The sequence below is a fragment of the Gossypium arboreum genome, chromosome 7 (assembly GCF_025698485.1).
Source record: "Gossypium arboreum isolate Shixiya-1 chromosome 7, ASM2569848v2, whole genome shotgun sequence".
Taxonomy (NCBI): domain Eukaryota; kingdom Viridiplantae; phylum Streptophyta; class Magnoliopsida; order Malvales; family Malvaceae; genus Gossypium; species Gossypium arboreum.
In genome coordinates, this window is record NC_069076.1 from 12,695,444 (window position 1) to 12,767,532 (window position 72,089).

The 72,089-nt window shown below is 35.5% G+C and overlaps 1 protein-coding gene and 1 non-coding gene across 2 annotated transcripts; one reads left to right on the forward strand and one right to left on the reverse strand.

Moving 5' to 3' along the window:
• The first annotated feature begins 35,630 nt into the window (after positions 1-35,630).
• Positions 35,631-35,737, forward strand: LOC128296177 (small nucleolar RNA R71). Its single transcript, XR_008286725.1, has one exon. It is a non-coding gene; the product is annotated as a small nucleolar RNA R71 (small nucleolar RNA).
• A 9,827-nt stretch (positions 35,738-45,564) lies between these two features.
• LOC108469517 (uncharacterized) lies at positions 45,565-59,465 on the reverse strand. The gene is made up of 31 exons (XM_017770392.2): positions 58,864-59,465; positions 58,112-58,562; positions 56,659-56,913; positions 56,329-56,541; positions 56,105-56,236; positions 55,900-56,029; positions 55,775-55,821; positions 55,583-55,684; positions 55,316-55,423; positions 54,027-54,169; positions 53,823-53,917; positions 53,655-53,730; positions 53,523-53,571; positions 53,369-53,449; positions 52,812-52,907; positions 52,622-52,725; positions 51,483-51,948; positions 51,076-51,111; positions 50,779-50,986; positions 50,571-50,704; positions 50,229-50,409; positions 49,911-50,137; positions 49,719-49,814; positions 48,544-48,630; positions 48,420-48,452; positions 48,186-48,320; positions 47,492-47,552; positions 47,364-47,419; positions 47,217-47,273; positions 47,004-47,124; positions 45,565-45,889 (listed from the first exon to the last, which is right to left on the reverse strand). The coding sequence occupies exons 1-31, from the start codon at positions 59,172-59,174 to the stop codon at positions 45,732-45,734; spliced, it is 4,449 nt and encodes a 1,482-aa protein (XP_017625881.1). The 5' UTR covers positions 59,175-59,465; the 3' UTR covers positions 45,565-45,731.
• Between the last annotated feature and the right edge of the window lie 12,624 nt (positions 59,466-72,089).

Here is a 72,089-nt window from a genome sequence, read left to right on the forward strand (position 1 = left end):
AGGGCTTATGCCCCGATTATTAAAGGGCTTATGCCCGCTTATCAAAAGGGCTTATGCCCCGATTATCAAAAGGGCTTATGCCCCGATTATCAAAAGGGCTTACGCCCGATTATCAAAGGGCTTATGCCCGATTATAAAAAGGGCTTTTGCCCTGATTATTAAAAGAGGCTAGGCCTCCAAGATATGATAAAGCGACTAAGCCGCCAAAGGAGAGAGTTATGGCGGGGTGGGTCGAGTTAATCCCCACATGGTGTGTTGGTTGGTACGGTGGAGAGTAGCGGATGGTGGGTTGAGTAGTCTCCCAAATGGGTTGCATTCTTTCATTGACATTATATGTGATATTGAAATGGGCCTATGGGCCATACTGTTTCTGATAAAGGCTTGCCCAAGAATATGAAATTTGAAAAGGCTTCACCCGGTGTTATGAAATATGAAATATGAAAAGGGCTATGGCCCAAGACATGTTTGAGATTGGATTTGGGCTTAGACCCAACAGTCATTATTGTTTTGGGCTCGAAAGGGCTTGTTGCACACCGAGTTTCCAAACTCACCCCTTTCCTTAACCTTGCGGTGAGCCTTGATGTGGGGACTTGGGCGGAGGGATTCAGAGTGGCCACGGTGATTGTCTTTGGACTTTTAAATAAGCGTAGGTTTTCTTTAAATTTCCTTTAAATATAATTTATTTTGGGTTGTAATAAGGCCATTTTAACTTTCCTTTTATTTCTTTCGGGGTTATTTTATTTTAATAACTTCAAACCTGGTTGATAATTGTTCAAATGGGCTAGACTTAGGACGTGTTTTCAAAGCGACACTTGTTTTCAAAATATCTCAACACCACGATTAATCGATTTATCAAAGACGTCCACTTAAACAAATTTAAACTCGATATAACAAAGTGTGGCTATGGTTGTGGGCATGTCTAGGATTGGATCCAATCAAAGAGCTTGGTACTTAAGCGACCTTCATGGCTCACCTCCTCTCTCGGATACCTACACGGTGCCCACTTTCATACACTTTGTTAACTCAACAAAATATATGGTTTTAAAACACTAAAACGGAACGTCGGTTTTCAACTCCAATGTGGCACGTCAGATTCGGCCATAACGTCTGGGTCGGGTTTGGGGTGTTACAATTTTCATAGTCGTACATTGGCAAGACGAAAGCAAAATAAAGACAAGGGTCTTCTGGTGGATAATGAATAGTATTTTGAGAAGGATGTGTTGAAACAACATGTGGTGCAATTCTTTAAGGAACTTTATACCATAAACTATGTGACTAGTGGTGTTTTCCCTTGTTGAGGTAAATTTCTTGTGTTTTCTTGTGATGAGACGAGGGCTCTTGTTTCAATGGTTTTAGATGAGGAGGTACGTAGAGTAGTGTTTAGTATGGCTCCTTTAAAGGCCCCCAGTGTGGATGGGTTTCAAGCTAGTTTATTTCAGACTCAATGAGAAATTGTGGGATTGTCTGTGTGTTCTTTTGTTAGACACTGTTTGGATGGGTTGCGGTTGGATTCGAAATTGAACAGAAAGTTACTAGCTCTTATCCCGAAGGCACCGAGTCCGAAGAGAATTAATCAACTTTGGCCTATAAACTTGTGTTCAGTATTGTATAAGATTCTTACAAAGAGAATTGTTAACAAACTGCGAGCTTTGATGGTGAAATTGATAAGTCAAAACCAATCATGCTTTATCCAAGCAGAGATATTGTCGATAATATTATAATGGTGCACTCTTTAAGGAACTTTTGAGGAAACAAATGTCATATGATCATGAAGATAGACTCAAAAAGGCTTATGATAGAATCAGCTTGGAATTCCTACGAGATACTTTGTTAATGGCAGGAATTCCTAAGTAGGTAATTAGTGCCATATTGCATTGCGTTTCTTCTACTTCACTCCAGGTTTTATGGAATGGAACTCTTACTAACACTTTCCAACCACACGTGGTATAATGCAGGGTGACATTTTATCACTATATCTTTTTGTCCTTTGTATAGAGAGGCTTGGGCACCTTATTGAGGAGACGACCATGAATGGGAGTTGGAAGCCTTTGTTCCTCTCAAGAAGAGGGCCCACTTTGTTTCATATTTTCTTTGCTGATGACCTTATGTTGTTCTGTGAAGCTAGTAGGGATCAAGCTGTTGTGGTGAGTAGTATACTGGAAACTTTCTGTTACTTTTATGGGCAGAAGGTTAACAAGTCCAAGTCGCAAGTGTTTTTCTCCCCTAATACTCCTAGTTCGGTTATTGAGTTGATTTGCGAGACTGTGGGATTCAACCGAGTGGAGATCTTTGATGTTACCTTGGCATGTTATTGTTTCATAACAGAGTCACTGTGCATACTTTGACTTTGTTGAAATCAAGGTTAGGCAAAAACTGTCTGGATGGGATGCGAGGAAACTTTCGCTAGCAAGATGAATAACTTTGGTTTGATCAGTTCTTCTTACCATTCGTAACTACTTTATGTTTACAGTTCGGATGCCTCTTTCTATAAGCAATAAAATTGAGAGGCTTGCTCGTAATCTCATCTGGGGAGCAACTAATAATACAAGGAAAATTGCGCTTCTTTCTTAGGAAGATTGTTGTCGGCCTTTGGATAGTGGTGGACTGGGTTTGCAAATTTTATGTGATCAGAACAAGATTTTCTTAATAAAGCTTGGTTACTGTCTGCTTGTGAATACCGAGTCTCTATGGGTTTGGGTGTTAAGAAAGAAATATAATGTACAATTGGTGCTTTTAAACTCTATCTCTCGAAGTAATTGTTCATTTAGATGGAAGTCATTAACACGGGTTTGGCCAAAAGTTTTGGGTAATGTTTTTTGGTCAATCGGCGATGGTCGTATGACGAATTTTTGGAATGATGTATGGGTTAGGCAGATGGGTCCCTTGTGAGTATTCTTGGAGGATCGGATCAACTTGATAACACATTATGCGTTTGTGACTCAGTGACTAAGAATGGTCTTTAGGATTGGGATCATCTTACTAATCTCATTCCACGCCCCACTATTCAACAGGCCGCAGCAATCATACCCCAGTCTGATGCTGTAAGACAAGATTGCTTGGCTTGGAAATGGATGGAAAAAGATGGTTTCTTATCATCTATGACTTATAAGAATCTCTTTAGTCGATTTTCTGATGATGTTGCTATTTGGAAGATGATTCGGAGAATTTCGGCACCTCAAAAGTACATCTTTTCTTATGGCTTTTATGACATGATAGATTATTGATAAATAATGAGAGAAGACGTGGGCATATGATAGAGGATGGTCTTTTTCCTTTGTTTACTGATAGTTTAGAGACAATGATTCATGCTTTTCGGGATTGCACTTTTGCTAAGACTATATGGCGAATAGTGGTTCCTCGACAAGCCCATAATATTTTCTTTTCTTTGTCAATGAAGGAATGGTTAGTTTGGAACTTGCAAGATAAAGGTAATCTTCACTGTGAAAAAATGGAGTGGTAAACATTGTTTTTAATATTGTGTTGGCTACTTCGGAAGAATAGAAATGAGTGTGTGTTCTCTAATAGTCACAGGAATACCAGGGTTATTATGGATACCGACTACATGTGGGCTAGTAGTTATCGGGGTTTGGATGTGCAAATGAAATCTTTGTGGACCATAAGATGTCTTTCGAGTTGGACTCCTCTTGTAACAAGTTGGATAAAACTCAATTCAGATGGAGCTTGTCGATTTTGGAACGAAGGGTTTCTATTGGGGGTGTTTTTAGATATTCAAATACAAATTGGTTATAGGGCTATGTGATGAGTTTCGATAACGAGTCAGTCTTTAAAGTTGAAACAAGAGCAATGTTGGAAGGATTTTTCTTAGCTTGGGATAAAGGGTTTTAGAAAGTTGAAGTTGAGTGTGATAATACTTTATTGGTTGAATTACTTTTGTTTGGTGGATGAGCTAGTAATAGTTTAGTGGAATTATGGCTGTTACATCAAGTTTTGCATCGAAAATGGGAGATTTGTATCTGACATTCCCGAAAACTTTTAATGGTGTTGCTAATCACATGACTAAAAATGCTGATACATGTAGCTCTTTGATACGTTTATTTAGATCCCCATTGGCTTCGATCATGAACTTGTTGGGAAGAGATCGCAACATGTCTATTTACTCTTGATTATGGTTTTATCTAATGTAATCATTTAATGCTGTCATTTTCTACCAAAAAAAACTTAAAAAAAAAAGATTGATGTTTTAGTGTTTTTAAATTGTTTCTTTTAATAAATTTTATGTAAAGTATAGAAAGATAAAGACATTCTATAATAATATCTATTATCAACTTTTTAAAATTTTTAATATTCTTGCACTCTGAATTGGTATTGAGTTGATAAGTGGCATCAATCAAATCATAAACTTAAATAATATTGATTATGGCACATTCACAATAGAGGTGTATATGGGTCAAGGCGGCTGACCTACCAAGGCCCTTCGAAAAATGGGAGGTTTGGGTAAAATATAGGCCAAAAAATGGGCTTGGACAAAAACGAGGCCGTTTAAAAAAGCGAGCAGGCCTCGGGTAAGATTTTTTGGCCGGCCTACCAACCCGAAATATAATATTATATTTTTTTTCCTTTTTTATTTTTAAGTTTAAGTAACTTTACTATTTTTTTTTTCATTTTCGTTTAATTCCTCCTGTAGTCCTGTTGCTGCCTTCCTCTTTTTATTCCCATTTCTAAACAAATCCCTAGCTCACCGGTCACCACCACCTCCCCCGATCTAGTTGTCCGTCGGCCACCTCCAACTAGCCTGAAGCTCAGCTCAGCTCAGCTTCTTCATTTGATTGCAGTCTCGGTAGCTGATTCGGTAGTCTTTCAGCTTTTTCATTTGCTGTCTTCTTCAAGGTAAGCTTCTTCTACTTCTTCTTCACTGCTTCCATATCTCTTACTATAATTATTTTGGTGAAAATACTGAAGGAAAATAGATCAAATGAAATAAATAATGAACAAAAAATAGGTCTTATCTAAATCTGGAAAAGTTGTTTTCCATGTAATAATGTTGGAGTAAGTAAGAACAGAATAATGGAAAGTAAAATAAAATATATATATACATATGCTATTCAACTTTTAAGTCACTGGACAGTACACACACAAATGTATTCTTATGTTTGCTAATTGCCTATTTGCCACGGGCCCCTTTCTCTTTTTCTCTTTATGTAAATTTTTTTTCCATATTTTATTTGATGTCTTTAAAACAAACACTCCTGGTTTAGCATTAATTTCCAAGAGGATGCATGACATATATTGGGTTTTATTAGACAATTTTGGGTTATCTTCAAGATAATTCAAAATATTATATCTAATTAAGAATATTTATATTTTTAAGAGAATATAAAATATTCTGATCTTTAGAATAAGCAATTTTTTTGGTATAATTTTCATTTTTAATTTTTTTTATTTTACCTCGATCTATCGCACTTGTTATTACATCTTCAAAGGGCTTAAGCTATATTTCAGAGACAATGGTAAAATCAGATCTGTTTTTACCAATTTTACCCCGAATATATGGAATTTTTTTTTAAAAGTTAGTGATGGTTTCAGTAAATATATTGATTGGGTTAGTGTCCTTAATTCGATTTTTTTTTAAACTTTGGATTGAGATTAGCTAGATGCGTTTCGTATTTTTTATTGGATGATCTATGTTTCTTACTGTAATTATTTTGATTTAGTTGATTTTAGGCTCTCTTTTTTTGTGTTTTATAATTTCTTGATCTGTTTTTTGGTTGGACTGAACTAATTGGTTAGGGTTTCAATGACTTTTTACTTATTTCCAAACTATAGTTGATTTTGTTAGGCTTGTGGTAGATATTTAAATAAGATGAAGCCATTTGGCCTCAATTATAAATTGTATCATAATTATTAGATATTTTTAGTATGAAAATTAATAATCTTTTGGTTTATTTGGATTTTAGGACTTGAATTTTTATGACTATGGCTAGTTTGAACAGTCCTATACATGTGGACGATGGGTTTAATGAGTATGAAAGTGCTGCCAAACGTCAAAAGTCTACCACTTCAAAGGTGTGGGATGAAATGACAAAGCTTGAATGCGAGAACAAAAATGAATTGAAGGCACAATGTAATCACTGTAAGACTATCTTCTCTTCTAAATCTTCTAGTGGAACCTCTCATTTAAGACGTCATCTAAATAGCTGTTTGAAAAAAGTTAATAAGGACATCAGTCAATACACCATAGCCACTCAACCATCATTAGGAGGTGTTCCATTTATAAAAAACTACAAGTTTGATGCTGATGAGTGTCGTAAAGCTGTTTCTACTTTTCTTGTGTGTGGCAAGCATTCATTTAGGACAGTTGAAGAACCGGGATTTAGATACATGATGAGTATTGCTAGTCCTAATTTTAAGAATATAAGTAGATATCTGATTGCTAGGGATGTCCTAATGTATTATGCAAAAGAGAGAGATCGTGTTAAAGAAGAGTTGGCTAGAACGCCTGGTTTAATTTGTCTAACCTCTGATAATTGGAACTCGGAGCATACTAATGATGAATATATTTGCATTACTGCTCATTGGGTTGACGAAAATTGGAAGCTACAAAAGAGAATCATAAGGTTTAGAGCTTTATTTCCTCCGTATGATGGTTTGAACATAGCGGATGAACTTGTTTTATGTTTATCTCAATGGGGTATAGACAAGAAAATTTTTAGCATCACTTTGGATAATGCTTCTTATAATGATGTTATGGTTTCTTGTCTTAAAAATCGTTTTCGTGCGAACCGAGCTATTTTGTGTGATGGTGCTTTTTTTCAAGTTAGATGTTGTGCACATATATTGAATCTTATAGTTAAAGCTGGTTTGGAACTTGCTGATGATGTTGTTGCTAAGATTCGAAATGGAATTAAGTACATAAAAAAGTCGGGAACTCGTAGGAAAAGATTTTATGATGTGGCCGACAAAAGTTTTCATTTGAATGTGACCAAAAAGTTGCGTCAAGATGTCTGTGTGAGATGGAATTCTACTTATTTGATGCTTGAATCTTCTCTTTACTATAAAGATGTGTTAGATTATTGGGGCCAACGGGATAAAGATTATCAATTATTTGCACTTTCTAACGAGGAGTGGAGAAATGTTGATATTCTTTGCAAATTTTTGAAAGTCTTTTATGATGTGACTTGTGTTTTTTCTGGTTCTAATTATCCAATGGCTAATCTTTATCTTAGAGGTGTTTGGAAGGTTCACAAGGTCTTGCTTGATACAGTTAAAGGTCCTTATTCATTTTTAACTCCAATGGTTAAGCAAATGCAAGAGAAATTTAATAAATATTGGGCTGAGTATTCATTGATATTGTCATGTGCGGCAATTTTAGATCCTCGTTACAAGTTGAATTATGTGCAGTATTGCTTTACTACAATATATGGTATTCATGCTTCAAATTTTGTTGAAACCATTCTTAGCAATCTTAGACTCTTGTTTGACGAGTATGTTAAGAAATCCAAATCCACATCTTCCTCTTTGGCTGGGAGTTCTAATGTTTCGGATAAAAATCCTGTTGATTCTAGTTTGGGTGAACACAATGTTAATAATGTTGATTTTGGAGGAGATTTTGATGAGAGTGATGATTATAAACGATATTTAAATGAATCTAGCACTAGGGTGAAAAGTCACAGTTGGACATTTATTTGGAAGACCGGAGCTTGAGTTGAATAGTCAAATAGATGTTTTGGATTATTGGAGTAAAAGTTCGATTCGGTATAATGAGCTTTCATTATTGGCTCGTGATCTTTTGGCAATTCCAATATCAACTGTAGCTTCGAATCGGCTTTTAGTATGGGTAAGAAAGTTATCACACCTTTGAGGAGTTCACTTAAGCCAAAAACGGTTCAAGCCGTTGTTTGCTTGGATGATTGGATGCGAGCTAAGGGATTTTCAACAGGTAATTATTATTCTCGATTTATTGTTGTAATTTTATATTGTTTTTTTATCAATTTGATTATCTAATTATTTATTCTTATTTCATGTTAAAAATTGGTTGCAAGAACGATGAGGACGATGAGGACAACGAGGACGATGAGGCCGATGTTTCTTCGATTGATTTTTAGGTTACCTTCATTTCTAATTGTTGACAATTTAATTTAGCTTACAATTATATTTTGTTATAAAATTAAATATGTTATTTGGTTAATGTATAAATATTTTGGTTGGTTGATTATATTTTGCAGGTTTTTGGTGTTGTTGGTGATGCTGTTTTTTTGTGCTGTTTTGTTGTTGTTTGGGTGCTGTTTTGGTGCTGTTTTGATGGTATTTTTGTGTTGTTTTGGTGGTATTTTGGTGTTGTTTTGATGCTGTTTTGGTGCTATTTTACTGCTACTTTTTGTCGTGTTTTATTGTTCTTTTATAACTATTTATTATGTTATATGTTGTCGTTTTAATATTATTTTGATATTGTAAAACTTTTGTTTTGTTATTAATTTGGTTATTATTTTAATTCTAATTTGTTTCAATTTCAATATAACTACTTTTTATTGTATTTTTAATTTATGTATTATTTTAAGAATTGTTTGTCTTGTTTTTTATTTGTTTTAATATTTATTTTATGTTTTAAATGTATTTGAATTATTATTTTTAAAGTTTTTATTTTATAAAAAAGTAAAAAAATATCCGAGCCTATCAATTTTTTCCCGGGCCGGGCTTGGACAAAATTCCAGGCCCATATTTCAGGTCGGGCCGGGCTCGGGCCTTGGAAGCGGGCCTAAATTTTTTTATGGGCCCGGCCCGACCCATGCACACCTTTAATTCACAATGTGAGCAACAAAAAAATTTGTGTAACAAATATATTTATAAAAATTAATATAAATAATAAATTGCTATAAATAGTAAATGAGGTTTTTGTTGAATGGTGACATTCACAAAATCCTTTGTACCATACCCTAGATTTCATTTTAGTCATTTTATTAAAAAATGGGCAAATTGATTATTGTATGTTCAATAAGTGAACAAAACAACCACCTCCATTAAAATTGCACCTTAAAGGTTTGTTTTAGTGTTTTATATATAAAGTATAATAACAAATTTAGTAGTCAACAATTATACATTTATTCAATTTGACTCTTAATCTTTTATTGAAAGCAAATTAAGAAATTTTGAAATTAATAGTAACAAATTAAAAATCAATTAAATCCTTTCAAAATTTTAAAATTATTTTAAAATAATAAAATTATAAACAAAATTTATTAAAAATTTATAAAATTATATTTTATTAAAAAATAATCTCGGCCGATTAACATTGATTTTTTTAAAAAATAATTAAGATTAAATTTCAAAAGCCTTATAACCATCGAACAAAAAAATTTATTCAAAAACAAAGTGTATTCTGCTTTAATAAATTTTTCAACATTTGCAGGTAACTAAAAAGAAATAAATAAAAAATATTTAGTAATTTTAGGTCAAGAGTGCTCTCTCTTAGTTCTCCAAAGAAACAGGGGCAGCTGTGGTTGGGGTGGAGTGGGGCAGTGACCTTTGGCCTTTATGGCAGGAGAAGAGGTCTCTCTTCTTGCAGAAGAATTAATTCAATTGTCGATTAAGAGCTCTTTGATCACACCGAAGAGCAGTTTTTCTCTTTTATGTTCGGTATGGACGAAAAAGTCTTATAATCCAGATGGTTTTCGTGTGCAAGTCAGAAGTATTTTAAAAAAAAAAAAGAAAAATTTGAAATTCATACAGCTGGGTAGAATTTGTTCCAGATCTCTTTTGAGAATGAAGACGATATGGAGGCAATCATGAATGGCAGATCGTGGTTATTCAGAAAAGAATTAATTATTTTCGAAAGATTGATAGAAGCAATAGAACGGAGTAAGATTAAACTGATCTGCTCCCCGTTTTGGCTAAGAATAAGTTCGTGCCCTTCGGAATGTGAGAAGAAAGACCTAATGCATGCCATAGGTTCAACGTTTGGAGGAATCTTGCGATCAGATATAAAGGAAGAACTTTGCAGAATTCAAATTCTACTAGATGCTAGAAAACCTCTTCGAAGGGGTATTTTCATTGCTATAAGGACCACAAGAAAAGTTTGGCTACCGTTTAAATATGAATCTTTGTCGAATTTCTGCTTTGGTTGTGGAATAATGGGTCATATAGCAAAAGATTGTGATACGGCGATGAGACAGGGGAAAGTTTTAGAGGCCGGTGAACTACCCTATTTTGTAGCACTAAAGGCTAAGTCTAATTTAGTGGGTAGAGGAAGTTTTAAGTTGGGCATGGCAGATAAGAAATTCGCAGAACAACACTTATATACCGGGGATGAGGATGAAAGGATCCCTCCTTTGGCTTCATTAATAAAAGACGAAGTTACAAGGGCGAATGAGGAGATGGAGAATATGATACAGGCAAAATTACACACTAAAAAACTTAATGAAGAGGAAAAGACGATAACTGCTCAGCAAAACGTAATTATAGAGAAAGTGATATAGGTCAAAAGCGCTCCACAAAAGGGGAGAAATCATGGCTGTTGGAACAAATGCTACTACAACCGAGATAGGTCAGGGGGAATCACAAACAATCATGCTGGATGTGAAAAGGCAGATTAGGTCCAATTGAAGACGTTCAAATGGAGCCTATTGCATGTAAAAGGAAAAGTTCTATAGCTGAGGAGGAATTGCGTGGTAATTTGAATAGTGACATTAATACCTATAAAAATGGTAGATTGGAGTATAATGGGACTAAATCTTCTATCTTGGAGGAAATAGGAGATTATTTGAAGGCACCTCCTTCTTTTGGATTGGCGGCTGCCAATAGGCAAGCCGACCGAAGCCAATGAAAATAATAAGGTGGAATGTTCGAGGATTGGGGAGTCCTCGAACAATTTAAAGACTTCGGTTTTTACTGAAACAACACAATCCCAAAATGGTCTTCATTATAGAGACAAAAGTGAATATTATGAGAATGGAGAAAATTCGAAGGACCTGCAGGTATACGAAGGGTTTTGATGTGTAAGCTGATGGCTCGAAAGGGGGGTTATCATTAGCATGGAAACAAGATATTCAGGTAACGATACTTAGTAGTTCGAAGAATCACATTGACGGGCTAATAAAAGAAAAGTAGGATAGTGAATAATGGCATTTTACGAGTTTCTATGGCAAATGAGCGATGCAATACTTGGAACTTATTGAGACAACTGGGAAGAATTAGATCTCACCCTTGGCTAGTCTGTGGGGATTTTAATGAAGTTCTTTATTCTTTTGAAAAGCAAGAAGGGGTCCCACGAGAGGAAAAGAGAATGGAGGCTTTTCGAGATGTTTTTACAAAATGTCAATTAATGGATCTAGGATTTTTAGGTTTATGGTTCACATAGGAAAGGGGTAACTTAGCTACAACAAATATACGAGAGAGGCTTGATAGAAGAATGGCGACTGAAGCATGGTTTTCAGCCTTTCCGCAAGCACAGGTTCAGCATCTATCCTACTCACACCCAGATCATTGTCCTCTTCTTTTGGCTACTGAAAATGAGAAAAAAAAATTTTGAACGACTCTATTTCGGTTTGAAGCATGGTGGTTACTCAAGAACTCTTTTGAAAAGATGATAAAGGACGCTTCGGACAGCATGCAAAGATTGCTACCGACTAAGCTGGAAGATCTAAAACAGAAAATTAATCAATGGGCACTACAAATTATAAAAGGCAGACAGGGGGTCAAACAACAACTGCATAAGAAACTAGATAGATTATTAAGGGAGGATAGGATCGATGACAACTTAGCTGAAATTATTAATATAAAAATACATCTTAATCAGGAAATTGATAAAGGTGAAGTTTATTGGGAACAACAAGCTCGTGCAAATTGGTTAAAACCAGGAGACAGAAATACCGCAATTTTTCACAGGTGGGCCTTCCAGCGAAATAGGGCGAATGTTATTTACAATTTGCAGAACAATTTTGGGGAACATGTAAGTGATGTAGGCGGGATGGCAACAATTGCAAAGAGCTATTTTCAGGACTTATTTATGTCAAAGGGGGTTCGCAATCCAGAATCAATTTTAGAGGGAGTGGAAAGATGTATCAATGAAGATATTAATGCAAAACTCATGTTAGATTACACTACGAAAGAAATATGGACAGCTTTGAAGTCAATGGGCCCCACAAAGGCTCCTGGTGATGATGAATTCCCAGGAACTTTCTTCCAAAAATGCTGGCACTTAGTAGGGAATGAGGTAACGTCCTTTTGTTTAGAAATCTTAAATCAGGGTAAGGAAGTTGACAATTCACCAATATAGTTTTGATTCCCAAAATTTCACAGCCCACAAATATTAAAAATTTTAGGCCTATCAGTCTGTGTAATGTCCTTTATAAAATTATAACAAAAGTAGTAGCCAACAGATTCTAAAATGTTCTAGGAGTCTATATTGATAAAGCACAGAGTGCCTTTGTCCTAGGGCGTTTCATTACTGATAACGTGTTAGTGGCATATGAGATTATGCATACACTTAAGCAGAAAAGAATAGGCAAAAAAGGACATATGGCTTTCAAGCTAGACATGTGTAAAGCCTATGATAGGTGTCGAAACCATTTTTAATTTGAAAAACGGGAGTCGAGTTAAAAACAAAAATGGAGTCGCCACCAATCTTTTTCGAGGTGTGATCGGATCACCTTGAGATTGATCATTTTAACAAAACATTTTGATTTATTAAAACAATAATTTTGGGCCTACGAAAATCGAGAAAAAAGGTTCGGGAGTCGATTATGCACGAGGAAGGGTTAACGCCCTCGTAACGCCCAAAATTGGTACCTAATTGATTAATTAATGTCTTAATATTGAAAATTTGAAAAGATTTTAGAATATGATCCTTTTATTTAAAAAGAACACTTGAATAAATTAAATTGGATGCTAAGACCCTCTTATTTCGAAGAAATAAAATGTCATACCCATTGAGTTAGGATACGACATTTCACATTTTCAAAACTGAGCTTATCTTTTGATTTTTAAAACTCATGCAGTGAACTTTAAAAAGGATATTCAATTATTTGGGTCAAATGAAAAATCGGAACCTAATAAGTTAGGGCACGATTTCTCAAAATTCCAAACATAGAATATTGCCTTTATTTTTTAGAAATCCTTATCTCGAGATACAAAATGTCATATCCAGTGAGTTGAGACACAACGCCTCGAATTCCTGAGAATAAGCTTTTATTTGAAACTTATGCGTTTTGATTGAAAAAGGGTACTCAGTTACTTAGATTCAACGAGGAAAATTGGAACCCAGTAAGTTAGGGCACAATCTTCTCGAAGATGCCAAATACCGAGTATTGCCTTATTTTGAAAACTTTTGAATAAAATGATTTTAAAACTTAAACGATATTAAAACATGACCTTTTAAGCGAATAAAATGCGATGGAATAATAATGTACAACGCATAAGTAATAATTCATAAACAAAATATTATAATAATGAATCAAAATAACAAATAAATACAAAGTAAGAAAATCTAAAATAAAATATAAAACAATTCTAAGCAAATAATACATAAAAATCATTTAAAATAGATGTTATAAAAGCAATCTAAAGTATATAAAATAATTTAAAAAAGATTAGTATCTATTCAAGATAAAATAATATATAAAACTCTTTAAAAATAATATATAAACAATTCAAAATATATAATGTGTAAAAAAGTTTAAAATACATCATATATGAAAATATTAAAGTAAATAATGTATAAAAATTTGAAATGAGCGTTATATAAAAAGTTAAAATAGATAATAACAAAAATGTAAAAAAATAAATAGAATTTTAATAACAAAAGTAAAAAAACATATATAAGAAAAATAATAATGAAAATAATATTAGTATATAAATAGAAATAGAAATATAATATAGAAATATAATAACAGAGAAATATAAATAGATAAATAAAAATTAGATAAATAATAATAGTATTAGAATAACAAAATAAATATAAATAGAAACATAATAATAATAGCAATAATATATTAAATTAGTTAATTTGATAATAAAATAGCAAAAAAAATTAAATCGAACCTTAAAGCAAAATTTTAGGGCAAATCAAAAATAAATAAAAGGAAACGGACCAATTTGAACGTGCGAATAACAAGGAGGGACCCAAAGGAAAATAATCCCCACCCTTTAAAACGCACAGCTTCAAGGAAGACCAAAATCCAATCAAAACAAATTTTAGGGCCAAAAATAATAATAATAATAACTTAATTGCAAAACAATAAAAAAAACGAAAGGGCTAAAAGCAATTGGACGAATTTAGAAAAAACAAAAAATTGAAATGAAATGGACAAAATTCCCACGTAATTGAAAGAGAAAAGAAAATAATTCAATAACAATGGAAATAGGAAAAGAGAGAATAATTCAATTCGAAATTGAAGTAAAAATAGCAAAGCAATTCCCCCTTCAAAAAACAAAATACCCCTATTTATATACATGGGGTTTACTAAAAATAGCCTAACTAATTTAATAATAAAATAAAATAAAAATAATATCTTCTTATTTTTAGCTTTTTACCAAGTCAACAAAATTTGATAACCCCTTGGCTTTCTCTATTTTTTTTATTTGGCCCCAATTTAATGATTTTCTTTCAATTTAGCCCTTTTTATCTTGTTTTCAACCGATAACATCCTTTGACTTTATTTATTCGGTTATTATTTTTCTTTTTCGGGCCCAGGCCAAAATTGGCCTATTACAGCTGCCCTTCTTTGCTCATTGTCGTGTAACGAGAATGGAGCAAAGACTATAAAATGGCCAATTTTGCCTAGGCCTGCTGAGTCTCAGCGCTTCTTTTCTTCCTTTTCAAGTAACCTCATTCCAATCCACTGTATCTTTAGAGGTATAGGAATTGGTGCTTCGATCCGCTCCAATGTAATTTCAAGGAAAAAAGATTTGTATCTTTGATCTACTTCACTGGAACTTCAAGGAGGTAAGAGTTGGTAATTTCAACCTAAATTTCAACCTACTCCATTGCAACTTCAGGGAGATAAAACCTGTTATTTTTAGTCTGCTCCACTGCAACTTCAGATAGATGAGGTTTGTTATCTTCAATCTATTCCACTGTAACTTCAGGGAGATAAGATTTGCTATCTTCATTCTGCTCTACTGCAACTTCATGGAGATAAGACCTGCTATCTTCAGCCTGCTCCACTGCAACTTCAAGGAGATAAGGCTTGCTACTTCAACCTGCTCTACTACAACTTTAGAGAGATGAGGTTTGTTATCTTCGAAATATTCCACTACAACTTCAGGGAGATAAGATCTGCTATCTTCAGTCTGCTCCACTGCAACTTCAGGGAGATAAGATCTGCTATCTTCAGTCTACTCCACTGTAACTTCAGGGAGATAAGACCTACTATCTTCAGCCTGCTCCTTTGCTACCTCAAGGAGATAAGGCTGGTGGCTTAAATCTGCTTCATTGTCGCTACATGAAAATAAGATTCACCGTCTTCGATCTGCCCCACTGCTACTTTAGGGAGATGAGGCTGGTGGCCTAAATCTGTTTCATTGCTGCTTCATGGAGATAAGATTCGCCGTCTTTGATCTACTTCACTACTTTTTTAGGAAGATAAGATCTACAATCTTCAACCTTCTCCACTGCTACTCAGGGAGATAAGGCTAGTGGCTTAAATCTGCTTCCCTACTACCTCGAAAAGATAAGATTCGCCGTCCTCGATCTGTTCCACTATTGCTTAGGGAGATAAAATCTACAATCTTCAGCCTGCTCCACTGCTGCTCAGGCAGATAAGGCTAGTAGCTTAAATCTGCTTCCCTACTACCTCAGGAAGATAAGATTCATCGTCTTCGATCTGCTCTACTACTTCTTAGAGAGATAAGATCTGTAATCTTCAGCTTGCTCCACTACTGCTCAGAGAGATAAGGCTAGTGGCTTAAATCAGCTTCCCTACTACCTTGGGAAGATAAGATTCACCGTCTTCGATCTGCTCTAGTACTGCTTAGGGAGATAAGATCTATAATCCTCTTTAATCCATCCCACTGCGTCTCAGGGGTATAAGATCTGCATTTTCTTCAATCCATCCCACTGCATCTCAAGGGTATAGGATTTTCATTTTCTTTAATGCATCCCACTACATCTCAGGAGTATAGGATCTGTAATTTCATGGATTTGTTACACCATTCTTTGGGTAACACGACCTGTAAGATGGACCTACGCTTATGCTGAGTGATTAAGATGCTAATTAGGATGCTATCATCAGAATGAATCAAATGCTCCTAACTAGATATGCTATAAATGATATATGAATGCAAAATGAGAATGATCCCTTTTTAATATTTGAGTTGCCCTTGCTCGTCACTCATCAAGGTTCTGTCACTGATGTGTTGTCCTGCCTTCTCTACTCAGCTAGTATCTTTGACAGAAAATTATCTTCTTCAATCCATCCCACTGAAACTCAGGGGTAGAGGATTTGTACCATCTTCTTCAATCAAATGATCTGTTACACCCCTCTCTGGGTAACATGACCATATGTGTATGCAGAATATCAATTTTCCTTTTTCGAGCATGATCCCATTTTAATGCCTGAGTGAACGTTGCTCGTTATTCATCGAGGTTGTATCACCGGCACAATATCTTGTCTCTTCGTTCAACTGATATCTTCGACAAAAAATCTGAAGAGATAAACACAATTTAGACTTCTCTTTCTCAAACATTTCCAACCCTTAGGTTTGGTGAGTTCTAAACAACAGTTTTGTCTCAAGTTCTTATACTATTTAGAAAATTTTCAGAGTAATATGCATAACTTTTTTTGTGAAAGCTTTATTAGTCCATTAATCATTATTTCAATGCAAAATGCTTGAAAAAGATCATAACAATGGATAAAAAAGAAAATAATTGAGAGCATAGCTCGAAACAAATAAGTTAATCAAAGAAAGCAAATGCAATAAGAAGGAAATTTATTGGGAGCGTATCTTGAAATGAATAAAGTAATCAAAAATAGTAAATTCAATATGGCCAAGATGAAGACTAGGTGCCTCAGATATCGCAGCATGAGCTTCACTGTACGAACTTTTTTAGGACCATTTTGAGCTTGACATGTGTTTAAAAGATCTAGAGTACTTTGTCGATGCCTTAAGATGTAGCATGCCTCCTCCTTGTTAATTCAGGTATAGCAAGACTACCGCATGCCCTACTTTTTATTTGAATTGCCCTTTACGGGTTTTCAATTCAAAAACCCTTTGGCCTTAAAGTGCCCTTTGCGGGTTTTCGCCTTGGCCTCTCCTTTTTCTTTTTTCTTTTCTTTTTTTTTGTGTTTTTTTAAACTAATAACTGTGACTTAATCTGAATTCCCTGAATTGGGCAGGTCCTTGCCATCCATCTCGGTTAATATCAATGCTCCTCCAGAACAGATCCTCTCTACTACATAAGGTTCTTTCCCAGTTTGGCATCCACTTTCCTCTGAAGTCCTTTTGTGTAGAAAGAATCTTCTTCAACACCAGGTCCTCCTTGTAGAATTCTTTAGGACGAACCTTTCTGTCGTAAGCTCGCATCATTCGTTTTTGGAATGTTTTGACCATGACGAGTAACTTTCAACCTCTTTTCTTTAATTAAGCTAACTGGATCCTTCTGCTTCATCCAATTCTTGACTCAATCAAAGCTTGGAGAGAAGAAATCTCGATTTCAATAGGCAAACCACTTCCATTCCATAAACTAAAGAAAAAGGTATAGCCTCGGCGAAGGTTCTGGCTGACGATCGATAAGCATAGAGGGTGAATGGTGACTTTCTACGCCAATATTTACAAGTCTCAGTCATTTTCCCCATGATCTTTTTTTTTGTTTTTTTTTTGCTGCCTCTGCTGCACCATTCATTTTGGGATGATATGGTGTTTGGTCTTGAACAGACAGTGAACTTTTGATACCATGCTGTTGTGCATTGTTAGATATGATCATTTCTGGCATTCATTGTCGGAACATGATATTGTTCTTTCTTTTATTCTTTTTTTTTACGGAATTTGATGACTGTCAATTTTGTAATATTGGCATATGAAGTGACTTTCACCCATTTAATGACGTAAAGATGGCGATGTTTTCTAGAAGCTTTTGATGAGATCGGCCCAATAACATCTATGTCTTACTTAAAAAAATTCTATGAAGGAATGAAGGAGGCATATGAATCTTGTCTCGATAAATTTGGTATTTACGATATAACTGATGCTATCCCCTTTCATAGTGGACCAACAAGACTCGAACCTCATGATTTTCCTGACCATTATAAAACCATTAACATGTGTTCTTCAAACACGCTTATGGACCTCTTCTAAGATTTTCTTAACCTTAACAGCATCCACACGTCTCAGTAGCCAAGGCGTATCTTGATACGATTATGCGAAAACATATTTGAATTCTTGGAATAACTCAATGATGTTTTGCTTTGTTTCTGTGGTGATATAGGCTCCCATCTTCACCTCTTTCTCTTCTCCTAGGCTCGCGATGTCCATTGACCCTTTGTAAGGTAGGATCTATTTTTTCATCTTGTTCTACCATCCTTAACAAGTCAAGAGATATGCTACAATCTCTATCATCTTCAGAGTTCTGAGATCCCTCTAAACACATATCTTGCTCAAAAGGAGATTCTCGGTCAGTAGCAGTGTCGCTCATGTCGTTGATATCTGGAGACCTGTTGTAGGTACAAAAGAATATTCCAAAGAATAAATGAATCTAAGAATAATTATTTGTATGGTATGATCATGAATTAAGAATAAAATAATACTTGAAAGAAAGTCCAAAGAACAAAAGAATCTAAGAATAATTGTTTGTATAGAATAAAAGAATATTTGAAATGATAGCAAAGATGCATTTTATTGAAATAAATATTTTGGACACAAGCCTATTTCACAAAAGGATTCTTATTACTTCTAGGCTTAAAGCGACAAGCGTGTTTTGAATATTACTCTAAATTGGCTCTAAGAAATACGGGGATCTCTTCCACAGTCCCATTGCTCAAAACACCCCCAAGTACGTAAGGGCAGAAGCTTGGAAAATTCTATTCCCCGGTTCCCTCTCTAGATATGTCGTTAATGTTTAGATTCCCCAATATTTCCACCGGGCCTTCAATATCTTTATAAAATTCAATTTGTTTATTGTTCATCATGTCTTGTACTAGAGCCCCGAACTTGATGCATTCTTGGATTTCATGCCCCTCTTCATTGTAGAACTCCTGCTACATTGGGCGCGGATAAATCGTCAAACTTCACAATCCCCATCTTAATAAATCTTTCAATTAGCTTTTTGAACACGGTGCAATTTATGATTGAATGCCCAATGATTCCAGCATGGTATTTGCACTGAGCATTTGCATCGTACCATTTGGGAAAAGGAGGTTGCATCGGTTCTAAGTAGAAAGGGGACACCATGTGTGCATCAAATAGGTTCGGATACTGCTCTCCATATGTCATGGGTATAGATGTGAACTGTAACTTTTCTACTTGTCTCGGGGGGCCTGATGGTTGGTGGTTATTGTTTTCGGCTGGCTCACAGTAATCGACTTTGAATGACCCTTTTTGTTTGTGCTCATGTTATTCATCTTATTCTCCCTCTTTCTTGGGGCTAATCTCTCGGTGTTTTCCCCCGCTTCCATTTTTCCGCACCTTATCTTATTTTCTATCATTTCACCGGACATTACTATATCCGAGAAACTCTTGGTTGTGCTTCCCAACATGTGATTAATAAATGGAGCCTTAAAAGTATTAATAAAGAGCATGATTGTTTCTTTTTCTAATAGAGGTGGTTGAACTTGTATGGCAACTTCCCTCCACCTTTGGGCATACTGCCTAAAGCTCTCGTTTGGTTTTTTCTCCATATTTTGCAAGGTGATTCTATCAAGGGTTATATCTACCATGTGACTATACTGTTTCATGAAAGCTTGAGCTAGGTCCTTCCATGAGTTGATCTTGGTACGGCTCAATTGGTTGTACCATTTGGATGCTGTCCCAACCAGACTATCTTGGAAGCAGTGAATCAATAGCTAATCATTGTTGACGTACCCATTCATTTGTCTATGAAACATGGTAAGATGAGCCTCGGGGCAGCTAGTCTCGTTATACTTCTCGAATCAGGAGTTTTGAACTTGGGAGGAAGCATCAGGTCTGGAACCAAGCTCAAATCTTTAGCATCGATCCCACAATGATAGTCAGCACTTTCCATTACTTTGAACTTCACCTCTAACTACCTACATTAGTCTTCTAATTGTTTTGAGAGCTCCACTCTCGCTCTTTCAGCTTCCACAATGTCATCCAGATCAGGGACAATGGGATTAGTTGGGTTATCCCCTGGATTAGAGCTTGAGCCTGCTTGATGGTTAATTGGCATTAAATCGCCAGCCTGAAATTGTTGGGGCCTGATTGTAACAGATGGCCTTCGTGTGTACACCTCGGGTTGTCTCTGAGTGTTTGTCAGGGTAAAACTAGTGATGGTCATGAAACTAACTAATAATTCAACTTAAGGTAAGCGCACCTATCGAACAGTAGTATAGCTTATAGCAAGACCGAAATATCGAACCCACAACAACTAAAAGTACTAGTATTAACCTTCTTTTCATTATCTAGTCTAAAAATAAAGGGATTTGCTTTATCTAAACTAATTAACTAAACTAAGAATGCACAGGAAGTAAATTGGGGAAATACTTTTGGAAAAACTGATTGATTTAGACAATACCCAAAGAAGAATCCACCTAGACTTCACTTGTTATTTGACTCTGAACTAGACGATTTATTCACTTGACTCGATCTGTAGAAGTCCCTAATTTATATTATTATCTCTCTCGAGACTAAAAACGTCTAACCCTAGGTTGATTAATTGAAATCTCTTTCTAATTAAAACGCCTAGTGTTGCATTAACTCGATTTATGGATTCCCTTATTAGGTTTGACCCTAACCTAACAGATTTATGTGCCTTACGTCTAGGGGTGCAATCAAATCCGCTTAATTATGCTAGATCTACTCTTAGACAGGGACTTTTTCTCCTCTGAATAAGCACATCAATACTTGAATCAATATCCTGGAATATTAAAGCAAGAATTAAGAACACATAATTAAGAACAAATCAAGTATTTATCATATAATTCAGAAAATAGTAACAAGATCCGTCTTAGGTTTCATCCCCCTTAGGTATTTAAGGAATTTAGTTCATATGTGTAAAAGAAAACATCTCAGAAGGATAATAATAACAAAACATAAAGAAACCCAAAAACCCCTAAAAGAAATTGAAGGGAGATCTTCAGTCTTGAAGGAGAATTCGGGTTCTGAGATGGATCAATTGACTTTTTTTGAGTAATTACTTGCCTCCCACTCCGTGTGTTCGCCTCTAAGTGCCTCCTCCATTTAGGTATTCTTCTAGGGTGTTTATATAGAGTTTAGAAAGATTCAAAACCCTAAAAATTAGCCTTTTTCAAATAGAACTAGACTTGGGTTCGACAGGGACACGCTCGTGTGGGGTGGCTTAGGCCGTGTTAAAGTTTACTAAATAGACACGGGCGTGTGGTCTACCCGTGTGAGGAAGTCCAGGCCGTGTTGATTTCCCAAGTTGACCCATTTTATCCGTTTTTGGCCCGTTTTTTGCTCTTTTTACTCTCATATGCTCACCTAAGTATAAAACATGAAATTAAAGGATTAGGAGCATCAAATTCCACAAATCTAATGATAATTCATCCACAAATGTGCTAAGCATGGGATAAAAGTATGTATAAATTATGACTTATCAAATACCTCCACACTTAAGCGTTTGCTTGTCCTCAAGAAAAATCCCCAATTCACAATTAAGAATTCATTTTTCTCAACTTATAATTCCTATCAATAATATCTCAAAATAATCTATAAGTAATCATACATTGAGAATTCAACTAGAAGAATATCAAAGTTTCAAACATTTCAAGTTAAGCATTTTATCACAAAAACATAGGTGTCCCCCTCATCTAAGTAATCACCTTTGATTCAAAATATTACAGAGTTTAACATCCTCACTAAATATCCAATCAAATCATTCGAGGTGTTTAAGGATAACAAATTTAGCACTCAATAGTCAATATGAAGAGTTATTACCATAGGCTTGCAATAAAATCAAATCTCCACCACTATATATTGAGATGATACATCAATCAAAAGGTCTTTAGAGGGTTGTAATGTGGTTTTGGTTAGAGGGTGTGGTCACAAGCTAAAAGAAAAGGTTAGAATCGAGATTGAATTGAAAAAATTACCTAACTAGAAAAATACTAAAACTGACAAATTACATTCCTAATTAGATGATCCTAGAATTGAGCTTTTCTTCATGGATAACATCGTTTTAATCCAAGCATTACATAATTTCGTAATATGCTAGACGATAAACCTCAATTGCAGCAACTTTGTTTTTTTTTTTTTTTAAGAACAAATCAAGTAACATAAAACTTTGCTAACTATCAAAAATAAAACATAGCTAAGTAATTTATTCAAATCAAATCTCAAAAAAAATAGGGATCAAATTAATTAAAGGAATTTCAACAAAAATGTGTTATGGGTAAATATTGAGGGTGAATCAATGAATGGCTTGTTTGGCTCAAGGGGGTTCACTAAGGGTTAATTATGAAGGTAGACTTTTATGGAGTCAGTGAGTGAAAGCTAAGTGCCTTTATCATCTCGAAATATCAAATCAATGGTGTGGTCTTGACATGCATAATCGAAGCAAGTTCTAGAATAACAAATTAATATTGACGCACTCATAGCAACAATAAAAGTGAGCATGAAAGAAATAATATATGCTCTAAAGGCTCAATATCTCACAAAAATTATGGCCTTTTTATGTTAATCTTGTGAATTTCAAGATAATACCTAAACTTGGGGAAATAACCTAAAAATTTTTAATACTCAAAAATCAATTTATCATGCTTGGTTCTCTAATTACTTAAAGTTTCAATAATCAATGCATAAATCCCTATGTTTTAATTCAAGACATATCAATAAAAATCATAAATTAATTGAAATTCATTCTAATAGTGATATGAGTGAGTCACGTGAGAATAAGATAAAATTCAGAGATTTTTCTGATAATGATATAAATAACCCCCCCACACTTAAGATGTACATTGTCCTCAATGTACAAAGATAGATTTATTGAAAAATATAGATATAAGATCATAAGATAGGGAGAGAAGTGAAACTTCCTGAATGTTAAATAGAATCCTTGAACTGGAGTCATGGAAAGTAATCGGCTAAGGCAAGGGTGAGATTGGAGGAGGATACTCCAGTGGTGGTAAATGTTATTAGTCCACAAGTGCTGTGCCAAAAGAATATTATAACTAGTGGTAGGTATGGTCGTGGTTGTGCAGGGCATGGCAGTCGTAGAGGACCTTTTCCAGTGGAGTTGCAAATTCCTAAGTAATATTGAGCTTTGGAGCTCTTCATAACTGAGATAGAATCAATAACTCTTTAGGAAATATAAAGTAGCATGATTACTCGTAAAGAAATGGCCGAAAACATAAATTGCTTAATAAAAATTGTAAAACCTAAAGATAAAGTAAAAATAGTATTAAAGAGAAATAAAATAAAATAAAATAAAAAGTAATTTAAAAAGATAAATAAAGATAAAAGTAAAAAATAATAAATAAAAGTCTTCAAAAATCCTCATCGCCCGATGGTTTGTGATGTGGGCGTGGCGAGAAGATGTGAAGGTGCTAACAAATCTGATGGATGAGAAAGGGTGGATTTTAGGTTGATAGTCAGAGTTTAGGTGGCGACGGCGGCGGTGAGAGTGGCAGCTAGGATTAGGGTATTGAGGAAGGGGATGATGAATAGTAGGGGTTTATATAGATATTGGGGCACATGGCTATGGGGCACACTCGTGTGCCCTTATTTCAGCCCGTGTGTTTCGTGGTTTTCAAATTTGGGCGCGTCTGGAATTCGGCCCGCGCCCGTGTTCTTTGGGCATGTTGGAGCACACGGTCGTGTCCTGCTTCGTTCGCTTTTTCCACGCTCGTGTATATATGCGCACGCCCGTGTTATTTTGATAGTTTTGACCACGGGTTATTGATCCGGTCGTTGAGAGCACCAAAAATATCCTATTCCCTGTAAAATAATGAAAAAGAAATAGTAAAGGGAAGTAGGGTCGAATCCTCGGGACCGGATTATACGAATGCTTGTCTCTCAAATCTCAGGCGAAATCGTGCCCAAGAAAACCTGCGTTCTGGAAAAAAATAAAAAGCAGAATTTAAGAATTGATTTTGGGCGAAAATAAAATAAAAATAGAATTTAAAGTTTCTTCAAATTATGATTACGAAAATAATAAAAATAATAAAGAGAGTTTTAAGAGAAAAGAAATTCTTATGGGAAGTTCCAGCCTCCGGTTGTCTCATTCCGCCTTGAGCTCAATCCTTGGCTTTTGGATGATCCTTCTCGACTCAAGTAAGCCAATTATAGTGGAAGAGGACGCCTACGACCACCAGCTCCAAAGATTAGATTTACGATTTTTAGGGAACCTGACTCTAGCCAGTAATCTATGCTAGATCAACGCTTCTCAATGGCGAATCCCACGCCATTTTGTCTCTTTGGCTCGCCAACCTCTGACGCAGTAAGTTAACGAACCGACTATGCAGTCCTTCCAAAACATACAAAGCGGCCGCCTTTGCATATCTTGAAAAGCTTACTTAAGGGCCATGGACGGAAGCGTCAGCCCGTAGTGCGGAGAAACGATGAATACTTGGCGAGAAGGCTAAGTACGGATTCTAGGCCTCAAGAACCCTTTTTGGGAAAATATTGACAACTTTTGGCTAGAAGGGTTTTTTAGTGGCTCATGATAATGGAGGGAAAGAAAATAAATAAAAATATGGAAAAAGAAATTTTATTGAAAAGAAATATGAAAGAACAAAAGACTTTTGGGGGAGAGTGTTTACAGAAAAAGATCCCCAAATATAGTCACTTCACCCCCTATTTATAGTGCTAGGGAGATAGTCTAATTGAACTTAAATTCTAAAAAGATAAATACATTTAATTAAAGATAAACAAAGATAATTAAAATAAAATCCTAAATTTGAATAATCCTAATAATTATCTTAATATTAATTATCCTAATAGAATAAAAGAAAATAGAGTCTTCCAAAATAAAATCTCTTCTATTTGCTTTTAAGTCTTTATGCCTTCCATGTTCGCACTTTTGGCACCATATTTGTCCCACGTTGCATATTGGCCCATTTAATCTCCAAATTGACGCTTTTTCCCTTGAATTTACTTTTCGCCTCCAATTTAGTCCCTAAAAGATAAAAAGACATAAATAGCTCAAATTAGTAGGCTCAAGCTCAAAATAAACACATGATTAATATATAAAAACACGTCATTTTAGAGTATTATCAAATTCCCCCCTACTTAGCCCATGCTTGCCCTCAAGTATGGTTCCTATCGACTGTGAAAGCTAGATTCTGCCATAAAAGAAATACCACTCCAAAGTTTCATAAAAATTAGTTAAAAACGCATATGAAAAATAAAGAGACCTCTAAGCTTGCTTTAAGTAAAACAGAAAAAGTATTCCAATTATTTCACACAAAATTAAGATCGACTTGAGTTATGCCATTTAGGTAAATTACCAAACCTACTAAGACACCTTAATTATTTCCTCCTTTAGTCCCCAAGTGCAACTTTATTAGTACATCTTTTTTTCTTCTTTTTTTTCCTTTTTGATTTTTGATTTTTTTAAATTTATTATTATTTATTTACTTAGGAATATATTAAACCTTTTGATGCGAAGAGATGACAACCCAAGCACCCACCCGTTACTCATTAACATACTCCTAAAATTATTTATTTCCGGTTAGCGGAGTTTTACCCAACACGTCACACAACCTTTTGACGCGAAGTAGAATGACAACCCAAGCACCCTACCCCGGTTACTCAGTCAGTCACGATTTGAGCCATACTCATAACCTCGGCTAGCGGAGTTTTACTTGTCACGTCACACAACCTTTTGACGCGAAGTAGAATGACAACCCAAGCACCCTACCCGGTTACTCGATCGATCCACGATCTAAGCTGTACTCATAACCATGGAAAACATTTATTAAAAATTAAACGATATTTAAAATTCTTGAGAACTCAGGAAAGAAAAAAATTTAAGTGTCAAAAATAAGTTTCAATAATCACCTAATAGCCATGAACATTAATTAAGCATGCAATCATTTTAAGTGTTCACTTTATATTAAACTTGATCAATTTTACGAAAAGCATGATAGAATTAACCTATTAATCACAATTATTTTAGCCTAATAAAAATAAAACAGTGGAGATGGAATCAATTATGGGAAAAATCATAACTTCCTTAGAAGGTAAGAATCATGCATGAAAGTCAAACAATATGACAAATGAAAATAGCAGATAATAACAGTAACAACGAAGAATGCCTCCCCACTTAAAACACATAGTCCTGGATGTGAAAGTAAAAGGTAAACAAATAGGTGGAGAAAAAAAGTTTAGAAAAACTCCCCATGTAGTTACTGTCGGTTGGCGCTACGGTGGAGAAGAAGATGGCGAAGCGGCAAGAGGTGGAGACAGGGTGAGTGATGTGTGCAATGTTGGTTTGGCTTCGGGTTCTCACCATGGTGGCTAAGAAATCGGCGGTGGGTGGTGGAGGAGAAAGGAGTCGGCGGTTATGGAGAAATTTGGGGGAAAAAAATGTAAGGTTTGGGGGTTTTATTTGCTGAAAAGGGGTGTTTGGCTGCAGGTTTTGGGGATTCTAAGGCTGGAATAGGACTGTTTGGCTACAGAGATATGGTATTCTGGGCTGGAATAGAACTGTTTGACAGCATGGATAGGGTTGTTTTGGCGCACACTTTCTGTCTTTTTTTTTTCTTCGTATTTTCGCTTCATTTCACTTGGGAATAGCTTTAATACGGAGTTATAAAGCAAAACTCTTTGTCCTACTGAGAAATGCTTCTGAACTATATTTTTGTCATGAAACATCTTTGTTTTGTCCTTATAAATTCGACCATTCTCTTAGGCATCATTGCGAATTTCCTCCAATTCTTGAATGTCTAATTTCCTTGCCTTCCTTGCCTTCCCCGTGGGCTCTAACTCCATGTTACATTGTCGAATAGCCCAATAAGCTTTATGCTCCAACTCTACTGGTAGATGACATGCTTTGCCAAAAACAAGTCGATACGGGGTCATGCCAATTGGTCCCTTATACGCCGTCCGATAGGCTCAAAGCGCGTCATTGAGCCGAAGACTCCAATCCTTACGGTTAGGTCGAACCGTTTTTTCCAAAATTGACTTGATCTCCCTGTTTGAAACCTCTACTAGGCCATTTGTTTGGGGATGGTAAGCTGTTGCTATACGATGATGAACCCCATATTTTGATAATAGTGCCTCCATGACCTTGTTGCAAAAGTGGGTACCACGATCACTGATCAAAGCTCGAGGTGTTCCAAACCTAGAAAAAATAGTTCGTTTTAGAAACTCCACAACAGTATTAGCATTATCATTGCGAGTAGGCTTTGCTTCTATCCACTTAGAAACATAGTCTACTGCAAGAAGTATATATACGTTTCCAGACGAAGAAATAAAGGGGCCCATGAAATCAATGCCCCATACATCAAAAATCTCACATACATGAATCGGGGATAGGGGCATTTGATTTCGTCTAGTGATATTACCTGTATGCTAACATTTATCGCAAGACTTACAGAAGTTAAACGCGTCGCGAAAGATTGTAGGCCAATATAGCCCACATTCCAATACCTTGTGAGCTGTCCGCTTAGGGCCAAAGTGACCTCCACAAGCTTCTGTGTGACAAAAAGTAAGGATAGAGGTTACCTCGGTTTCTGGAACACATCGTCGTATTATCTGATCTGAGCAATGTTTCCACAAGTATGGATCGTCCCATATGTAATTTCGAGCTTCGCGTCTAAGCTTGTTTTTACGGATTGAGCTAACTCGGTGGGTAGCGATCCGTGGTTAAGAGATTAATTATGTCGCATACCACGGATAGTAAGCCTCGGTTGAGAATAAGCTTTCGTCGGGAACTCATCCTTTATGGGATCATCATCAAATGGAGTTTTATCCTACTCAAGTGGTCGGCCACCGTGTTTTCACACCCTTTTGTCACGAATCTCGATGTCAAATTCTTGGAGCGATAAAATCCACCTAATGAGCCTTGGCTTTGCTTCCTTCTTTGCGATTAAGTACCTAAGAGTGCATGGTCGAAAAAATAATCACCTTAGATCCAATAAATATGATCGAAATTTATCTAAAGCAAACACAATAGCTAAAAGTTCTTTTTCTGTGGTTGTGTAGTTGCTTTGTGCAGCATCTAGGGTCTTTGAGGCGTAACAGATGACATGAGGCTCTTTCGCTATCTTTTGTCCCAATACGGTTCCCACGCCACGTTAAACATCGCATATAATTTCAAAGGGATAGTTCTAGTCTGGTGCTTGTACTATAAGGGCGGTTACCAACTTTTGCTTAAGTGTATCAAAAGCCTCCATGCATTTTGAGTCAAACTCAAATTTTTTGTCTTTCTGCAACAGCTCGCACAATGGTTCAGCTATTTTTGAGAAGTTTTTTATAAAACGCCTGTAAAATCCTGCATGGCCAAGAAAAGAACGCATCTCTCTAACAAAGAGGGATATGGCAAAGAATTTATAATGTCAATTTTGGCCTTATCAACCTCAATTCCCTTAGATGAGACTATATGACCTAGAATCAAACCTTTGTCTACCATAAAATGACACTTTTCATAGTTCAAGACAAGATTAAATTCTATGCACCTGTTCAAAATTATCGTAAGGTTTTCAAGGCATTCAGTAAAACAGTTTCCATACACGGTAAAATCATCCATAAAAACTTCAATAATTTTTTCTACATATTCAGAAAATATACTCATCATGCATCTCTGGAAGGTAGCTGGTGCGTTGCAAAGTCCAAATGGCATCCTCCTGTATGCAAACGTGCCGAACGGGCATGTAAAAGTGGTCTTTTCCTGGTCTTCTGGCGCAACAGGGATCTGGAAGAAACCTGAATATCCATCAAGACAACAAAAGTGAGTTTTACCAGCTAAACGTTCAAGCATTTGATCTATAAAAGGAAGAGGGAAATGATCTTTTCTAGTATAAGCGTTCAACTTCACAGTAATCGATCTGACACCGCCACCGTTCGCTTTTCGGACCGGTACTAAGTCGCCCTCAGTATTTTTCTTTACTGTCACGCCCGTTTTCTTGGGCACGACTTGTACCGGACTTACCCATCTGCTGTCAGAAATGGGGAAAATGATGTCAGCATCCAGCAGCTTAATTATTTCTTTTTTCACCACCTCCATCATATTCGGGTTTAAGCGTCTTTGTGCCTCTCTTCTTGGTTTCGTGTTCTCCTCCAAGTAAATCTTGTGGGTGCATGTCAAAGGGCTTATCCCCTTCAAGTCAGCAATGGTCCAGCCAATCACCTCCTTATGACTCTTTAGTACCTGGATCAAACTTTCCTCCTCGGGTTTAGAGAGTTTATTTGAGATTCTAATGGGTAAGGTATTACCTTTTCCTAAAAATGCATACTTGAGATGTGCGGGAAGTGGTTTCAATTCCAAATCTGGAGCCTGCACAACAGAAGGTAGAAGTTTAGTTTTTGAAGGTGATAATAATGTCTTAACAAATTCATAATCATCATATCTATATTCAGATTCGTCTTCATAAGTTGACTCAAAAGTCTCGTCCACTAATGAGTCAATCAGGTCAACGCGGTTTATGCTCAAGATTTCGCTTGGATGGCTAATGGCATCGTAAACATTGAATTTCACGATCTCCCCATCAAATTCCATCGTAAGAGTGCCACTTCGAACATCGATCTTGGTGCTAGCAGTACTAAGGAAGGGTCGGCCCAAAAGGAGGTCTGAAGATCTAGCAGTGTTGTCCTCCTCCATCTTAATTACGTAGAAATCTGCAGGGAAAATAAGTTCATTAACTTTTACCAAGACGTCCTCGAGGACTCCTTCGGGATGCACAATAGACCTGTCTGCCAATTGAATAATAACACCTGTCTTTGTCAAAAAACCCGCGTTAAGTGATTCATAAATAGAATAAGGCATTATATTTATTGAGGCCCCTAGATCACACATAGCTTTCTTAATTCCCAAATGGCCAATTTTGCATGGAATAGCGAACATACCCTATCTTTGCATTTAACCGGCATTTTTCATTTGTAGAATCTGCGAAACATTCTCACCAACACTTACCTTTTCATTACCGTTAGTTTTGTTTGTTGGTGCAAAGTTCTTTGAGGAACTTGGCATACCGCGGAATCTGTCTAATGGCATCTAATAGTGGTAAGTTGATCTCAACATTCCTGAATGTTTCGAGGATCTCTTTGTCTTCCTTACTTTTTCGACACTGATTTAATCGTCCTGGGAATGGAGGTTGGATTTTTGGCAGTGGGGGTTTCGCTCGGATCTGTTCGTCGTTTCCTGGAGTTTCCTGGGCGATTTCTTGACCAAGATTCTTGCTAGAAACTGGTTCCAGGATCTTTCCGCTTCGTAACGTTACTGCATTCGCATTTTGCCTTGGGTTTGGTTCTGTTTGTGATGGCAGTTTCCCTTGAGAGTTTAATTTCTCAATTGATGTGGTCAACTCCCTTATGGATGCTTCAGTTTTCTGCTGAAAACCCTTCATTTCTCTTTGGAAATTGAGAGTTTGCTGTTGAAAATCAAGGACATTAGTTGCTAATTTATTGACCAAAGTTTCTAAAGAATTACCTGAATCTTGCGACTGTTGTGGGGCTCGATTTTGGTATGGCTGGTTATATCATGGATTAGCCCCATAACTAAAATTAGGGTGGTCCCTCCATCCTGGGTTGTAGGTATTGGCGTAAGGGTCGTATCGTATTTGTGGTGGCCGAGGAAAATTTCCCACAGCATCTAAATGGGCCATACAATCGTCACACAGACTAGGGCACGCATCAGTTGTATGTTCAGGTGTAGCACATATTCCACATACTCGGGCTGGTTTCGATTTTTCTGTAACAAGGGAATTCACAATATTAGTAAGTCTATCAAGTCTATCTTCAATTGTAGAATTACTTAGTGGTGAACCCTTCTAGGGGTTCGGGATTAGCTCGAAATTGCTGGAATTCGCACCATTGTGGAGATTAAGTCTCTTGCTTGTTGTGGAGTCATGTTGACTAACGCTCCTCCACTCATGGCATCTACTATATTCATCTCCATGGGTTTCAAGCCTTCATAAAAGTAATCTTGGAGCAAAGATCGTCCGTTATACCGTGTTGTGGGCAACTTGCACACAACTTCTTAAATCGCTCCCAATAGTCGTATAGAGTCTCTGCGTCTTTTTGCCTTATGCCCACGATTTCTCTTCTTAACTCAGCCACTCGTGATGCGAGAAAAAACACATTAAGGAATAAACGAGATAGATCAGCCCAAGTTGTAATGGATCCAGAGGTAAATAAAATAACCATTCCTGGTTTGAATCTGCTAGGGAAAAAGGGAAAGCGCGCAATTTAATTTGATCCTCAGTTACCCCCTGAGGTTTCATACTCAAACAAACCATATGGAATTCTTTTAAATGCTTGTGGGGGTTTTCATTTTGTAACCCACGGAAAGTTGGCGATGTTGAATCAAGCCTGACTTTAATTCAAAATCAGTATCCATAGTAGGATACGCAATGCATAGTGGCGGTTGTTCTGTCGGCGCTTCTACTAGTTGCCGAATTGTCTGAGCCATAAGTTGAGGTGTTAAATTAGGGTTTTTGTCAACCCTAGTGTTCAGCACTTCTTCAGGGGAATCGACTTCTTCTTCTTTACTTTCTAACGTTTGAGTAGAGTTTTCGTTAACCCTAGATTCTACTTCGTCGTCGATTCTAATTTCTGGCGGTGGATTGCTTTGAGTTCCAACCACCACTGACTGCTTTTTCCTTAGTTTTGTTTCCTTTCGATTAGCTTTGCAGATCTTTTCGATTTAAGTCGAACGCAAGAGTACCGGAGCAGATCTGGTCATAGAAAACAAAGAAAAACAAGATTAGTATGTTGCGGTCCCAAGAACAGCGCCAAAATTTGATGCGGTCGTTGAGAGCACCAAAAATATCCTATTCCCTGTAAAATAATGAAAAAGAAATAGTAAAGGGGAAGTAGGGTCGAATCCTCAGGGACCGGATTATACAAATGCTTGTCTCTTGAAATCCTGGGCAGAATCATGCCCAAGAAAACCTGCGTTCCTGGAAAAAAAAATAAAAAATAGAATTTAAGACTTGATTTTGGAAGCGAAAATAAAATAAAAACAGAATTTAAAGTTTACTGAAATTATGATTACGAAAATAATAAAAATAATAAAGAGAGTTTTAAGAGAAAAGAAATTCTTATAGGAAAGTTCCAGCCTCCGGTTGTCTCATTCCGCCTTGGGCTTAATCCTTGGCTTTTGGATGATCCTTCTCGACTCAAGTAAGCCAGTTATAGTGGAAGAGGACGCCTACGACCACCAGCTCCAAAGATTAGATTTACGATTTTTAGGGAACCTGACTCTAGCCAGTAATCTATGCTAGATCAACGCTTCTCAATGGCGAATCCCACGCCATTTTGTCTCTTTGGCTCGCCAACCTCTGACACAGTAAGTTAACGAACCGACTATGCAGTCCTTCCAAAACATACAAAGCGGTCGCCTTTGCATATGCTGAAAAGCTTACTTCTTAAGGGCCATGGACGGAGCGTCGGCCGTAGTCTGAGAAACGATGAATACTTGGCGAGAAGGCTAAGTACGGATTCTAGGCCTCAAGAACCCTTTTTGGGAAAATATTGACAACTTTTGGCTAGAAGGGTTTTTTAGTGGCTCATGATAATGGAGGGAAAGAAAATAAATAAAAATATGGAAAAAGAAATTTTATTGAAAAGAAATATGAAAGAACAAAAGACTTTTGGGGGAGAGTGTTTACAAAAAAGATCCCCAAATAGAGTCACTTCACCCCCTATTTATAGTGCTAGGAGATAGTCTAATTGAACTTAAATTCTAAAAGATAAATACATTTAATTAAAGATAAACAAAGATAATTAAAATAAAATCCTAAATTTGAATAATCCTAATAATTATCTTAATATTAATTATCCTAATAGAATAAAAGAAAATAGAGTCTTCCAAAATAAAATCTCTTCTATTTGCTTTTAAGTCTTTATGCCTTCTATGTTCGCACTTTTGGCACCATATTTGTCCCACGTTGCATATTGGCCCATTTAATCTCCAAATTGACGCTTTTTCCCTTGAATTTACTTTTCGCCTCCAATTTAGTCCCTAAAAGATAAAAAGACATAAATAGCTCAAATTAGTAGGCTCAAGCTCAAAACAAACACATGATTAATATATAAAAACACGCCATTTTAGAGTATTATCAGTTATGGACACGGGCGTGTTGCACGCCCTTGTTGATTTGGCAGCATTGCCCACGGCCATATCGCACGGTCGTGGCAACGTATCAAATCTCGTGTTTTGTAAAAATTTTTGTTCTATTATCACACGGTCATATCACACGGTCATATCACACGGTCGTGTTACAGCCCGTGGTATGAGCACGGCCTAAGGCACGCTCGTGTGCCTGGCTGTGTGGATTTGGAAAACCTGTATTCAAGGACTCAATTAATGATTTAGATGTTAAAAACTAAAATTTAAAAAAATCAATATCGTTAGTGCTTAGGTTGCCTCCCGAGAAGCGCTTATTTATAGTCTAAGCTCGACTTACCTCGATTTCGCATAGTCATGGTAGTTCAAGGAGTTGAAACTCCTCTTTTCTGCTATCATTCTTAACAAAATAAGGTTTAAGTCGAGTACTGTTTACCTTGAAAGTGCCTACTTTGGGATGTGTTACCTCAACTGTACCGTATGGGAAAATATTCAATACCGTAAAAGGGATTGCTCCATTAGGTTCAGAAGTGGTAATAAGAGGGTCTGCTGCATCTAAGTACTTTGTCTCCAACCTTAAGTTGATTTGATAAAATATTGAGTCCATCATGGCGTAGTTTTGGTTTATCGTGTGTTCTCGATTTCTGTGTCTACCATTCATCTAGTTCCTTGATCTATAGCCTTTGTTCTTTATAGATGGGTCATTTCTTGTTACTTAAATATGGCTCATGTATGCTCTTCGAACGTGTTTCCTGCAAAGAAGGTTGCACCACATGATCAGTATTAGTAGCATGATTTATACAATTACCCTCAATATTTGATGTGTTATTCGAATTACGAGCTTGAAGAGTGATTGTTTCATCACCCACACGAAGTGTGAGTTCACCTGTACCAACATCAATAATAGTTCTAGCAGTTGCTAAAAAGGGCCTTCCTAAAATCAAAGGTACGTCACTATCCTCTTCCATGTCTAGAACAACAAAATCAATTGGGAATATGAATTTATCAATTTTGACAAGTACGTCTTCAATGATACCCTTAGGAAATCTAATTGTTTTATCTGCTAATTGAATGCTCATCCTAGTTTGTTTGGGTTTTTCAAGACCTAGTTGTTTAAACATTTTATAGGGCATGACGTTAATGCTTGCCCCTAAATCAGCCAAAGTATTGTTAACATCTAAACTACCAATTAAACAAGGAATCATAAAACTCCTTGGATCTTCCAATTTTTTAGGTAACTTATTCTGTAGAATGGTTAAGCAAACTGCGTTAAATTCCACATGCGATGCCTCATCCAACTTCAGCTTATTTGCTAAAAGCTCCTTTAAAAATTTAGCTGCACTCGACATCTGCGAAAGAGCTTCAATAAACGGTAAATTAATATGTAATTTCTTTAATAATTTAAGGAATTTATCAAATTGTTCGTCCGTGTGGTCTTTCCTTGTCACACTTAGAAATGGTTCATGAGGTTTATATTCTCTACTTACCGGTTTTTGTTCACTGTGGTCCACCTTATCCTTATATTTACTTACCACAAGCCCTTGCCTCGATTATGGTTTAAGTTCAACTAACCCTTCTTCATCGCATTAACCTGCTCCATTGGGTTAGTTTCAGTATTACTCGGCAAATTACCTTGTGGTCGGTCAGAAATCAATTTAGCAAGCTGGCCTATCTGAGTTTCGAGCCATTGGATCGACGCTTGTTGATTCTTAAGTGCTGTTTCGGTATTCTGAAAATAAGTTTCTAACACCGAGAAGAATTTCATTAGCATCTCCTCAAGGTTTAGCTTCTTTTCCTGCTGGTAAAGTGATTATTGAAAACCTGGGGGATGTTGTGGCCTTTGATTTCCTTGGCCACCCCATGAGAAGTTGGGATAGTTCCTCCAACCTGCATTATAAGTGTTACTGTATGGGTTATTTTGAGGTCTAGAATTATTATTACTCATATATTGAACTTGTTCCTCTCGGTGTTAGGGTTAAAGGATTGATATTCTGTGTGTAATCCTTTTCCATTTGAATCGCACCTCATCACTGAATGTACCTGAGTAGAACCATACAAACCGTCAATCTTTTTATTTAATAGTTCTACCTGGTTAGATAGCATAGTAACCGCGTTAAGGTTGAAAACACTGGCTACTTTTGTCAGCTTTGTTCTCATGACTTGCCATTGATAGTTATTCAGTGACATCTCTTCAATAAATTCATAAGCCTCTTCAGGTGTTTTGTTGTTTAAAACTTCACTGGCGGCTGTGTCGATGAGTTGTCTTGTAGAGGGGTTCACACCGCTGTAAAAAGTCTGAACCTACAGCCATAGAAGTAACCCATGGTGAGGGCATCTTCTTAATAGGTCATTGTATCTCTCCCATGCATCATACAAGGTTTCTAGATCCATCTACACAAAAGAAGAGATATTATTCCTTAGTTTAGTCGTTTTAGCCTGTGGAAAATATTTTAGTAAAAATTTTTCAGTTATTTGTTCCCAAGTTCTGATTAACCCTCGTGGTAACGAGTTTAACCATTGTTTAGCTTTGTTCCTCAATGAGAATGGAAACAACCGAAGGCGTATGGCATCGTCAGAAATGTCATTGATCTTAAAAGTGTCGCAGAACTCCAGAAAATTTTCCAAATGAGTGTTTGGATCCTCGTCCTACAAACCATCAAACTGAACAAACTGTTGTATCATTTGAATCGTGTTAGGTTTCAGTTCAAAATTATTTACAGTAATAGCAGGTCTAACTATACTCGATTCAGCTCATGTTAAAATAGATTTAGCATCATCATACATAGTACGAGGAGCAGGATTCTAATTTATTGGATCTGCGGCAACCAAAAGAGGTAGCTGATTATTCTAATTTTTAGTCACCCCTTCAGTTGTAGTTTGACTATCATCCTCTTGCCCTTCCTCTATGTATCGTAGGCTTCGCCTTATTTCTCTTCGATTTCTGTGAGCTATGCTTTCGATCTCACTATCAAAAAGTAGATGTCCTCACGAGTTTCTTCTAGTCATAAACTATAAAATCCTGCCAGAAGCAAATAAAAGAAAATTTTAATAATTTAAGCAAAAGTAAATTTAAATTGCAATAAAAATAAATGGCTAAAGTAATAAAAAAATAGTTTTCCTAATATCTTAGTCCCCGGTAACAGTGCCAAAAACTTGATGGCCGTGAAACTAACTAATAATTCGACTTAAGGTAAGCGCACCTATCGAACAGTAGTATAGCTTATAGCAAGACCGAAATGTCGAACTCACAGCAACTAAAAGTACTAGTATTAACCTTCTTTTTATTATCTAGCCTAAAAATAAGAGGATTTGCTTTATCTAAACTAATTAACTAAACTAAGAATGCACAGGAAGTAAATTGGGGAAATACTTTTGGAAAAACTGATTGATTTAGATAATACCCAAAGAAGAATCCACCTAGACTTCACTTGTTATTTGACTCTGAACTAGACGATTTATTCACTTGACTCGATCTGTAGAAATCCCTAATTTATATTATTATCTCTCTCGAGACTAAAAACGTCTAACCCTAGGTTGATTAATTGAAATCTCTTTCTAATTAAAACGCCTAGTGTTGCATTAACTCGATTTATGGATTCCCTTATTAGGTTTGACCCTAACCTGACAGATTTATGTGCCTTACATCTAGGGGTGCAATCAAATCCGCTTAATTATGCTAGATCTACTTTTAGACAGGGACTTTTTCTCCTCTGAATGAGCACATCAATACTTGAATCAATATTCTGGAATATTAAAGCAAGAATTAAGAACACAATTAAGAACAAATCAAGTATTTATCATATAATTCAGAAAATAGTAACAAGATTCGTCTTAGGTTTCATCCCCCTTAGGTATTTAGGGAATTTAGTTCATATGGGTAAAAGAAAATATCTCAGAAGGATAATAATAACAAAACATAAAGAAACCCAAAAACTCCTGAAAGAAATTGAAGGGAGATCTTCAGTTTTGAAGGAGAATCCAACTTCTGAGATTGATCAATCGGCTTTTTTCGAGTAATTCCTTGCCTCCCACTCTGTGTGTTCGCCTCTAGGTGCCTCCTCAATTTAGGTATTCTTCTAGGGTGTTTATATAGACTTTAGAATGCTTCAAAACCCTAAAAATTAGCCTTTTTTTAATAGAACTAGACTTGGGTTTGACAAGGACACGCCCGTATGACACGCCCATGTAGGGTGGCTTAGGCCGTGTTAAAGTCTGCTAAATAGACAAGGCCATGTGGTCTACTCGTGTGAGGAAGTCCAGGCCATGTTGATTTCCCACGTTGACTCATTTTCTCCGTTTTTGGCCCGTTTCTCGCTCTTTTTACTCTCATATGCTCACCTGAGTATAAAAAATAAAATTAAAGGATTAGGAGCATCAAATTCCACAAATCTAATGATAATTCATCCAAAAATGTGCTAAGTTTGGGATAAAAATATGTATAAACTATGACTTATCAACTAAGAGGTAGAGAGGATCTTCATTGTCATCCCTAGAATTGATCATAGGGCTTTTTCCTTTTTCTTGCCCCCCAGTCAACAACTGGGTCAATTGATTCATCATGTTCCTTTGGAACTCCAGCACCTGGTCCCTCATATCCTGTTGAAACTTTTCCAACTGTTCTTGCATCTGTGATTGCATCTGCTCTTGCATTTCCTTCTGCATTTGTTCTAATCTTTCCAATCTTTTATCCATCGCTTTAGTTCTTCTTCGTGTACCGTAAGGATGTGTACTTGATAGATTTTTGTCGATTTTTAAATTACTGAAATGATTTTTTTGATCAGGGTCCTTTTGTGAAAATCTAATACATGTGATGCAATGTAATGCAGATGCATGGGATGAATGCAAAAAGAAAGAGAGGCGATTTTGAATTCAGTTCTATTAGAATAACTTTTCTAGAAAACAAATCTTTTTACATAAAATAGAAACATATATGGCTTTGCCCTCATACTTCAGGCGAAGGCATCGATCCTTTCCTTCATATCCAAATGTTAAGATCAAATCTCGCGAACTTTCCAATGGATGTCTAGCTTCTTTTTGCTTGATCCGGGCTACGACATATTGCTCACTCGTCCCCGGGAGGCTTGTTAGCTTCTTTAAAAAAGTCGAGACGTTGATAGCTCTTGAATAATCTTGGTTGGCTTGAATCCTCGAGCAATGAAGCAAAGTCGTGTATTCCTTCACTGGCTATCACTCTTCTCTCGTTGTGCTTACTCGGACCATATTCGAATGGTCATATTACATTCCACTTTATCATGAAATTTATTTTCCATGACAAGCTCTCTATTTAGCAACTAAACGTGAATCAACACTTCTTTTTTATGATAATGCAATGCAATGCAATCATAAACAAAATAAAACACGTCAGTACAAAAGAAATAAGTAACAAATAGAGCACCTATTCAGGTGACCTCTAGGGGTTTGGTGGTTCTACCTAAGGTATGCTCCTAAGACTCACTATATGTGGTTTGGTTCTAAAGAAAAGGGTACCCGAACCAGCAGATTCCTCAATCCTCACCCATTATAAGCTTATACAAACCGAGTTTAGTTCAGGGGAATATATTTCCTTATGGCTACACGGAGATGAAAATATCACAAAGATATAGGTACAGATGTATCACGAAAGTGATCCACTATCCTACACGGAAGTGAAGACCTCACGAAGGAATAGTTTCTCACTCCTACTTAAAAGGGTAAGATCGAACAGACATGCAATGCAATATGCGAAAACATTCCAAGACTCGAACTGATAAAGCAAATATCAGAAAAAATGATGAATGAAATGCAATGAGAGGATCATAATTTTAAACCGGATTTCCAATTTTTGACAAAAATACAGAAAATAATCAATTTGCGGCTTGACTCTTTTATTTGTCCCCAGTGGAGTCGCCAAGCTGTCGAAATTATTTTTAATTTGAAAAACGGGAGTCGACTTAAAAACAAAAATGTAGTCTCCACCGATCTTTTTCGAGGTGTGATCAGATCACCTTGAGATTGATCATTTTAATAAAACATTTTAATTTATTAAAACAATGATTTTGGGTTTACAAAATTCGAGAAAAAGGGTTCGGGAGTCAGTTAAGCACGAGAAAGGGTTAGCGCCCTCGTAACGCCCAAAATTGGTATCTAATTAATTAATTAATGTCTCAATATTGAAAATTTGAAAAGATTTTAGAATACGATCCTTTTATTTAAAAAGAACACTTGAATAAATTAAATTGGATGCTAAGACCCTCTTATTTCGAAGAAATAAAATATCATACCCAGTGAGTTAGGATACGACATTTCATATTTTCGAAACTAAGCTTATCTTTTGATTTTTAAAACTCATGCAGTGAAGTTTAAAAAGGATATTCAATTATTTGAGTCAAATGAAAAATTGAGACCCAGGAAGTTAGGGCACGATTTCTCAAAATTCCAAACATAGAATATTGCCTTTATTTTTTAGAAATCCTTATCTCGAGATATAAAATGTCATATCCAGTGAGTTAGGACACAACACCTCGAATTCCTGAGAATAAGCTTTTATTTGAAACTTATACGTTTTGATTGAAAAAGGGTACTCAGTTACTTAGATTCAACGAGGAAAATTGGAACCCAGTAAGTTGCGGCACAATCTTCTCGAAGATGCCAAATACCGAGTATTGCCTTATTTTAAAAACTTTTGAATAAAATGATTTTAAAATTTAAACGATATTAAAACACGACCTTTTAAGCGAATAAAATGCGATGGAATAATAATGTACAACGCAAAGTAATAATTCATAAACAAAATATTATAATAATGAATCACAAATAACAAATAAATACAAAGTAAGAAAATCTAAAATAAAATATAAAACAATTATCTAAAATAAAATATAAAACAATTCTAAGCAAATAATACATAAAAAGATTTAAAATGGATGTTATAAAACGATCTAAAGTATATAAAATAATTTTAAAAAAAGATCAAGATCTATTCAAGATAAAATAATATATAAAACTCTTTAAAAATAATATATAAACAATTCAAAATATATAATATGTAAAAAAGTTTAAAATACATAATATATGAAAATATTAAAGTAAATAATGTATAAAAATTTGAGATGAGCGTTATATAAAAAGTTAAAATAGATAATAACAAAAATGTAAAAAAATTAGATTGTTAATAACAAGAGTAAAAAACATATATAAGAAAAATAATAATGAAAATAATATTAGTATAAAAATAGAAATAGAAATATAATAAATAGAAATATAATAATAGTAGAAATATAAATAGATAAATAATAATTAGATAAATAATAATAGTAGAAACATAATAATAATAGCAATAATATATTAAATTAGTTAATTTGATAATAAAATAGCGAAAAAATATTAAATCAAACCTTAAAGCAAAATTTTGGGGCAAATAAAAAATAAATAAAAGGAAACGGACCAATTTGAACGTGCGAATAACAAGGGGGGACCAAAAGAGAAATAATCCCCACCATCCAAAACGCACAGCTTCAAAGAGAACTAAAATGCAATCAAAATAAATTTTAGGGCCAAAAATAATAATAATAATAACTTAATTGCAAAACAATAAAAAAAACGGAAGGGGTAAAAGCAATTGGACGAATTTAGAAAAACAAAGAAATTGAAATGAAATGAACAAAATTCTCACGTAATTGAAACAGAAAAGAAAATAATTCAATTCCAATATAAATAGGAAAATAGAGAATAATCCAATTCCAAATTGAAGTAAAAATACCAAAGTAATTCCCCCTTCAAAAAACAAAATACCTTATTTATATACATGGGATTTACTAAAAATAGCCTAACTAATTTAATAATAAAATAAAATAAAATAAAAATAATATCTTCCTATTTTTAGCCTTTTACCAAGTCAACAAAATTTGATAACCCCTTGGCTTTCTCCATTTTTTTGATTTGGCCCCAATTTAATGATTGTCTTTCAATTTAGCCCTTTTTGTCTTGCTTTCGACCGATAACATCCTTTGGCTTTATTTATTCGATTATTATTTTTCTTTTTTGGGTCCAGGCCAAAATTGGCCTATTACAATAGGGTCGAATGGGGTTTTCTTAGGGTTATGATGGAGCGAACGGGTTTTGCAAACTCTTGGGTTTCTTTTATTTTGAAGTGCATTTCTATGGTCTTTTACTCCATTCTGCTAAATGGAACAAGGAGAGTGTTTTAGACCCATGAGAGGGTCACGACAGGGAAACCCGCTTAGTCCATATCTATTTCTTATATGTAGTGAAGGCCTGTCATCACTTATGCGCGCAGCTGTTAGCAAAGGGGACATTAAAGGACTAAAGGCATGTAGGCATGGCCCGCAGATTTCACACCTTCTATTTGCCGATGACTGTATAATCTTTGGGGAGGCAACGAATTTAGGAGCTTGTAGAGTTAAAGAAATATTAAAAGAGTATGAGGCGTGTTCTGGACAGTGCGTGAACTTTGAAAAGTCCATGGTATTTTTAGTACGAACACCTCGGAAGATGATAAACTCATGATTGCTAGATTGTTAAGAATACGCAGATCAAATGACATTGAGAAGTATCTGGGTCTTCCTAATTTGGTAGGAAGAAGAAAAAATACTCATTTCAGAATTTAAAGGACAGAATTAAAAAGAGAATTGATGGCTGGAGTTTTCGATTTTTATCCCAATGAGGGAAAGAAGTCTTTATCAAATCAGTGTTACAAGCAATTCCAACTTATTCTATGATGTGTTTTTTGTTGCCAAGATCTTTGTGTGATGAAATAGAATCTAATATTGCAAGGTACTGGTGACAAAAAGGACATGGCCGAAAGGGAATACACTAGTGTAACTGGAAGAAAACATGTGAACTGAACCAGGTAGGAGGGCTGGGTTTTCAGAATATGGAAAAATTTAATGTGGCTCTTTTGGCTAAACAAGGATGGAGGCTAATTGACCAACCAGATTCTTTAATAGCACAAGTACTAAAAGCGAAATACTACCCGACTACCAATTTCCTACAAGCAGAACTCGGATGTCATCCATCCTATACATGGAAAAGTATTTGGGCAGCGAAAGGTATTTTGAAAGGACTGGGGTGGTGAGTTGGCTCAGGTGACAACATTATAATTAACAATGATGCGTGGTTTCCCAGGACAGATAATTTTAGAGTTCGTCATTGTATATCTAATGCTAATATTACTAAGGTTGCATTATTGATTGATGAAAATACCAGGAAATGGAGGGAAGAATTGATACATACTACCTTCAAAATTGTAGATACGGATAAAATCCTAAGTATTCCACTGGCAAGCGAAGCGCATCCGGATATGATCATCTGGCGTGGGGAGCACTCGGGCGAGTTCACAGTACATAGTGCTTACAAACTACTACAAACCCAACTTTCTACTTCTAGGCCTACGAATATGCGAATTACAACCCAACCATTTTACAAACAAATGTGGGAATTACAACTTCCAAGCAAAATAAAGAAATTGGCATGGAAAGTGTCGTGGAATTACATTCCCACGATGAATAATCTATATCAAAGAAAAGTGGCTCCAAATGCCACATGCCTCAAATATAGAGCAGGCGAGGAAAACTTTCGGCATGTATTCGTGGAATGTCTTGTGGTAGAAGAATTATGGAAGAATTTAAATTTCAGTTGGATTAGGCAAAGTGGTTCACATGAAGGTCTTGAATGGCTTACTTGGATTTTCAACAAATGTACCATAGCACAACGACGAATGTTGATATGTGTTATTTGGGTGCTATGGATGGATAGAAACAAAAATTTACATGAGGGTAAGTCTTATACAGGGGAAGAAGCAGCTTGTTTTGTAAGGCATTACCTTGGCAAATTTGATGGACTGAACAAGAGAAAGCTCAGAGACGCCCCGCAACATGTTAAGTGGAAGGTACCTGCACAATCAACTATCAAAATCAATTTTGATGCCTCTTTTGACGAGAAGAATTAACAGTCGACATCTGCAATAGTAGCGAGAAATTATAAAGGGGGCATTAAAATAGCCAAATCCTACCTTCACTCAATGGTGGCCACGACATTTGAGGCGGAAGCTATTGCCTGTTATGAAGCTGTTCTCACGGGGAAAGACATGGGTTTCACAGACATTGCTGTTGAAGGGGACTCCAAAACAATTATCAGCAAATGCATGGCACAATTCAGGGATAAATCGCAAGTTAGTGCGTATATCAGCAACATTCAAAGAGAAAAAGACAACTTTCAGGCTATTAATTTTCTTTTTACTCCGAGATCGGCTAATAAGGTAGCCCACATCATTGCTACAACTAGTCTAAAAAAGAAGGAAGAGGTTTACCTGCTTGATGAGGCCCCTGATTATGCTAAACACCAATCGGAAATGGAAAGGCCAAGAGAGCCTGACTGAAATGATGAGAAGGATAGAAGAGCAGGAGGGTGTAGAGCGCCCTTCAGCAGAAGCGGTTCACCATCCCACTGAGACTGAATAGTCATTTAGAGAACAGAAAGGTTGGGGAAAGATTACTTTCAACTAACGGGGATATCAAAGTTTTTTCAATGCGTTTTAATTTTCTAGTTCTAAAGTGTTCTTTTAGTTTTTTAGTATTGTTTCCATTTGTCAGACGCTTTAATATTTTATTTAGTTTAATAAATATCCCTAGTTAATTTCAAAAAAAAAAACAAAATGTGTATCCTAAGCGTTAATACGTGCATAATGTCATTAGCATTTGCTTCAGAAAATATATTTGTTGAGCTTAAACAAAAATGAGAAGCTGAATACATATTAAAGGAACAAGAGATTCACAATGTTCTAAATAATATTTTGAAATAGGCTAAAGATGGACAAACCACCCAACATCAAAGAGATCAAGAGCTTTATAAGGCTTGGAAAAAGAAATTTTCCATTGCTTGCATTACGTTGTTAAGCAGTATGGATAACGACATCGTGCGTAATTTCAAAAAGCATGGAATAGAATAGGAAACGTAGACAATTAAGTTTGGTAGTACATCCTTCGCTAAAATCAAATAACTCAATTAAATTCTACACCTACAACACTCAAATCATAATATAAGACAGCATCAAATGTCAAAAATGATAAAAGTGAGATTAAGGACACAAGTTACACTTATCAAGCACTTATTCAATCTTTACCTCATAGTTACGAACATATGAACGTACACCTTATCTACAATTATAGCATCAAGAATTTAGATGTTGCTTTAAGCCATTTACTATTGGAAGAAAAATGTAATGATACAACCAAACCTAATATTGGTTTGTATATGGTAGGAACAAGTTCCAATGAAGCTTCCAGCTTTAACGCAAATCATATGGTGAATATAAAGGCAAAGCTTTTAACAAACTATAATTAGGCACACAAAAATTCTCCCAATACATTCACAATAAAAGCAAAACTAAAGTAAATGCTTTAACTGTGGTAAGAAAGATCACTTTGCTCATGAATGGACGAAACCAAAGAAGGTACATACCTTTTAAGGCAATTTTTTTCCAAGACCCTTACAGCATTTTTAAATGTAATGAATGTAATTAATAGTAGGGATAAATTTCAAAACTATTCATAAATTTTGATTTAATGAATAATTTGATATATGAATTTTAATTTGGTACATGCACATAAAATTTTGATTGATTTAAATGTATAACTTTGATTTTAATTCAACTGTACACATGTATAAAAATAAATGTATCAATTTTTTATATATTAAATAAATATAATTATTTCTATATACATGTCATCCTAACATGATTCTATATTGATAATTGTGTTAGTGATTTGTAAAAATTAATCAAATAAAAATTCATATATAAAATTACACAAAATCAAAATTTATGTATAACATTACACATTTTATCCAAATTCATATATAATTTGAAGATTTATCCCTTAATAGTACTACATTTGTTTCTAATATTGTATTTTTATTGAACCTCATCCTCCGTGGATAAAAAACTCTCAAGTGTCACAAACCATGTAGTTCAAAGACGGATTGTATTCATGGATTGCTACCTAATCCACAATAAATCAAATATAAACAGAAGGGTTGAAGTCAACTATATTGGTATTTGCAAATTGAGTTTGCTCCCAATCTATGACCAAACTAAGCATTAAACTTTCCGAACTCAAACAATTAATTAAAAATTTTCATTCATATTAGTTTATTCCGTTCCGATGGTAATCAATTCGGAGAGATAATGAAATATACTTGAACTGGAAATCATTTATCGACTCGAGCAAATAATCCCCATTTTTCAGTGAAGAAGCTTTGGACTCGATAAAAAGTTATTCATATAATAAATCAAATAATCATAAGATACAATGAAACCCTTGCCTAATTTCATTTTCTACCAACGAAATGAAATCACTAAACACTTTTTAACTAATAACAAAATCATCTTTCTTATACATCATTTTACGGAAAAAAGTACTATTCATTCATTTTCACTGTTTTCACTAGCAGAAGGAACACTACCTTGTGGATCCACATCAACAGCTCCCTCTGGATCTTCATCAATGCTGTCAATTCCATCATCTACATATGCCTGGGAGCTCACCACCTGTCCCCTCAGATCCTTGTGTTTTAGATTACCTGTAAATACAAAGATATATTGGAAACTGGAAACAATTCTAAGCATTTAGAGTGGCACTTGATGATAAAATTAGATTATGTTATCTTATTCCATATTTGATAGACGCACGATAGGAATATACATATTATTCTCTGTTCAGTATGTGAAGCTTGGAGTTTACAATAGGATGATATAATTACGTTTGGCCACCCCACCCCCACCCGTACTCCCACTTATCAAAATATTATGTTTGGCCAAAATCAGATTTCACTGTGCAATTGTAAATACACAGTTGTAGTGATAAATAGTTAATGGGTCCGGTTAACCGGTGACTATAGAAACCAATTGAGGATTATTTAATTACCATTTTGACTTTTCTAGACCAGTTACAATTTTTTTCTATAAAACCCATCTTAACTTGAGTATACACATTTTAAGCATAAATCCGTCTCTGACATTCACTTCTAAGTTGGAATAATATAGGCTAACATTTCTCATACATATATAAAATATCTAAATAAGTACAAATCCAGCCGGGGGATTAACAATATCATCCCATTTCAGTGGGACATACTCATCCTATCATTGCCAGTTTTGACTTCAATGAATATAAATAAGACATTTAAAGCCTTAAACAGAAGTAACATTTTGACCCTTCGGAGAATCTAATTTTTCAAAAAGTAAAAAGCCAACAAAGAATTTTGTAAAATCACACTGATTTTGCAATAAATATGACAGCAAGTCACAATATTTTATCTCCAAATTGATGAAAGAAGACATCATCTATTTTAAAGCACCAATATAAGAATTTTGTATGAATCTTTTCTTTAAGTCAGATTCAAGAGCTAGACCAGATAAATTTCACAAGTAACCTGGAAGTTTTAAAGATGTACTAGAGCAAAGGCTAATTGTTTATCTGACCCTAACTTGTTTTAAACTAACGTAATAATAATTAATAAAATTAAAAACTTCTATACTGGTTTAAATGAGCATACGCTTCTTCAAGAAAGAATAAAAATATCAATGAAGCTTAGTAGTGTTCCAAATATGAAGAATGTAGTGTTCTAAACCAAACCCAGGTACCCAACTCCCTTAAAAAAAAAAAAGCTAAAAATAAGATAATGCGGTACATACCCATCCAGAAAGTGCATCCGTTAGAGGTAGAATGGAGAAGAGCCTTGACACGAAACAAAAAGCGTTCCAAAGATCTTTTAGTAGCAGGTATTTTGCTAGTGATGACTGTTTGTTTCAAGCCCTTCATGTACCAAATATGACAATTCAATATAATCTGCTATCATTTCAAAGTTTCTGACTAAGCCTCAAATGGATTTGATATGCAAGGCTCACCTTGGCTTCAGAACATAGGGTCTGAATAGTTCGTGTAGCCTTTTGAAGTTCTTTCACCTAATCAAACGAACAAGTAATAAGGCCTTTTCTTCTAAGCTTCAAACTTGAACCAAGCATGTCAAAAAAAAAAATTGTATCTGATCTTACCAACAGAAGTATGGCTTCATTATGCATTTGGAAGTGAACCTGCAAGAAGTCAAAAGCTGCAATACCAAGATGTCAGTGCTCGGGCAGACAGCAATCAATGACCATATTCATTTCTAAGATATAACCACCTTTAAGGAAGGAATCAACGAATTTCCCACCGTACTTGACTGCCATGGCATGCAGGGTGACCTATGCCATCACATGTCAACAAGATTACTGCCTGAAGGATAGCAACAATAAAGAGGTACTAACTACATGACATGTTAGCAAGAAATTTTTGTAATAAGCAAAGGCACTTCTATTGATTAACCACCACATACACTTCCAATTTAGGATAAGCAGCCATTTAGCTTTTTACTGAAGAAAACCTAGCTGTGCCCAACTTTCCTAAACCTCTGAAACAATAAAAGTTCTTACAAACTATTCTAGGGAACTTTTATCTGAGAAAAAGTATAGTCATGAAAAAGTACAAGGGTTCTACAGTTTCACTAATATATTAAATCCATAGAATTACACATGCCAAATGGATGAAGGAGAGCGATTTCATGATCCTGGTGTTCTCTCATACAATCATAAAATTCTCTCAAAAGAATTCCTAAAACAATGTTATAGAAGTAAGTGACAGAAATTAAGAAGGCCAAAAACAAATGAAAAGCTAAAGGAAAATGTCATAAAATCAAATCTGAAATGAAGGCCGTTCATGTACAAAAATCAGAGACTTGACTAATTTCCCTAGTGGTGGAAAAGGTGCAAGGCTGGGAATGTAATATACATATTTAGAAAGTAATGTTGGCAAAGAAAACCACAGTTCTATTTGGTTACCTTGTCATGGGTTCTGCACATGCTAACTAGTGCAACAACCACATTAACATTCTTTTGCAACCTGATCAAAAGTGTGTGAACATTTACAGGTTGAAAACCAGGTCGAACCTTCTCTAAGCGAACAACTTCCTTAACCTACAAAGAGAGAAAAAGGATAAGAATTGCAACACTTTTCACTAGTCTTTTCTATCCCTTATGATCAATGGAAACAAAGCAGCAAAATTTACTGCTTACCAATTTTCCAAGAACTGTGAGATTCACTTCAAACTGCACAAAGGGCCAACCTCAATCAACATGTTTGATGGGAAACAATAAGAGTAATCTTTGAAAAGAACTTGGAAAACAGAAGACACCCTACCAGCACACGGTACCATGAGAGGAAAGTTGCAGAACATAGAGTTGGGAAACCATAATCCTCATCTTCTGCCATTGTTGTAAGAGAGACCTGACAAAGAAATCCCCTTTTAGTGGTACTACATACAAATGAAAATGGATTCAATTGATAAGAATTGTACGCCAAATGACCCTCATGGTTCATTCTAACTTAAAATTGTCATCTTAAACTAAATCTTAAGTAGATGCAATAACCCAGAACAATGGTAAGACAAAAGAGACAAAGAAAATGAGAAGACAGGAACTTGTGAGAAAATAAAAGAAATTTGGGGTAGAAATCAGAAAGAAAAGAGAATTAGGCAAGGAAATCCAATTTATCAATATATAGATCTCAATAATCCGTAATCAGAATTGTGGCAACCATTTTCTGCGTGTGAAAAAAGAAACAAGTAGCAAAAAATATTCAGTTGTGTTTTATTAAAATTGGCAGTTCAATTTTAAATGACATGAAACTAAAACAAGTATGAGAACTAAAACTCACTGTGAGAAGGTAATGCACATACCTCCCTTTTTCTTATTTGTATAAACTTTGCAACTGAATGTGTCTTTTAACTCGTGAGGCTAACTAACCCATAAAAATGAACCCAATAGTATTATCTGTAACTAAAAGTCAAGATGAACACTCATAGGCTACAGTGCTACACCTTAAAAGTTAATATTAATACAAAAATCAAACAACAATTATAACTCCAAATTCACTAAAAGTTTCCTCGATACTGAAATTTACAATTGAACCCAATAAAATATAATATGAAACTAATGAAACATGTCCAAAATATAATCCTTCAATAAGCATGACTATATTCCACACCATTATCCCCTTAATATGAGAAAATGCAGGATCAAATGTTAAAGTATTGAAGTAAAAGAAATGACCAACATATCCCTGTACAAAATGCCAGCAACAGATATCCAAACTTTTATCGACACTTCCAATAGAACTAGCATGATCTTGTCCTTCATCACATGTAAGCCACCTGCTCTTAACTCTCTAAGAAGGAAGAGCAATTCTATTGCTAGGACAGAGGACGTACATAGAAAAACTGGCAGATCCCTAATGTATAAACATAGCATTGAAGGACAATTTCTGAAGCACACTATTAACCTTGCAACAAATGTCAACTCAACAAAGTCAAATACCTGTGGCAAAATTGTGCAGGCAAGCTCATCAAGCAAATCAGAAATTGACTCATCATATTCTAAGTAAGTCCGCAGTATCTTTTGTACCATTTCTCCCTGGAAAAACCAGCATGTATTTCAGTAGCTATATGCATAACTACATGGTATGCTAAAGTAAGAAATCACAATCAAACATAATGTAATTGGCCTCACTTTGTTCTTCCAGCCATTCTCAAGATTTTTATTGTCCCATTTATGCTTCAAAAGTTTCTTAGCAGAAGATGCAAGTCTGCCACGCAATAAAGTAAGGATCTGGTGAAACGCTGACTGTATGATTTTATCATCTCCGTCCAACTTATCCATGACCTTCTGAAATGATGTAACAGCTGATTCCAAAGTAAAAAGAGCCTCTGATGCCAGAATAAAGGAGAAAGAACATACTGTGGAGTAGAATCTGATACAAATTAGCTATAATGAAAGGATAAATAAGCACCATAAAAGAACAACGGAATAAAGGCAAGAGTTTTGCACCTGCATCAAGGATACACTCTACAAATGAACAAGCACCAAGATACAAATATTCTATTGTACCAGGTGAAGGACAAGGGTGCACATCTAAGGAACCAGAATCTAATGCTTTATCAGGCTGAAAGGCCTCAAGGAGATCTGAAAGAACTGATCTGTACCTTTGAACTTCAGAAAGGTTTAGCATCTGTTCGAGGAAAAACTATTTTAGGAGTAGAATACAACTTTTTCAGAAAAGAAATTTTTCTATCGAAACATAAACCAAATAAAAGCATCAGTTGTCAAGATGGAAAGTGCCGCACAGACATGTATGTACACTCAAAGGTAAAGGTGAGTAAAAGTATTCACCTTACTGAAACAATTAAGTATTTCCTTAAACACCATAGTAGAAATTGAAGAATTTGATGGCACAACATTGGTTAAATCTGGGTTGCCAGCAGCAGTGGATTGAAACTTCCAGTGTTCTTGACAAGTTTTGTTACCTACAATACATTTGTTAAGACTACAAGAATATAGAAGACATGGTGTTGCCAACAAAATGAAACTATCATGTTACCTTCTCCTTCTTTAAGAATACAGAACGAACTGTCTAAGTTACTCTTAAGACTTTGAAAGAGTGGTCTAATTTTGCTAAGAAATTCATCCAATGTCATCCTGGTAACAGCAGCAGCAATACTGTTCCTTGAGGAACATTGTTTGGTCGGAGCAGCAAAGTAATCCAGTTTGTGTTGAAGATCATGAATAAGGTACAGGTATAGGGGCAACTGTCCAGAAATAACAAGTTTTCTACATGTCACCTAATCATTTTATTTATATGATTTGAAGGAAAGAAAGAACTACATGAAAAATATACCTCAGCCACAGGGTCAGAGCAACAGGTGTCATGGTCCTACATTTGAAAAGTCACATTTGACTATGATCATTCTTTTAATAGAAAACAAGAAAAATAGGCCTCATTAAGTAAAATTGCATTTTGATATTTTAGGACTAAATGCTACACCTGCTAGGTCAACAAGCAATGAGCAAACAACTTAATTAGCACATAAAAAAGGTTAACAAACATATTATTCTAAAGGCACTTGAAACGGAGACAGGAACGTAGGCCATGAGAAGTTCAGATGAATTATCTTTACTGAGTCCCAAGATTATGTAAATCACATACAACAAATGATTATGCATTGGCCAGTCAAATGCCACATTCTAACACAAAATTTAAAGGAACTGTGCAATAGTTGAGAGTTAAACTGTAAGGAGACACACCTTTGAAAAAGTCAAAATGGAAAAGCATTCCAATAGAAGAGGCCTGAACCTAAATTTCTGTGATTCCAGAGCTTGGGAAACTGGAGAAACTTCTATAAGCACTGACTCATTAAAGACATGAGAATTGTGATCCACTGATGTTGAGGTTGCCATATCTTTTGAAGAAACCTTATCTGGTACCTCTTGGCTTGTCACTGCTCCTGCTTTCCTCAACACATCAAACAATGTTTGCTGGTGTAGGTTTCCATCTGTACCAATTGCTGAGGTCTTTGAAGTCTTTTTATGCTTCCTCTTGTTTGGAGATGTGGATTCAGGTCTCATCTTAGGCTCATTCTTCTTTTCTTTATTCCCCACATGGTTTGGTTGGTTTATGAATGTTGATCCACAATGCTCCACTCGAAGATGGAGCTGAGGTAGTGTTACAGGACACATTCTGATGGAATGACTTAACAAGCTTTCGAGAAATCTGCATCAACAGCCAGCTGGTTCTTACCATCAGTATATAGAATTAGTTCATAATACGATATGATATGCGACACCCCGAAGGATAAACCAAAGAAGCTGTAATTCATAATAATGAATTAGGCTACCAAGAACCTCAACATAGCTACATTTCCATACACTAAAACATGACTTGTATTACTTAGTTGGGCAAATAGTTAAAATTTCATAGATCCACTACACACCAATTTTGTTCGTGATTATTCTTAAATCCTCAATTGACTGGATAAGGAGAAAAGACTGCCGCTAAAAGGTTGCCATGTTTTTTAGCAACCAAACAAGAGCAAAACCTAAATGAGAACACTAAACCAAAAATGTGCTTAAGCCAGCCTTAGCCTCTCCTCTTGTGAAGGGAGGCTTGCTAAGTTGGGAAAACCAACTTCTTCCTTATAGAAGCATCGTAACTAGCTTACTACATTCTATGTCAGGTGAGGGCCAACATCTCTCCTTTTTCTCCTGATATAAGATAAGATCCCCTTTTTTAGTATACCTTCATCCAATGCAGTTTTTTTCAATCCCGGTGAAATTATATTTCACATGAAACCTGCCAGCATAATTGCCCTTGGTCTCTCCTTATATCTTAATCTGATTTAAGGATAATGGACAAACTAGCAAGGAGTGAGGATTTGATGACTTACACTAGGTTCCTCATTCGCTTTAATAGCTTCTGCATTATGTCATCCTTTGAGGTCTGACTTATGCATTCAAATCTCCCATCTACTTGTGTGCAGAAGGCATTGAGCTGTAGCAGTGGAAGAGCTATAAACCTCAATTGCATGTTTAACAAACATGTTACTTAAAATCAACATCTCAGAGTAAACTATTCACCAGTTCCCTTATCCAGTTCATTGCATAATAAAGAGAGAGACAAATAATCTGTTTCTGCTTTCCTGTCAGAGACTGCCATTCAGCTTCTAAGAAGTACTGGCATAGTAGAAAAGGAGTCCATGTCAGAAAAATGGTCCAATAAAAAAATATGAACAATAAAATAAAAATAGAGAGCTAAGAAAGATCAACATAATTTTAAGTACCATAGGATAGGAAACAAAAATATTCACAACTTTTAAGTCATAGAAGAAATGAGAAGAAAACAACTGTCCTCTTAAGTAAAACAGTGTGGATAAACACTTAAGAGGTTGACATAAAATAGTTTTAAATCATAGAAAGTTGTATTAGTTCTGAAGTTTTCCAATACTTGGCAAACTTCATGAACAAATCACAATTGTATACAGAAGATTAAAATGTTAAGGATCTAACTCAAACAATAGCTATTACATAGAGGAAAATCACACTGAGAAAAGCATTTTTAATGCAATAGCATCATGAAACTCTGAGACTCAATGGTGAAACAATATGATGGTCGTGAGTGTTATGCTTGATCTGACCTTAGACGAGGGAAGTAGCATAGGACAGCCAAGTAATGCATCAATTCCACCAAGAGATCCTTGGTTCGTCAACTGTTCAACCTGTCATTGATATCAATTTATTAGAAAGCTTTCTTTTATAATACTTCTGATGACTAAAACAGTATACACTTACGGTTGATAGTAAATGGAAGTTAGCAGGAAGAAATTGCAAAGAAGCATTTCTGCAAGAGAAGATTCCAAGTTCACTATACCCAATCTCTAAGGAGGACATTCAGATTCAAGCGAAAGCATTAAAAAACATTACTGAGAAGAAGAAGCCAATGGCAGAATGTTCAGACAAATAGGAGACATTTCACCGTCCAAGTTCATCCATAGCTCCCCTAAAGAAGTAAAAAGTAGAAAGAATAGACTATAGTCTATCATGAATTTACATAAAACTTCAGGCAAGCACAGACAGCATTTTTAAACCTACCTTCTAAACCGCAATACGGGATCCTGCTAGGCAACTGCCCACCATCAAGATCAGACAGAAATATAGATTCAAATTCTCCTAAATGCTTGCCAATCCTGCAAAAGACAACTTTCGCACATGCAATTAATAGTTTTATTATCTTCCTAAATCCTTAAAACTTGCAATCTACATGACAGTAATAATAGATTGTTGAAGTTGTCTCACCAATCCATGATAATAGGGTGAAGAGTTGTACTTTCTAAAATTGCAGTCAGTTCATCGTAAAAGAAGATCAATGACAAGCATGATTGTTTGCAAGATTCTAAGCCAGTTTCAAGGAGCTCCACAGCCTCCTCAGCATTTGATTTCTGTTTGCTCAAGATAATAAAATTTGAGGTCTCAGAAAGGTGAATGAACAGTAAAGGTGAAATCAAACATCCTAAGCTACTCAACAGGGAAAGAGAATGACAAGAAGTTTCCTATATTTTCCTGTTAGCTGAAAGCACGAGAAAGGATTTCACGATCAACACTTATAAGTACTTGAAAAACAATAAAAATCAAACATAGACAAGAACAGAGCATTACACAGTAAAATAGTTCCAGAAGAGAAAGAATTTGAAAATTGTAGGTAGATTCAATTTCAGTTTCTGCTCTCTTCTTAATATGCACAACTATTCTTCAACTAGGATCCATCCAAACTGTTTGAACTGTTCTGTCCACTAAGGTGGCCTTGGTGCAATTATTTTCTATCCTAGAGAAGCTGTTGACTCCCTTTTAAAATGTGGCTGCAGACGAGACATGGAGACTTTTCTATATACCTTATCGAGAGACCACAACTTCACTCATATCTTAGCTTTTATTATGGTCTGAAACATTGGAAGAAATGGGTTTTAATTGTTTCAAGCACAACTATTGATCTCCATACTTTTGATGCACTACTTTAACATCCATATAATGGTCTAGACTCAAGATGCACTTGTTGATTTTTTTAAGTCATTAAAAAGTTTCTTGTAACTAATGAAAAAACTATGTTCTTCAGACTACTTGTGGATTTACTGGCACCAGTAACAGTGGAACTATCAATTTACATCATATCTTCTCATATGCATTGTCAAATGCATTCAGTCACCCCAAGCTGTAACATAGACTTTCTGACTACCAGTTTTAATGCCAGTAATGCCCAGCCGAAGCAATTATTCAAACCATCAACCTCCTGGAAAGAAACTTTTACAGTAGCTTGTGATGTGTCAAGATAAAAGTTTTTGTCAATTTTCAGCAGGTTTCTGCTTTTGTTTTGCTTCTAACCAGTCTTCAGGAATGAAGGATAAACAACAGACATGATTAAAGGAAAAAGAAAACCGCAATTTACCTTCAAGATCACAACATGCCACATGTAGTATGTGCAGTTATAATAATATGCTGCAATCTTTAAGTACGATCAAGTGATCAACAACTAAATAGCCATATAATAACCAAGAGCCACGGATAGGGGATACACTGATACTAGGTGCTACCTGAAATGGTGATGATGAAGTGACATTACTTTCAACCCCTAGACATGAAACTATTTTTAAGATTCCAATTAGACCCATCTTTTTGTACTTCAGATCCGGATGGCCAACCTGCCCAATTGAAGGTAATGCTAGTCAAAGTAACTTCCATTGCTAAGATCCTCCACTTAAATCTACAGCACAGAAAATTAAGAGATGCAATCCAAAAATTGCACTAAAAGTCAATGTTCAAAGCACTCTATTCTCAAAAGCCATGCTGGTGCCAGATACCTGCTTCCGAACAATAATAAAAAGTTCATTTGCAATGGAAGAGCCCAAACAGTCAGCACTAGAGCGAGCTAGCAGTGCCATATGGCTGAAGACCTCATAAACCTACACTGACTGAATGTTAATGACACTTCCACGTACAACTTTATCCTTATAAAGCTTAAAAGATCAAAAATATAATGAGCAGCAATAAACCTTATAAAGATTTTCTACAGTCAATCCCTCCAAGTAGTCCAAGATTCCTGAGAATAACATTAAACTAATGAAGAACACAATAGCAGCAAAAGATAAAGAAAATCTGAAAGCAAAAACTTAGCTACCATTTATATGATAAGAAAGTGGAATCAGTTCCCTTGCATGTTTTGAGGCAAGTGAAGCCATAATCTGAAGAGCAGAAGTAACTTCAAAACTAACAGCAGAGCCCACATGAGTAACTAGTGCACCAAGAACCTGCACAAAGCCACATGAAAGTCTCTTGGAGAAAATGAACCTAATCTTCAGAGAAAGGAATATATTGATGCTTACTTCCTGTCTTGAATAAGTATCAGCAAACTCTTCAAAAAGAAGAGTATACATGTAAATGCCAAAATCCCTTGCCTTTTGTTCTTTGCAAGCCAATATATACTCAGATAAAGAAAGGAAGGAAAGGAAATATTCCTAAGAAAAAAAAAAGATGCAATCAGATGAGTTTCTGGAATATATTCAGCAAAATTGGAATGATCTTAAAGCCGAAGAATAGCAACATATACCTGTGCGAGTTCCTTGTTCCCACGAATGCATTGATCAAGCATAACTTCTTGAATGCAACCTTCAACAATTTTCTTCTTAAACACCTTTTCAACGCTTTTTCGCATGGACTCACCATTTGTGTACAATAGTATAAGCAGCCACATGTCGATTACTTTGTGATCTCGAGGTTTTTCAAGGCCATTCAATTCCTTCAAAATCTCTTGACAGAGTAGCTATAGGTAATGTGTAGATATAAAAGAGCGTATCAAATTAAAACCATAAATTGTCAAATAAGAAAAGAGGATATAAAAACATGTATTGTCAAATAGGAAAGAGGATAAATTACTTACACTCTTAAATTGAAGGCTAGATCTCAAAGCATCTAGAACAGATGCCTCTGTGTTGTCAACAACCAACTTCCCTTTGAGTTTATTTTTTTGCATTGTGCGATTATGCGGTGTCCTAACAAACTTTAAATGCTCACGTATCTGTGAGATTATTCTTCGAACATTTAGTTGTGTGGCAGAGAGCAGTAAAAATCGAAGCAGACAGGGCATGTGCTCCGCATCAATTGTTCTAATGCATGATAGTGCTATGGTTATGACCTTCAATGTAAAGAAAGAGAATTAAATTAGATATCAAAGCAAGAGCTACATAGCACCTTAAAATTTTCATCGGCTGCTAAAAATTGTATTAGAATGATGAAAAGAAGAGGGCTCAAGTCAAGTTTCTCCAGTCAATAAAGGTCAAAAAGCCACTTGAAAGGAAAATATTTATATATTTGTTAGAGAATATTCAATTGAGCTAATGGCATTACATATTTTCACATCAACAAGTAGAAATACAAAAAACAAAAGGCAATATACATTTGATGAAATTACTGGAAGGATCAAATAAAAAGTGTATTAATGGCAAAGAAGGCTGATTAAGGTCACTATTTGGGACTCCTCTGCAGATCTAGGTTTAATGTTACTTGTGGCTGGTTCAGTTTAAGTTTTTGTTCAATGGTTTGGGTTTGGTTTAGACATTCCTGTAAATTCAAGTCTTCCTAGAAATGAGCGTATTGGATATTTCAGGGGCCTTAAATTGGTGTACTAATATTATGTATGGTGAACCCGTTTGGAACTGTCTTTGTTCTTGCAAGCCAAAGGTGGTCTATGTATAGCCTGACCTAGCCTTCTAACTTCAGAAGACACAATAAGAAGGTTTCTGTATCAAATACTGAGTGAATTCAGGTGAAGTTGAATACCTTTTATAGCTGTGAGTGCCTAGAGAACACAAAGTGAAATCACCTAGGCATTTTCCCTCCTCCTTAGAAACCTCAATTACCGAACTCAACAGCCTTTGTGCTAATTATCCTTAATTCAACTTAACTGCTAAACCCAGGAGCACAGCTTGTCTACCATAACTACAATTACCTCACTCTGGGTAACCAAACAGACATAAGCTTCTAACTTATTTACGACTATAAAAGAACTGAATTGTAACATTCAATACTCAATTCCAATCCTGTATTTTATTTCAGGTGTAATATTGAACAAAAGACCCTGAACCACTGATTACTTGCGCTGCCTTAAATAGCTGTATTTTTGTAGGACAAGAAGACAAAATATTGAATCCAAGATCTATCGTTGTCTTCTATGGTGAAGAGCAGAAAGTTTCATTTGCATTAACCTTGCAATAACTACTATGCAGATTTGTTACCACTTATAAGAAATGGCATTATTTGATAGAACATTAAAATAAATAAAATAAAAATCAAGTAAACCACGTAGTGGAAAAACTAAACAGAAGAGAATAAACCTGTTCTTGCAACTGATCATCCAAATTAAGATTTGAAAAAGAATCGAGCACAGGAACAATTACAGATGGGTCCTCATGAAGCATTTGCTCAAGGGAATCAATTACAGTCTTGTTATTTTGATCACCAATGATCTCAGGCAATGATCCAATTATCTCTTTCTTCAAGTGTAAAGGACAAATGGAAAGAACTTGCAATAACTTATCGGTGAAGGAACTAGGATCAACAACAAAATCAAGCCATCGAAACTGATTAATGATAAGCCTAGAAACATCATCTTCAAGGGACAATGATGTTTGGGAATCTCCAGGAACTACATCAAAATATTCAGGAAGTTTCTCAAGGAGCATAATTTGGAGGTCTAATTGGATCGGTGCAACCAGCAAGAGATGCCGGACTAAGCTTTCACTTCTAGCGGGACCAAAATTACTTCCGTTTGAAGACATGAGAACCCTGAAAGCATTTAATTTGTAGGAAAAATGAGGCATTTGGTCATAAATACCAATGGAGTAAGCAATGCGAAAACCTTAAAACACCTTCCAACTGAATCTCATTCTATTCTCAAGAAAACATATATATAGAAGGATAGAGTAACTGATTGGTCCTAAAATCCAAAAGAAATAATAAAGCCAAAAACTAAAAGAAAATTCAGTACGATAAGTTAAAAAGCTAGGCAACAGATAGATTATGCATGTAAACGGGGAAGCAAAAACGAAAAATTTTAAGTTAGCAAGTGGAAAAAGAGTGAACAGACCTGCGAAGATTGGAGGAAGACTGAATGTAAGAAGAGAAACCAGATAGAAAAACGGAGCGATCGTCAGTAGAAGAAAAGAGGCGGGAGAGCTGGCGGCGGAGCTTGTAGGGATCTGAAGGAAGGGAGGGCGGGCCCAACGGGTTTACCAAGGTACAACCGCCCTCAGCTAAGATCGAAACCATCTTCTCAACAGCATCAACGGCAGTGCCGATGTCGTTTTGAGGTTTGGGGATTTTAGGCGGAGGACAAGAAGGGACAAAGGAAGAGGAAGATCTCTTCCGTGGCTGTTGTTGCTGCCGGAGCAATACCATTGTTCTTTTTACTCTAAGAGTTCAATTTGCAGCGGCGTTGTTTCGGAGGCCGGTGGGCGGTATTTGGTCTACTGATTTTCCCTTTCCTTCTTTGGAGAAATGACTGGAAATAAAGCGCCAAATTTCAAGAGAAGGAACCGCTATTTTTTTAATATATAATTTTGAATTTTTTTCCCGTCATCCTCGGGTCAAAATTCAAAAGACGGATCACCCGACCCTAAATCCCAATGCTATTTCGTTGATTCAATCAATTACATCTTCTCTCTTTCTCTTTAAAAACACAATACTATTTCTTACTCTTTTTTTCTCGCTTTCATTTTATTTAAACTATTTTTATTTTTAGGAACATGGGTAAAATATCAGAAGAAGCCAATTTTTAAAATGATAACGGAAGTGGTTAAATTTTGTTAAAAGTTATGGAAATAGGACAATTTTACAAAAATGTGTTTAATTGATGTCGTTTTCAAAAGAAAGTTAGAAAGGCATGTCTAGCTTAGTGCTTTTTTCCCTTTTGATCAATAAAACGCGTCCAAGTCAGTGTGTTCCCCCCCCTTCAACAATCACTTCCAAATGTTAAAACGGTTTAAAAAAACTATAAACCCTCCACACCTTCTTCTCATTCACATTTCTCACAATTCTCTCTTAAATCTCTCAAATTTCTCAATCAGCTCTCAAAAATCTCTCAAATTCTCTCTTAATTTTTTTTCCTAAATTCTATTTTTTTATTTTTTATTAATATTTTCAAGATTCTTTTAAAAAAATTATTCGTGTTCAACATAATTTAGCAATGGTCGGATCTTTAATCCGTCTTGATAACAAGCACATATTCGCCAACCAATTACAAATGGTAAGAATAAATTTTAATATTGTTTTTTTATTTCATTATTATATTTTAACTTAATATTTTTTATAATTTTTACGTAAATATGGCATAGAAGTAAAGTCGAACTAATCGAAGCTTTAGCTTTTTCTCGATTTAAGCCCGATGGTGGTTTATCTTGATCTAAATGGATAATTTCAATCAATTAAGTACTTCTAGAATTCAATTTAATCTATAATTCATATTTATGCAAAATTACTAATTTCCCTAACATTTTAACTTTTCACAATTTAGTCATTAAGCTCATAACTTGAATATAGTTCATTTTAGCTTAAATCCAATTTAACCAATGTTACTAGGGACCTTGAAACAACTCATAATTATCAAAAATTCACAACAAAACTCAAGAATTTATACTTTTAACAATTTAATCCCTATTTCCATAATTCAACAAAAATCACTTAACAAAACATGTTTATTTTACAACAAAGATAAATAACCCTTCAACTAACATCAAAACATAATAAAAAAATCCATGAAAAATCCTTCTAACTTTGCAAAATTTTGCAAATTGACCCCCGAGCTAGCTAGATTAAGCTAAAACTATTACAAAAACATAAAAATCATTAAAAATGTGGCTTGAATTCACCAACATGCATCAAACTAAGCTTGATCGAGTAACACTTCTTCTCCAATGGCTATTTTTAGGGTTTGAAACAAAATAAAGAAGATATCATCTTTATTTTATGTTTTATTTACTTAGTTTTTTTTTATTTACCAAATTACCATATAACCTTATTACTAATTAAAAATTTCAATAAAACCTATCCATGTACATCCAATAACTTTAAATATGACATATTTACCACTCAAGTTCATTAAATTTCATTTCCATAACCAATCGACCCCTTTATCTAATAGAACTCAACTTTTTTACCTTTTACGATTTAGTCCTTTTTACCTAATTAACCATTTAAATTTCAAAATTTCTTAGCGAAACTTTAATATAATCTCGTAGACATTAAATAAACATTAAAATAATAATTTACTCATTGGAATTTTGGTCCCAAAATCATTGTTTCTGACACTACTAAAAACGGGTTGTTACACATTATATGGCCCGGGTGTGACAGCCCTAATGTGACCCTAGTCGGGAAGTGGTTTCGGGACCACAAAACCGAGTCATAAAAATAATTAGCTGTCATATTTGATGCTTATTATATGTATATATGCATGTGTGAAAATTTCATATTTGAATTTTGTTTAATTGTAGGTGAATTTTAGTAAATAGGACTTATGTGAGAAAATTTAGAAATGTGCTAGGCAAATGTAAAGTGGCCTATTAATGCATGTTATAGAAATGATGGGTTTGCATGTCAAATTGCCCAAAATTTGAGCTAGTGGCCGGCCATGCTATGGGTCATAGCATATTTTAAGCATGGTGTGTTAATGTTTCATGTTGGAAAGAATAAAATAAAAGAGTTAGTAATAAAATAAGGGGATGAAGGGTGAAGAAAAGAAAAAAAAAAGGTATCACTTTGTTCTTCTTAGCCGTACAAGAAGAAGAAAAAGAGGGGGGCATTCGGCCTTTTGAATGAAGAGAAGGTTAGTAAATTTTGTTATTCTTTCTTTTGAAATCTTAGTTTGTTCAGGTTAATCATCATGTTTTTCTTACCTAGCCATACTAAAATTTTGAATTTAGAGGGTTGGATGGAACTTTCGGTTATGGTATGTGTGAGAAGAACTTGATTTTTCTTTCTTTCTTACCCTTAAGTTTTGATGGATAAAGAAACAAAAAGATTGTTGATGAAAGAAATTAATCTTGTTAAAACTTTAAACTAATAACACACATGTGTGGGATAGCCGAACATAGACTTTGTTTAAAGTCTTGATCAAAGGCCGGCTAAGTGTCTTGAAATGGATATCTAAGGTGTTAAATAATAAAACTCTTGATGACTTGGGTTAAATAGCATTCGGTCATCTTAGGTTAATATTAAGGTAAGGAGCTTATACTAGTGATAGCCGAATTAAAGAATGCTTGATGTCATGAGTAAATGTTGTTCATGTTATTTGGATGAGAAATGGTAGTTAGGTGAAGTAGAGTCTAGCAAATGAGCACATATGTGCATTAGTTGCTAAATGGAGAAAAATCGGCTAACAAGTGTGTACTAAGGCGAATATGACTTGGAATATTATTGAGTGATGTATGTGTTTTGAATTGATGGAATGGAGAGGATGCTTTAATTGTGTTATGAACAATTATATGTTAAACTAAGGTTTGCTAAGCTAGCTATTAAGGTGAAGTGCAAATGTTAGTATTTGATTACTAGTGTATATATATGTGTATTCGCCGAGTTTTGAACTTGAAACAAAATGGTATTTAGTCAATACAAGTAACCATATTTGTGGAATGTATTAAGTAAATAATCGGCCTCAACATAGACATGCATATTCGGCCACATGAATGAATACATAGATTGATGTTGTACGTTCGGCTATAGGTAAGCATATTGATGGCCTTATCTTGACTTAGGAAATCGGCTAAAAGGGAATATTGGCTAAAATGTTGAATTTGATTCATGATTTCATACATATATGACTCTAATGCCTAATATATATATGGGCTAAGTACCTTAAATTCCTCCTTGATGTTCAAAATGATTAAATCAATTTATTTGTTAAATTAAGCTCAAGAGCAAAGGGGGACTAAATCCGATAAAGGAAAGGAAAAGGTGATCGAATAGCCGTTGAAATCGTTCGACAACATCCGAGGTAAGTTTTCGAGTAATGGAACTTAGATTATGACTTGATTAGATCATGTTATATAGCGAATCAAAACCATGCTCTTAGTATGTGGCTATTGGGCCGAAAATGGTAATGGTAGATAAGTGCCTTGTGTCTGAGTTCTAGTAATGATAACGAAATAAAATGTGTTATGATTTGTGGACATATGTGCATGATTATTCGGATGATAACCGGGCTAAGACCCGAAGACATTTGTGCGAGTTGCTATATCCGGGCTAAGACCCGAAGGCATTTGTGCGAGTTGCTATATCTGGGCTAAGACCCGAAGGCATTTGTGCGAGTTGCTGTATCCGGGCTAGGACCCGAAGGCATTTGTGTGAGTTGTTATATCCGGCTAAATCCCGAAGATACTTGGGTTTGGAAGTGAGCGATCTTGCTGTAATAATTTCATACATGCATCGGAAAATTCGATTCGTTTTAAATAGTATCCGTTAAATTGATTAACGAATTTTCGGCCTCTAGATAGGTTTGATACCTTGTGTATGAATATATTGGTTGAAGTGTAAAGTAAGTATGATTATGAAAGTGTGCATATATGAAGTTATTCATTTAGCTATATGAATGTTATACCTTAGCCGAAACTAATTTCATTATTCAAAACTTACTAAGCATTAAATGCTTACTCCGTTCTTTGAATCTCTGTTTTATAGATTTTGGTTCGTCAGCTATCGGACTCGGGATTGTCGAAATCGAAGTCGTCCACACTATCAAAGCCCTTTTGGTACACTTTTGGTTGAACTCTGAAAATGGCATGTATAGGACTACTCTTTTTGTTGTTGGTCATGGACCCTTTGGTTTTGTATAAATTTGGATAGCCATGCGAAAATGGCTTATATATACTTTGAGCATAGCATTATAATCGTTTTGTATGTTGTTCATTGAGAGGTATGGAAATGTTTGGTAACGATTAGCCATTGGAATGGTTAATCATGATCATTTTGGTGCTATGTATGACAAACTCTAGTTGATTCATGGAAAACCATGAAATAGGTGAAGTTTACCTTAAAAACAGATGTTGACAGCAGCAGTGGTGTGGATTTGAAAAATCACTAAAAATAGTAGGAATGGAATTAAATAGTGAATAAAATATGTAATTTAACCTTGATGAATCTATTTTCATATGAAAGTAACGAAAAGATCATATGAGCCATATTTTATGAGATGTCTAAGTTTTCGTGAAACAGGGCCAGAGCGATTTCTGGATCCTCTGTTCCGACTTTGGAAATTCACTATAAATTAACCAGAGATAATTAGAAGTCATGCCCTATATGTAAAGATTCCTTTTCAAGTATAGTTTCTTTAGAAACAAACGGAATAAGTATTGAAGCCCTGTACAAGGAGATATCTAAGTCGTAATGCATGAAGGTCAGAGTAGTCAAACCCTGAAATAGGGGAGACTTTAACTAATAAACTGTACTAATTGGCTCGACCAAAAATTCTAGAAAAAAATTTATAGATGGATATATGAGTCTAGTTTTAGGAAAAATTTGCGAAACTGGTTTTCGAGTTTTGGAACTCAAGATATGATTTTTAAGGTGACAGTGACGCAGTTAGCCAGCTTGTCTGGAAATTTTTAAAATGGACTATGAAAATAAGTGAATTTAATCCGTTAACACCTCGTGTCCGACTCCGGCAACGGTCTTGGGTACGGGGTGTTACACCGGGTTCCTACACCACCTTCATAACCTCAGTTTGTTTGACCTGTCTCAGATATTCATGTTGTCACGTATTTGAGTGAACATGGGTCAACCTTTTGGTTTGCAACGCAATCTTCTATTGGGTAACAACTTAAACGGAGCAAACGATACAGGCGGCCACTTACGTTCATCTAGGACTGGTGGGAATACATGTTTCCACACGTTGTACAAGTTTTCTAATTTATACACTTCATCGACAAAGTTCATGGGATACAAACAAAGATTGATACAAGTTAAAATTGCATGACCGCATGGAAAACGAAGTGCGTCAAATCTTTCACAATTGCAAGTCCTATTTCTTAGGTGTACATGGTACTGTCACCTGAAAATACCTTGGTTCGGTCTGTCAAACTCCGTTACCCGAAACCATAGGTTGTCGTGCGAGTGACAAACTGCGTGTATGCAGTTGGCTCGTGCCTTTTCCTTTTTAATTTGTTCCAGTATGACCGGGCACCATACATGGCATCCCTGTATTTGCCCAGCATAACTCGCCGCTCGCTTTGGGAACAGTTCCATCAAACGAAAGTATGTCTCTTTGACAATCGAGGTTATCAACAAATGGCATGTTACAGTTAAAATAGAATTGATGCATTCCACTAGGTTTAAGGACATGTGGTCATATCATAGAGCACCATCGTAGGATTGTGTCCACTGATTGAAGGGTATATTAGTGAGGTACCGTGCCCCTACCGAGTTAGTTTACCATAAGATTTCCAACATTTCATGAAAACTATCCTTCATGATCTCGTACCCTGTCAATAGAAGTTGGCAGTGACAATTGAATACCAAAGAATATAAAAACAAACGGAATATTACAAACCAAATAATATTGGTGGTGATTACATACCCATTTTGGTCACTTGTGATCGCTCAGCGGTAGAGGAATATTGCTGGTAGTAGTTGGACGCAACGTGCCTTAAACAGTACCGATAATGTGTGCAGTCTCAGAGGCTTCCCTGTCGTTCAATTGGAGATATATTTTAGTTTATTGATTCAAGATAATGCATATATCAAGTTGGGGGCAGACATGCCTTCTCAACCTAGACAGAAAAAAATCCTAGTCGTCTACTTTCTCCCTCAGTGTTATTGTAAACGCAATTGGAAGGATCCTCCGATTACTATCCTGTACCATAACCAACAATAGTTGATGGGTATATCTACCATACATAAAGGTACCATCTACTTGTACTAATAGCTTGCAATATTGAAATGCTTCAGAGCATTCTTTGAAGGTCCAAAATAGACGGCGGAAGACTCGGCATCCACGAAGCAAGAAATCGTTGTGGTATGTAGGCTTCATTTTCAGATCTATTATGCAACCTGAGACGTACCTCTCCAGCACCTAACACTACTATCATACCTCGTTGTATGATGCGTCCCACCCATTGTGTATTATCTCCAAAGCCTTCTGCTTTGCTATCCATGCATTGCGGTACGAATGCGTGTAGTTAAATTTGCTACGAATATTTGCAATTAAAACTGACACAACAGTTCTTGAATCCACTTTCACCATCGATAGTATTATGTCTGCGATCATATCTGAATCCAACTTCAGATGATCCTATGAAACACCTACAACCACATGACTATGTAAAACCCTAATTAATAAAACCTTAAAAACCCCGTGATACTTTACTAGAGGCAACACTTATCCAGACTGGTGAACTTTTTTATCGTCCATAACCCCGTCTTCTTCTCAACAGATGTAACAACCCAATTTTAGCTAAATCAGAAAAGTGGTTTCAAAACCACAAATCTAAATCGTAAAATAATTTTAATATTATTTTATACGTTTACAGCATGTGAATACGTATGTGTGAAAATTTTGTGAGCTAATTTTATTGTTAAATAGCTCAATTTGAGAAAAATGATTAAATCGCGTAAAATGCAAAAGTAGCATGCTATATGTTAAAAGTGCTTAATTGCTATGAGATTAAAAGGTGGAAGTCCTTATGGTGTTATTAAACCATTGGATTGATGGACGGACAAATATCCCTATAGTTAATGGAATTTTAATATTTATTTATTAAGGGTAAATAAGTAATTTTGTAATTTTGTTAATTAAAATACAACAAAACATGAAATTTTGTCCATCTTTCTTCTTGTTAGCCGAATATTGAAGTAGAAAAGAATTCATTGTTCCTTTAGGGTTCGGCGCACACAGCTTGATTAAGGTATGTTTTGAGCTTGATTTTTTATGATTTCTACGTTTTTGTGATCGTTGCTTTGTGTTCTAGCTAGCCCATGCTTCAATTTTTGAAAGTGTTGATGATTTTGAAAGTTTCCATTGATGAATGCTTGATTTCTTGAATGTTTGATGATGGAAAATGAGTATTTTTTGATAGATTATCATGTTTTATAAAGTGATTTTTAGTGAAATTTCATGAAAGGGGTTAATTTTTGAAAATGTGAAAATGTGAGGTTAAATGTGTGAATAAATGATGAATATGGGCTAATATGTATACTATGAAAATTCAAATAGCATGAAATTAGAAAGAAATTATGTAATTTGTGATTTTATGAAATAAGGACTAAATTGTAAGAAATGTGAAAGTTTAGGGCTAAAGTGTAAAAATGCCCAAATATGTGTTTGTGGTTGAAATTGAATGAATATGTGATTAAATAAGTTAATTTTGAATGTATATAGATCAAGAACAAAAGAAATCAGATTTAGACCTAGGGAAATCAAAAGTTATTGAATAGTTGACCTCGTCTGTTTATTCCAACTATGAGGTAAGTTCATATGCAAATAAATATCTTTGAATAAAATTATATATGTTTTATTATCATTGAATTGTTACGAATGTTGAACGATCAAATATGAACATGAATCGACGAAGTTACGACATCCAAAAGTGCCATATGAACTTTTGGAATAGTATAAGATATAAATGTCATGACATTAGGTTATCAAGACGTAATTATATGTAAGACCATGTCTGAGACATTGGCATTGTATTAAGATATTACATGTAAGACCATATCTGGGACATTGGCATCGTTAATCGATTTCGTATAAAACCCTGTCTGGGGCAGAGACATTGATACGTGATAACATGTAAGACCATATCTAAGATATGGCATTGTATGGGCTTATGTGACTTTTGAGAATCCTTAAAAATTCTGACTGGTTCAAAGGGCAAAGTCAAGTCAAGAAAGAATATGAGAATGAACTAAGTGAATCAAGTACATATGAAATTCATACGAGTATCAAAAAGAGAAGTAATTGATGAATTCAATTGTGAAATTGAATATGTGTACCATGAGAAATGTTTGTGATCATATATGTGATTAATTATGCTTAACATATTTGAATCGATATGTAAATGTTCATAGGATGGTTTTATTTTTATATGGCTTACTAAGCTTTTAAAGCTTATTTTGTGTGTTCGTTCTATGTTTATAGACTTTCGAAGCTAGCTTGGACATCGTGGATCATCGGGAACCATCATCACACTATCGACTACTTGTTGGTACTTTTAGAGCTTTGTATATATGGTATATGGCATGTATAGGCTAGTGTTTTTTTGATATATTTTGAGCTATAATTAGGCAAGTGGTTTAGCTTGTTAATGATGTAAATATTGTTGTGTTTTTAGCCATTTAAGTTGGCTTGAATTATGTGCTTGACGAGTAATATATAATGTATAAGTTGTCTCATGTTTTGGTATGGTTATATGGTTGCTCAAGTAGTTAGTTGTCATTTTCTAAGTTAATGCTTGAAAGATGATATGTTGTGGATTGATTTTGAGTCATAAAATAGATGATAAGATCATGAGTTAATGCACTTGATATTTATACAAGTTGTGATGATTTTAGGTTTATGGATTTGATATGTTTTCAATGTGAAATTGAGTAATTGAAATGGTTGATGATAGATGATATAGTATGAGTGTGATTTGGCATGTTTTGGTTGCCTTGATAGGGTGAGAAATGTGACTTAAACCAAGTTTATTTTCACTCCACACGGCTGAGCATAAGGGCATGTGGCTTGACCATGTGTGACACATGGCCTTAGTACACAGCCATGTGACCCCTGAGAAATAATTAGAGATTCAAGTCAGTCTTGAGCATGGCCTAGATGCACAGGGGTGTTTACTAGCCGTGTGAGGCATACAGTCTTGGCACATGGGCGTGTGTGGCCATTTCGAAAGGTACACGGGCTAGACATACGGGCCGTGTGACCCAAGTCAGTATGTATGCCCTATTTCCACACGATTTAAGACACGGGTGTGTTTATTAGCCATGTGAGACACATGGCCTGTTCACACAAGCGTGTGACATTTGAAATGTTGAAATTTTTCTAAGTTTCTAAAATTTTTATATGTTATCAATTTAGTCCCGATTGCATGATTAAAGCTTTGTATACTTGATTTATGTACACATTGAATATGATCGAATGATAGTTATTGAAATGAAATGATAATTGATAAATGATTGCTCTAAATTGAGTTACAAGTCCGATAATGCCTCTTAACCTATTCTGGCAAAGGTTACGGGTTAGGGGTGTTACAACAGAAGTCTTGATTTTCCATGCGCATTTACCATTTCACATTGCATAATTGACCTCAAACCTTTTCGATTTAGATTTAACCACGCAAAAGTTAACCTTATTCTTGATGTTGTATCGCTTCAATGCAATGAGAAAACCATCTTTACTGGAAAACTCCGTGCCTACTTCCAAATCACCTGAATCCAATGAAGGACTTGCGTGGCCAAACTTTCTGTGTGGTAGTTCTGCAAACTCCAACTCATCTTCTGTCGATAGGTCAATATTATGCATGTACGTTGGAGGCGAATACACCGTGAATAGTGGATCTTCTTCTTATTCATTTTCACCCCTCACAATTTTTTGGTTTAGTTGGAACAGACTCTGGTTTAGAAAATAATGCAACTTCTGAATCGTTGACACTGGGCTCCCAGGGTGGATCCACATCGAATTCATTATCATCTTCATTCTCGGACTCACCAACATTTGCCATTTTGGAGGTCCCCTTGCCGGTTTACATTGTAGGAAGTACATCATCCCTTCTCGTGTACGTGTTGGAGCATCCAAAATCATATGTCGATTTCCAGCCACTGGAAGTTGCTACCATTCCCAGTAAGTATTCCCAGCTTTAAACATCGACCCACCAAGGTTCATGTCCTGTCCACTAATTAAGTGTCATGCAGAGGCCGTGTATTTTGTTCTACCACCAAAACCTGATAGTTTGGTGTTCTGCCTCCCATGATTGAAATCTAAGGTCAAGACGGATGAGTGTCTTCCTATTGATGGTTCTAGGATATCATAATGGGAACTTTCTAACAAAGTGGTTGGAATATCAACATTTTTAATCGTTTTCGCCTCTCGACCAGGAAAAAATGTTAAAGTGGCAAGTCATTCATCTGGTCTTGAAAATTCCACATATAGCTCAAGAAACGGTGGTCCACTGTCAAGGTGCGTCTGCACCATCGCTTCCAAGCCTCGAGCACCTTTGGTATCGAATGCGTCATATCTCATGGGATCGACCAAATGTAACACCCCTAACCCGTATCCATCCCCAGAATAGGGTTATAGAGCATTACCGGACTTATAAATCAGACAGACAAAAATTTCAAAAATTTCATATCATTTAGTATTCATGTCAAAAACAAATAAAATTAATACATATGTCCCTAATACAAGCCCTCGAGGCCCCAAAATATACCTTAGAAACAAATCAAGACTAATTTGGAAGTTCAGAGAATTTTTCAGAAACTTATAAAAATTTCAAAACTGTAAGGGGCAAACGGCCGTGTGGCCAGGACGTGTGACTCACACGGCCAAGAGATACGCCTATGTCTTAGGCCGTACGAGCATTCGAAATAGGGACACACGGTCATGTTCCAGTCCTTGTCCTTGCCCGTGTTGGTATACTAACTTGTGACACACGGCCAAGTCGTACGCCTATGTGCTAGGTCGTATGAGTATACTAACTTGGGTCACACGGCCAAGCCACACGCCTGTGTGCTAAGCCGTGTGAGCATACTGACTTATGCTCTTTAAAGATATAGGGGACACACGGCTGTGTCACCTAGCCGTGTGTCAAACATGGCTGAGACACACGCTCTTGTCTCTGCCCATGTGGACAATAATAGACCATTTTCCAAGTCATATTTCTTACACAAGTTGGTACCAACCTAAACACAACAATTTGCATATACATAAATAGGCATTCAAAACCAACCAAAGTCAAGCTTAAAACATGTAATAACATCACATAACAACCAATATGCCCATAGGCACTTTAAATGACCATTTAAAAACATGTCAACTATATGTCCCAACTTGCCTAAATGACCAAACACATATATCCATAATTGTACCAAAATTTAACATGTATGTCACTTATCAAGCTCCTCCATTTGGTACCCAAAATACCAATTCACAAAATAAATCATTTACATGATAACCATACACCGAACCTCATAAGGCCATTTACATATATACATAACAAAATATACCAAAACACAAGCCAATTCAAATGGCTAAAAACATAACAAAACATGGAGGTTATCATTAGCCAAAATAACCTATACATACTATTATAAATAAAATTAGATAACCAAAAGTACCAAGATAGCCGATAGATAGTGTGATATAGCTCCGCCAAACTTCCAACCTGAATGAGCTTTTGAACCACTATAAAACACGAAAAATAACACAGAGTAAGCATTTAAGCTTAGTAAGTTTATATAACACAGAATTTAACTTACCATTTAACCACAATTTAGGTAAGTAAACCAAAGCATATCACAACTCAATTTGGCCAAAAAGCCTAACACATATTCATCAACCAAGTTAGCCATGTAATTCATATAAAAATCGAGAAATCATGTATGAGTTCAACAACCATTTAAATTCCATATACATTAACATCTATGCCATGTATCTATATATCATATATAAACCATTTCCATGTAATTCATGTAAATACATGTGCTAGTTCGTATCGAACTCATATAAACTCGTAACAAAACTGTGCCCGTTGAACCACTTAGAATATCGTTAGATACACAGGTAGTACACACAAGGTGTACTGAAATGTAACCTGTCAATTCCTATACATGTATGCTCATACAAACTATAAACGGTAAGCTCATATGAGCTGAGTATCGGTAAGCTCATACGAGCTAAAATCGGTAACCCTAATGACATGTCATTTGTATCCTACGAATTTCTAAGGTTCAAACGGGGCTCGGTAGTTGTCGTACGTCATTGAATATGTAATCGGTATTAATTCATGGCAATTACTCAATTCAAAAACATATAATTCAATTAAAAACATATATACAATTTAATTACATGAACTTACCTCGACGAGAGTACGTAGATACGGAGGCGATTAATCCGAGATTTTCTCTTTGCCTCAATCTAACTCCGTACGTGGTCTAACCGAATCTATATGAATGGATTTAACTCAATTCAATACAAGTCACATTCAATTTAGTCCAACACACATTTTTGAAAAAATTACCATTTTACCCCCATACTTTTAAATCTTTACAATTTAGTCTTTAGGCTCGGAAAATGAAATTCATTCAATTTTATCCCTACCCAGGCCTAGAAAAATT

Excerpts from the sequence above, each read along its gene's own strand:
- LOC108469517 (XM_017770392.2), bottom strand. The coding sequence starts at position 59,174 with ATGGTATTGCTCCGGCAGCAACAACAGCCACGGAAGAGATCTTCCTCT. Across the intron at positions 50,987-51,075 it reads GCTCTGACCCTGTGGCTGAG|TTGCCCCTATACCTGTACCT; the intron begins GTATATTTTTCA and ends ATTTCTGGACAG. Across the intron at positions 47,274-47,363 it reads ATGAAGCCATACTTCTGTTG|GTGAAAGAACTTCAAAAGGC; the intron begins GTAAGATCAGAT and ends TCGTTTGATTAG.